The sequence below is a fragment of the Dipodomys merriami genome, unplaced genomic scaffold (assembly GCF_024711535.1).
Source record: "Dipodomys merriami isolate MVZ:Mamm:240054 unplaced genomic scaffold, mDipMer1.0.p SCAF_1201, whole genome shotgun sequence".
Taxonomy (NCBI): Eukaryota; Metazoa; Chordata; class Mammalia; order Rodentia; family Heteromyidae; genus Dipodomys; species Dipodomys merriami.
The window spans coordinates 9,171-80,690 of NW_027202496.1; the positions used below are offsets into that span (position 1 = coordinate 9,171).

The 71,520-nt window shown below is 49.2% G+C and overlaps 1 long non-coding RNA gene across 3 annotated transcripts; it reads left to right on the forward strand.

Annotated features, from left to right (window-relative positions):
• The first annotated feature begins 45,031 nt into the window (after positions 1-45,031).
• On the forward strand, positions 45,032-55,024 carry LOC138823567 (uncharacterized). Of its 3 annotated transcripts, XR_011370854.1 has the most exons (7): positions 45,032-45,094; positions 46,923-47,083; positions 47,593-47,709; positions 49,519-49,589; positions 49,760-49,931; positions 50,029-50,124; positions 54,877-55,024. It is a non-coding gene; the product is annotated as an uncharacterized lncRNA (long non-coding RNA). The 3 variants fall into 3 exon arrangements; XR_011370852.1 differs by lacking the exon at positions 49,760-49,931; XR_011370853.1 differs by lacking the exon at positions 49,760-49,931 and having other exon boundaries at positions 46,923-47,010.
• Positions 55,025-71,520: the final 16,496 nt, after the last annotated feature.

The following is a 71,520-nucleotide window of genomic DNA, read 5'->3' on the forward strand; positions in this document are numbered from 1 at the left end:
TAGGTATAATTATATATGATATATACTCAGTTCTTTGCTATAAAATGATGGGTTGGATTAGAGGGTCTCTCATCCTTTTCCTAGGCCTGTTCTGAGACATTGACTTAGTGCACCTGCAGAATGAATGCAGGAAGGAATTAGACTCCATTACTCCCTGACACATGGAAATAAAAGAGAGGAAAAGGCAGATTGTAAACTTCTCATCTGAAGCAACTGACCAACTGACTGACTGACCCGTGTGATGAGATTGAGTCCTTGTCTTTTAGGGAGTGTTCCTTGCAGGCTTTGGAGATACTTCATTGGGCCACAGGCGATCTCTTGATGAACGGGGTCATAGTTGGGGAAAGGTCTGGGGTAGGGATCTGGTTCTAGTTCCTGCCGCAGGGCTCTGGTTGATGGAATTCATTTCTCTTTGCCCCTGATTTTGAGCCAGTAAACAGGGAGGCTGTGCTACTTTCTAGAAAGTTTACAAATGAGACAAAGGACTGGATGTAGATTCCACCCGATGTCCAGTGTACAAAGCTTTGCCAATCAGAGATTTATTTTTTTAATGCATGTGTTGATGTGCTGAATCAGATTGCTTCCTCTCAAGAATAGGAGTCAAAGCTGGGCCGCCAGTGGCTCATGCCTGTCATCCTGGCTACTCAGGAGGCTGAGATCTCAGGATCGAGGTTCAAAACCAGCCCAGGCAGGAAAGGCTGTGAGACTCTTATCTCCAATAAACCACCAGATACCAGAAGTGGTGCTGTGGCTCAAGGGGTAGAGCGCTTGCCTTGAGCTGAAAAGCTGAGGGACAGCGCCCAGGCCCAGAGTTCAAGTTTCCCATCCGATTCTGAGCCGAAGTTTTCTAAGTCTTTTTCTTTTGCAACTGTTGGGTGGGTGGGGACGGGGAATGAAGAAAGGAAAAAGTTTCTAACAAGGGTGAGGGAAAAGCAACGTGAGTAATGAGGCTGGAGAAGATGCTTACTGTGTTATTTTCATTGTTTGGGAGGGGGAGAAAAAAATCACCCATGTAACTGAAATGGGGCCTAAGCGAAAATGTCTTCTCTGATGTCCCTAACATATTCATTCCATCTCTGGACAAGAAGCATTAACTATTTTTTAAAAAGCCAATAATCAATAAGTCTTAATTTGTCGTGCTGACATCGGAGCTGCTCTTCATCCCGATGAAATTAATTAGGGAGAAAATGGTTTTCTCAGCGATTGGCGAGTGGCGGGCTGTTTGGGGGAGGGGGGGTTTGGCAAGATCACTTTGACCCCTTGGTGTTCTGGAGATACTTTTCTTTTAAAAAAAAAAATGAGTTGAAATCTCTGTGCATTCACACTGGGGCGGCCCAGGTGAGGGGGCCTGCTCTGCTTACAGCTTCCTCGCAGTGTCCCCCAGTGGATTAGTGGGGTCCCTGGGAGAGGAAATCTCTCTGAAGAGCCCCTCCCTTCTCCTCCCCTGCCCCATCTCTGATTGGAGACACCCTCCTTTCTCAACACCGGCTTTATAGAGGACTCTCTGAGAAGGAATATTTATTCCTTCCATCCCCTTCCCCGCCACGCGCACACGCGCGCGCGCATGTGTGTGTGTATGTGTGTGTGTGTGTGTGTGACATGCATGTGCCAGTCCTGGCACTTGAACTTAGGGCCTAAACACTTGGCCCTGAGATTTTTTTTTTAACCCCAAGGCTGGCACTCTACCGCTTGAGCCACAGCTCCCCTACTGGCTTTTTGCTGGTTCACTGGAGCTAAGAATCTCATGGACTTTCCTGTCCCGGGCTGGTTTTGAACCATGATCCTCAGGTCTCAGCCTCCTGAGTAGCCAGGATGACAGGCGTGAGCCACCTGCACTGGGCTGGGCTTGGTTCCTTTCCCCCTCTCCCCCTCTCCCCCTCTCCTGCCCTCCCCTACCTCCCTTTCCCTCTCCTCCCCTCTCTTCTCTCCCCCTTCCTCCCTCCCACCCCCTCCCTCTCTCATTCCCCTCCTTCCTTCCCTCCCTCCCTTCTTCCCTCCTTCCCTCTCTCCTTCTCTCCTTCCCTCCTTCCCTCCTCCTTTCCCCCTTCCCTCCTTCCCCCTTCCTTCCTTCCTTCCTTCCTTCCTTCCTTCCTTCCTTCCTCCCTTCCTCCCTCCCTCCTGTTTTCCTTCCTTTCTTCTCTCTTGCTCTCTCTCACTCTCTTTTTCTCATTCTCTCTGGCTCTCTCTCTCTCTCTCTCTCTCTCTCTCTCTCTCTCTCTCTCTCTCTCTCTCTCTCTCTCTCCATTTCTCCCACCCCTGCTCGGGGGGGTAATGTTCTCCCTTACAAATTTCATCTCATCGCACTGTACATCGAAACGACGCCGTTCCAGGGCGCACAGGGGGAAAAAATTATAATGCCATTAAAAGTTATCATAAATTTCAGCTCCGCATCACTTCTAATCCGATACACAATTTTACTGCCCCTATAAAGTAAGTGATTTGCAGTGGTCTGAGGCGTCTCCCGGAGCATTTTTTACTTCTTTTTAAATTAAACACACCAACTTTGTGCTGAATTCAGAGTGTGGACATAAAAACGGGGGTGGGGAGGAGGGGGGGGGAAAAGAAGAAGAAGAAGAAGAGGAGAGAAGCAAGGGCCATCAGATGGGAATTGCAATTGGATCTTTATCTATGCCATCTTGGCTCTGCGGTGTGAAATATACGGCCAGGTAAATAGATGGTGCTGAACTATTCAGAATAAAAAACAAATGTTCCCATCGCAGCCGTGGGAGCCTGGAGCACCTTCCAGAAAGGTGTGTGTGTGTGTGTGTGTGTGTGTGTGTGTGTGTGCGCTTCCAATAATAAAACACTGGTGTTCAAAAACCACTCAATCCTAGCAAAACCCTATGCTATAAAAAAAAAAAGTGCTGGTGGATGTGTGAAGGGTTTGCGTGTGTTGAACATATATATATATATATCTATATATATATTTATATATGCACACACACACACATATGTACATAAAGCTGCTAGGAAATTAAACACTGTAAGGGGCCTGATTTTTGACTGGTTGGAAGGCTCCATTGATTGTTTCTTGGCGGGATGGTAACGCTTCCTGGAAGTTGAAGCCATCAGAAGTTGTCATTTAACCGAGCGACTCCCTGCTCTTCTGAAGTGTCTTATTTTCATTCATTAGCTCACGGGGCAGGTGAGTGGTTGTGTGTGTGTGTGTGTGGGGAGGTAGTTCAGCCAGGGTCTGAGAGAGAGAGGAGGGGACCGCCATTCACCAGGCTGCTGGCAGAGTGGCTCCGGTTGCCTGTGACAGGCCGCGTTCCCGGCACCCTGCGTGTGGGTGACCGTGGCAGATGCTGGTTACCCCAAATGTCCCCAAGAGCCTCTCTGAGTATAGCACCAACACACGGGGTGCGTAGTAAACAGAGGACCCCACACCAGTCTTCCCACTAGGAGCTCCAAGTCTAGTGAATTGACTCTGGAAGGACAGCATTCCATGGGAAAGATGCTGGTGCTGCTGGGAGGGGAGGGGAGGGGAGGGTAGGGTAGGGTAGGGTAGGGTAGGGTAGGGTAGGGTAGGGTAGGGGAGGGGAGGGGAGGGGAGGGGAGGGGAGGGGGTAGCCTCCAGATTCCCGGACTGCAGTGTGACCGCTTCAGCCCCTCTCTGATTGAGTCTCCATTCTCCAACCCATAGATTCTTTTTTTTTAGGAATACTAATAGACCCATCGGCAAAGAAGATACTAAACGAATACACGGTAACTTCTGGTTAGTCATTTCTAGCTTGCGGCGGAAATGAGCTAAACAACTCTATATCCATTAGCATCTATCTTTCCCTCATCTCCATCATCTCTGTCATCTAGCACCTTCACCCATCAATCAGCCCTGTGTCATCTATATCTGCATCATCTGCATCATCTCCACCCGTCATCTACCTCTCTACTATTCATCTCTATCCATCTGTCATCTGTCTATCATTTCCATCCATCTACTGTTTATCTATCATCTCTATCCATCATCTATCATTTGTATTGATTTGTCATCTATCATCTCTGTTATCTGTTTATCTGTCTATCCTATCTATCCATCCACCTTCCCATCCCTCTACATCTATCTATCTATCTATCTATCTATCTATCTATCTATCTATCTATCTATCTATCTATCTATCTATCTATCTATCTATCTATCTATCTATCTATCTAATCTGTCTATCTGCCTGTCTATCTATCTGTCTATCTGTCTACCTACCTACCTACCTACCTACCTCCATCCATCTATCTACCTACCTGTCTGTCTATCTACCATCTACCTACCTATCTACATCTTCTATCTCTATCTATCTATCTATCTATCTATCTATCTATCTATCTATCTATCTATCTATCTATCTATCTATCTGTCTATCTGTCTGTCTACCTACCTACCTACCTACCTCCATCCATCCATCCATCCATCTATCTGTCTGTCTGTCTGTCTGTCTGTCTGTCTGTCTGTCTGTCTGTCTGTCTGTCTGTCTATCTATCTATCTATCTATCTATCTATCCAACTACCTACCTACATCTATCTACCTATCATCTGTCTATCTACCATCTATCTATCTACCTACCTACATCTTCTCTATCTATCTATCTATCTATCTATCTATCTATCTATCTATCTATCTATCTACCTACCTACCTACCTACCTACCTTCCTACCTACATCTATCTACCTATCTGTCTGTCTGTCTATCTACCATCTATCTACCTACCTACCTACATCTCTCTCTCTCTCTCTCTCTCTCCATCTATCTATCTGTCTTGATGTAGGTCTGGTGCTTGGATTCAGGGCCTCAAGCTCTCAGCTTTCCTCACTTAAGGCTGGCATTCTACTACTTGAACCACCTCTCCAGTTCTGACTTTTTGGTGGCTAATGGGTGATGGAGCCTCGGTGAAGCCTGAGTTGGCTTCAGAGCCCAATCCTCCGATCTCAGCCTCCTGAGTAGCTGGCTGGGATTTCAGGCAGAGCTAGGGCTAACCTAAGCACAGGGCTGAGTTAATGAAATTTGTGCTGGAAAAATGCAGGCAGAGAACTTGACTGTGGGAAGGTCCGGGGCAGCTCCTCGGCGTGGATTAGCAGCGCATGAACAAGAGGATTTCCCCGGTGTCACAACACCGCTGGAGATACACATTTGCATACGCTTGTGTACTTGGAAAACAGGTTCTATTTGCACAGCAGGTTGGTGAAGCCAGAGCTTCTGATGGAAGAGGCGATCATTCGTGACCTCGAATCTGCCCGTTGATGTAATTAGCGCGTTTAACGTGTTATCAAATATTTGTGCAGATCCTCTGATAGGTTGTTAGCTTACCACAGGACCATTCCTTCAACTGAGTCAGGCTGTCTTACGTGAAGATACCGGTATTCGGCCTGTATGGTTTGGTTTTTCAAAGCGGTGATATTTACCCAGCTAGATTATTTTGTGGAAATTAAATGATTCGAGGAGGCCTTAATGATACGTGATGGATGTAATCCTAAAGAGAATTTGAGACCGATATCTATTCCTATTTTAACTTTTTTTTTTTCCCTCCTACGTTGGCTTCAAGCGTGGTTACATAGGAAATGTTTACCTGCGTTAACGCCTTAACTCTGATACCTAAAGACTTGTGTGAAGCTGACGTTTTAATGGAACTTTGCCACAAGAAGTTCCCTAATGGCAGAAGGTTTTTAGGGAAATATGTTTTGACAGATATACATATATATATAAAGACAACATAACAACAGCTGTAGGTATTTATTAAAAACATAACAACAGCTGTAGGCTTTTATGGGGCCAGATGGTGTTTCAAGACATGGTGTGTTTTGTGTGATGTTTAAATCAGGAGAAATGTAGCTCTCTTCTCGAACATCTATCATTTCCTTACGCCGAAAACACAGCCATGGCATCTTACACTGCGTTTATTCATTATAGTATGAGTGAGATCATGTCAATGTAACATTGATACAATGACGTCATATTAATAGAACACACATCATCCCGCACTTTCTAATTACACAGCAATCGAGGCATTAGATTAAGATAACGAATGCGATGTTGATGTTGATTGCACTATAATATGACAGTGTATTTCGAATAGTAATTTTTATTCTTACTGGAGTAAGGCGATGGCTCAGGGTGGCTTCGATTTGCGTTTCCCTGATTGTTCAATGACACTGAACATTTTCACATACACCAGTTGACTGCTCTTGTCTCTTCCTTTTAAAAATGTCGACGTGGGTCTAGTGCTTATTTTCGGTTGGGTTGTTCGTGTGGCGGTGGTGTTTGGTTTTTTTTTTTTTTTTTCCCAGTTCCTTTGGAGGTGTGGTTTGCTCAGATTTCCTCCTCTGCTACAGGTTGTCTCTGAATTCAGTTGCTTGTTTCCCGTCCCGGGTCAAATCTTTTCCATTTCGATCCCTTATGTTTATGTCCGCCTTTGTTTTCGGTGCCGAGTTGGGGTCTCGTCCAAAAACCTTTGCCCCCTTTCTGTGTCCCGAAGCCTTTCCCATATGTCTTCCTTTAATACTTCCCAACTTCCAGGCCTTTTATTTAAGCCTTTAATCCCCCTTGCGTGGATTATTTTTAGCTTGTAAGAGGTGTGGGCTGGGGGGGGGGGCTCTTGTTTCATTCTTCTTCATCTGGCTCCTCAATTTTCCTGGCACTATTTACGGAAAGGCCTGTCCTTTCTCCAGATTGCGGTCTTGTTTTGTTTTGTCTTTTTGTTTTTGTTTTTTTGGCTGCGGACACATGGGTTTATGTCTAGCCTCTCCGCTGCGCTGCGTTTGTCTGCACGTCTGTTTTTAGGCCGATACCGTGCTAGTTTGCGGGGTCGTTTGAAGCCAGGTTTTGTAACACCTGCTTTGTTGTTGCTGTGGTTTTGTTGTTCTGGTCTCCCCAAGATTATTTTGGCAGTTTGGGTTCGTGCCCCTATGTAAGTGTGGCTTTCCTCCTCGTATGAAGAATATCATTAGTATTTTGCCAAATATCGCATTGAATGACTCTGTAGATCATTTTTGTTCTTTTAAAAGTGATTCATTAGTGATAAGAATCTCATAAACTTTCCTGAGCTGCTTTGCACTCAAGGCTGGTGCTCTACCACTTGAGCCACAGTGCCCCTTTGGGCTTTTTCTGAGTGGTTTATTGGAGAGAAGAGTCTCCTGGACTCTTCTGCCCGGGCTGGTTTCGAACCGAGATCCTCAGATCTCGTGTCAATAGCTAGGATGACAGGCGTGAGCCACTGGCACCTGGCATTTTTTTTTTTTTAATGTTCATTTGATACAGAGAAAGGCATCAATGAGATTTTAAAATACATGTCTTTGGTGGTGTTTGTTCTTGGTTTTGGTTTTTTTTCTTTTTCAGGGGGACAAAGTTGGGGGAGCCACTGTGGGGAAACTGAACTATGTGATGGTGGACAGGGACAGAAGGGGGAGACTGAGGGAAAGGGAAGGAAGAGGTAACACTGTCAAAAAAAATCTACTCATTACCCGGTTTATGAAATGGTGGCACGAGAGAAAGCTAACAGACGGCGCCGTGGAATTGAACAGACATTTTAGGCATTGGTATTTACTTATTTAGTCATGGAGCTTGAACTCTGGGCCTGGGCGCTGTCCCTCAGCTCTTCAGCTCAAGGCAGGTGCTCTACCACTTGAGCCACAGCGCCACTTCCGGTTTTCTGGTGGTTCGTTGGAGATCAGAGTCTCATGGGGACTTTTCCTGCCCAGGCTGGCTTTGAACCGAGATCCTCGGATCTCAGCCTCCTGAGTAGCCAGGATGACAGGCGTGAGCCACCGGCGCCTGGCTAGAGACCTAACTCTTTGCCCAGGCTTTTCCTTTCTTCCCTTTCTAGCACCAGAGACTTACAGGCATGGTTTGGCTTTGTATTTGACACCCCTGAGAAAGTGAGTAGAACTCCCCCTTTACTCCAAGGCCTGCCTGGGAAGGGGAACCCCCCCCCAACAACTGGTTGTGAAGAGACCCTCTGGCTAAACATTTGGGGAGCTTCACGTCGTATTTTAGCCTTAGAAGTAGAATTTGGGAGAAGAGGGAGTCCCCTTTGCTACCCCCCCTCCCCCCCAAACCAGGGCCCACCACAGACTGTCTATGAGACACTTTGGTTATTGTTGTTGTTTATTTGCTTGTTGAATTTCAAGGTTTCCAGAGTCAGGGATCTAAGGATAACGATCAATTGGTGAATTATTCGCAGCATAAGAAAAAAAGCAAGCTAAATGAATGTCAACACGTTATTATCATTGGGCGGGGGGCACAGAAACCGAGCTTTTGAGCCTTTATCAGAGAACAACAAACAAACGCGCTCAGGATCCATCTGTGCGTGCTCTGAGTTTGCCCGTATCCCTCTCTGTGTGTGCGTGTGTCTTGCACACGCACATGCATGTACACACACACACACACCATCGGTCATACTCCTCTTTCTCAAATCCCCACCTCCCTTCAGATGTCTTTCCATTTGGTTCTGTCTTTTCTTCTTCTCTCTTTCTTTCTCTCTCTCTCTCTGTCTCTCTCTGTCTGTCTCTCTCTCTTTTTTGATATTTCAAAGCTGCCAGTTCAGGAACTAACTAGAATTGCCACATGTCTGTTCTTGCTGAGGAAATCAATGCTAATCCTATTACAGCCCGCTATCACCCACCCCAGAGCTCAGAGCTAAAGGAGAAACACACACGCGCACGCGTGCACACACACACACACACACACGCACGCACACACGCACACCCCCAAAAAACAGCAGGGAGGGGCCAGGCCGGGCCTTCGTTCACTTTCCCATAGTGATTGTTTTGGGGGCTGTTTGGGCCCCCTCTTTTCTCCCTCTCTCTCTTCTGATCATCTCTTCCCATGCACGCGGAGAACCAGCTCCCAACCGCTGCCGCCCGCTCCCGCTCAATACAGCCGCTAATTGAGATTTATCTTTCTCCAGGACACCTGACAAGGCACTGATAAGGAATGCGCGTCGCACCCCCCCCTTTTTTTTAAGCGACAGTAATGATGACACCCATCTTTCATGATAGCGGTAGACACCGGGGCAGCGGGGCGGGGGGGGGCCCTGGCTGGGTGACATGGTTCCCCTTTCTCCCCTCCCATCCCCCCCCCCCAGTCCTGATTTAGGAAGGAGAGGTGGCTGGAGTCTCGGGTGATTCTCCCGAGTGTGGGCATCGCACGCGTGTGCGTGGCAAGTGGTGGAGATGGGGGCCTTTGCACCCAGAACACGGTGACACCCCCCACGTACCCCCAAACCCCTCGCTCCCCTCCTCCCCCCACCCCCATGCCAGCTTCGTGCCTCTGCAGCCCAGGGAGCCCACCCAGGACACTGACCACCGGGGGTTGATGCTCCCTCAGCTTTCAGGAAGAGATTTCTAGAGAGGAAAGGAGTTGGGGTGGTGGGGGGGGCGGGGGTTGCGGCTAGTGGTAGAGCACTGGCCCGGGGTGAGCAAGGCTTCAGTTTAGAGACAGAGAGAGTATGGGAAGAGAGAGGCACGAGGCTCTGGTCCAGAGAGGCAGACAGACAGACAGACAGATGGACGGACAGATGGGGTTGGGGAGGGAGAGAGAGCAAACGGGCAAGGCCAGGGTTGAGACAGACAGACCAGGATGAGGGGGAGGGGAAGAGGGGGAGAGTGAGCAAGGCCCTGGTTGAGACAGACAGACAGACAGACAGACAGATGGACGGACGGATGGGGCTTGGGGGGGGGGAAGGTAAACAAGGTCCTGGTTGAGAGAGAGAGACAGAGATACACAGACACAGGGAGGGAAGGAAGAAGAGGGAGACAGAGAAGAGAGGAGAGAGATACAGGATAACAGGATAACAGAGGGGGGGGAGAGAGAGGGAGAGGAGGGAGGGAGGGAGGGAGGGGAGAAGAGGGAGGGAGGAAGGTAAAACACCCCGGCTGCCTCTTGAGTTTCTCCTGTAACAGCAAAGGGACCCCCGGGTGGTCACACCTGTAAATCTTCACAAGTGGACTCGAGAGAGCTCATTGTACTATCTCAGACCGCTGGAGCCCTCCCCTCCATACCTCCTTCGGGTGGGAGGCTTCAACTTGGAGTCACGAAGTTAGAGGCCAGCAGCGTGACTCACGAGGGCCGAGGGCCGTCGGACCCCAAACCTGCCTTCGCCTAACACGTCCCGGGCGACTTTTGCCTGGCGCCACTAGTAGCTCACGCCTGTAATCCCGGCTACCCAGGTGGTTGAGACCTGAGGATCATAGTTCCAAGCCAGCTGAGAGGGTCAGGGGGGGAATGGGGGGTTGGCAGGAAACTCCCTGAGATTTCTTCTGTGCAACGAACCTCCAAAAAGTTGGAAGGGGAGGGGTGTGGCTGGAGGGGGTAGAGCACTAGCCTTGAGCAGCAAAGCTCAGGGACAGCGCAGGCGCCCCCCGAGTTCAAGCCCCAGGACTGGCACAAAAATAGAAACCGCATCATGGGATCTTGGAGAGTCTCTTCCTCTCCCTTGAGCTTGGAACTCAGCCCAGTGATTGTTCCGGCAATGAGGGAATCCATGGACCCCCTTCCTCTCCCAGCTCCTGGGACAGAGCCTCCACGGGACGCAGTCGGGGAGTGACGGGCTGGTCTGTCCCTGGGAGGATATTCCTTTTTCAGGCTCCATTACCTGTGTGCATCTGCTGTCCCTGAGCTATTTGTGGCTTCGCCCAGGCCATCCATTAGTCCATTGATGAATGAACAGACTTCCCAGGGAGCATGATGTCTGATCCCAGACAGAGGAGGCCGCCATCTTGGATGGTGCACAGAGGAAGGGGCATTTAACTCTGCCACTTACTTGTTTTCCGCCCCCCCCCGAGAGTTGAATGTCTGATGCCAAGAGGAAAGATGATTCCGGGCTGGAATTTCTGTTCCCCCTGGATTATTTTGCTCTAAGATAAGAATGAATAATTATAATAAAATTTTTTTTTAAAAAGCTGCCAGGGACGCCGTTAAATGTCCCACATTCATTACCCAGCCCAGCCTTCCCACGCTCGCTTGTCATATTTTTATTTTTATTGTCATTTTGCAAATGACAACATTTGCAAAAAAATTAAAATTAAAAATGGGAGAGCCCCAATCTGAGCAGATTTTTTTTTTTTCTTTTAAACTTCAGATCCTGGAGCGCCTGTTTCCCGCCTCATTGCGACACCAAACTTGATAATGAATTTCCTAGGACTCTTGATTTCTCTTATCACAACGGGGTTTTTTTTTTTTTTTTAAATGTCTAAGCAGGATAGAAATAAAGTGTTATCAGATTTTGGTCACCCCTTCTGCCTTTGGCTCCTGAGGACAAAGAATTTTCGTCTTTGTTCAGAAGATACAGGTATAATAATAAAGCAGAAAAGACTCCCCTACTCAGCAGCCAGAGGGAAAGCGGAGGAAAGGGAGAAAGCAGATGGTTGGAGGGAGACACACATCGTCCGTCTCCAGTGTGTCTGTCCACCAGCAGGTGTGAGGGTTGGATACCCACCGTGAGCAAGACCAGGCTGAGGGCTCCGTGTATTCTGTGTGGCAGGTAGTAAGAGACAGAGACAGAGAGAAGGAGAGGTTTGAATTTCTTTTCCACTTTAATTGAATCATGTAATTTTTTTTTCTTGGACTTTTTTTTTTTCTTTTGAGCAACCTAGCAAAATTTAAAATACTGTACGGGATGGAACTAGGCAAATGGAAGCGTTGGGAGCGGATGATGAAAAGAATGTCCAGCTATGTAAGGTTAATAGAATAAATGAAATATGAAAACGGTAGGAAGGAATTATTCCTAATCACTGCGACTCTACTACCATGTCTGATCTAGATAGCTCGTACTAACCAGGCCTCTTCCACCATGCACCTGTGTGCGCTCAGATGCTGGTAAAAGCTCAGCATTTGATGGTCTGCGTTCTGCCATTGCTTTAGGGCCAGTAAATTAAAGTTTATTATTTATTATTTTATTTTGTGCTGGTCCTAGGGCTTGAACTCAAGGCCTGGGCGCTGTCCCTGCGTTCTTCAGCTCAAGGCAAGCGCTCTACCACTTGAGCCACAGCACCACTTTTGGTTTTCTGGTGATTCATTGGCGATCAGAGTCTCAGGGACTTTCCTTGCCCGGGCTGGCTTTGAACTGCGATCCTCCAGATCTCAGCCTCCTGAGTAGCTCGGATGACAGGCGTGAGTCACCGGCGCCCTAGCTCATTTTATTTTTGCCTTAACCGACTTGTCTTACACATTTGGGTGCTAGGAAGCAAAAAGAAAAGGAAAAGAAAACATGGCTCCCAAAGGACTTCAGCCCAACTGTACCTATTGTGATGGCTTCCACCACCCTCCCTCCGTGTGGTAAAGAAGAGGCGAATTGGCCTGGAGGAAGAGCAGTTGCGGCCTACCAGGCCCCGCTCATCATGCTATTTTCCTCCTTCCTCGGTTTCCTTCATTAAAAAAATAATAATAACTCAGAAGGAATTTATCACAGTGTTAAATACATAGGATCGCCTCAGGTCTGGGGTGGGGGGAGGTAGGAAATGCCGTTAAGTGTGACAATCCCGAAGGCCATGCTGATCGCCCCCGATGTGATGCGGTGACTTAATCCTGAAGGTTGGGGAGGTGGGGGTGGGGTGGGGGGGAGAAGGACTTAGAAAATCTCAGCTTCCTCTCATGGTCCACACACCCCCCCACCCCCCCATCAGCCCCAGCTTAGGAAATGCTAATAGAGAGAGTGATATGGGATGTCTCCTGTCAATCAGGAGTCCACGGGAGAGCTCCGTGTACGATTGCCATCTTCCTTTCAAAAATCCCCGGTCTCCAAAGCCGCTACCAGCCACGCCGCTGAACGAGAAACAGGCATGGGGTAGGGGGAGGAGGAGGACGCCTGGAATGAAGTCCCTTCTTGCTTGCTTGCTTTCCTCAGTCCTGGGGCTTGAACTCAGGGCCTGGGCGCTGTCCCTCAGCTCTTCAGCTCAAGGCGGGTGCTCTACCCCTTGAGCCGCAGCGCCACTTCCGGTTTTCTGGTGGTTCATTGGAGATCAGAGCCTCACAGACTTTCCTGCCCAGGCTGGCTTTGAACCGTGATCCTCAGATCTCAGCCTTCTGAGTAGCTCGGATGACAGGCGTGAGTCACCGGTGCCCGGCCTGAGGTTGGACTCTTGAGTCTCAGTTTCTTCTATTTTCAATTATCCATCTGTTAACTATCACAAGGATTCTAGGTGACATCTATGACCCCCCCATTTGTTATTATGTCGTATCTATGTGATCTATAGACATATATATGTGTACCTATATATGTGTATCCAAAAATGTGTAGCATCTATGGGTATGTATGTGTGGACCTCTATATCCATCTGTATAGAAACCTACACACATGTAGACAGATGATACACATATATAGATGGATCCACACACATACTGAGGAAATGCTCCTTTGAAGTGTATTTTGGGTGATTCCTCTCCATTATTCCCGGCTGCCTCAAATCACCAGCCCCGTCCGCGTCTCTGTCTGGAAGCGGGTTTATCGCCCGGGAATCGCCAGGTTGACACGGGAAAGTTCAGAGATAGCATGCGAAGAATTTCAAAGATAATCCTTCCCCTTGCTCCGCCACACTGTGGTGTGGGTTTTTTTTTTTTTTTTTGTAAGCTGGTTCAGAATAATTTAGAGTGATCGCCTGCAGCTAGAACACCGAAGATACCGCAGCCTAATTGTAGCAGGGCGTGGATCCATCCAGAAGACACGAGTCAATCTAGAAGGAGTCAATGACCAAGGGAGGGCTTTGCTTATGTCAGAGTCACGCCAAGAGCTGTGGTGCTGGGTCCGAGTGTAGTTAAAGGATGCTTAGTGCGCCAAGGGCATCTGCCACTTGAATCAGTTGCCTCTTCGTGAATTGTAGGATAAATAGAGATCTGTAATAATCGTAAGCTAGTAATAATTTATTTTTTAAAGCCGGGCGCCGGTGGCTCACGCCTGTCATCCTAGCTACTCAGGAGGCTGAGAACTGAGGATCACGGTTCAAAGCCAGCCCTGGCAGGGAAAGTCCGTGAGACTCTTATCGCCAGTAAACCACGTGGAAAACTGGAAGTGGCGCTGTGGCTCAAGTGGTAGAGCACTTGCCTTTAATGACCAAGCTCAGGGGCAGTGCCCAGGCCCTGAGTTCAAGCCCCATGGACTGGCAAAAAAAAAAAAAAAATCACCTTTCTTTTCACTTATAATCCTGGTAGAATGATCTGTGATCTGTTATGGGAGCCTGACTCCCTTTGGAATGAAGGTTATGAATATGCATGTGTGTGTGTTCGTATTTAATATAGATATCTACCTATGGGGAAGGCGTATTCTATATCACCCAAGAAAGAGGCCCCCTTGGTGGTACAATTCAGAATGATTACGAAATTGAAGTGTGACAGATTAAACAGAAGTACAATCAATAGATAGAAGCACAAATAAACAGGAACATAATAGCCCCACATTTTTAACGGTGCACATGCACACGTGCGCGCGCACACACACACACACACACACACACACACACAATCTTAAAAAAGAAAAAGCAACACTAACAACGAAGGGCTGAGGTTAGAGGCCAGCGATCAGAAGCGGACAAGTCCCGTGTTTTAAGCGGTTGACGGGTCCTGTCTCACGAGCCTCCCATTCCAAATCAGAAAGCCGGGGCGCTGTGCCTTCACCCGCCGCGTTCACGGGGCGCTCGGGGAGGTGAGGTCGAACTCGGAGTAATTGAGTTGCACATTTTAAAAGGGATCTGTCTTTGCTGGCGGAGCTCAAGACGGTTCACGGCGTAATTGGACATCCTGGACTGTCTCCCCCCACCACCTCCCACCCTCCCCCCTCCCCTCCCCCCTCCCCCCTCCCCTCCCCTCCCCTCCTGGCAGCGAGGTGCCAGGCAATTAACGGCCGTCACTGATTTGCTTCCACGCTGCACTTTGTTCTCTGTCTTCCACAGAATACACATGTATTCGCTCACGAAGTTTCGGTGTGGAAAGGGGTCTGGGTGGTGTTGGGGCTAATCGTACGCCATGAGGGCCGATCCAGGAACCCTGTCCAGTGTTGAGCAAGTCCAATACCACCGAATATTCTGCCAGCTCTATTTCCTTGCTCTCTGAAGTGGTTTTGTTTTTGGTCGGCCCTGGGTCTTGAACTCAGGGCCTGGGCGCTGTCCCTGCGCTGCTTTTTGCCCAAGGCGAGTGCTCTACCATTTGAGCCACAGCGCCACTTCTGGCTCCTGGGAGATCAGAGTCTCACGGACTTTTCCTGCCCAGGCTGGCTTTGAACCTGTGGTCCTCAGATCTCAGCCTGCTGAGTAGCTAGGGTGACAGGTGGGAGCCACCGGCACCGGCTCTGAAGTGATTTTAATTAAAGTGGCCATGATGTTCCTGGTGACCTCACTGTCTCATGGTTGTGCCTGGTCACCACCTCCTCCTCCTCCTCCTCCTCCTCCTCCTCCTCCTCCTCCTCCTCCTCCTCCTCCTCCTCCTCCTCCTCCTCCTCCTCCTCTTCTTCCTCCTCCTCCTCCTCTTCTTCCTCCTCCTCCTCCTCCTCCTCCTCCTCCTCCTCCTCCTCCTCTTCTTCCTCCTCCTCCTCTTCCTCCTCCTCCTCTTCTTCCTCCTCCTCTTTCTCCTCCTCCTCCTCCTCCTCCTCCTCCTCTTCTTCCTCCTCCTCCTCTTCCTCCTCCTCCTCTTCTTCCTCCTCCTCTTTCTCCTCCTCCTCCTCCTCCTCCTCCTCCTCTTCTTCCTCCTCCTCCTCTTCTTCCTCCTCCTCTTCCTCCTCCTCCTCTTCCTCTTCCTCCTCTTCCTCCTCCTCCTTCTCTCCTTCCTTCTCCTCCTCCTCCTCTTCCTCTACCTCTTCCTCCTCCTCCTCTTCTTCATCTTCTCTACTTCCTCCTCCTCCTCTTTCTCCCCCCCCCTCGGTGAATACACTGATTGTCCTTCTGTTTGCCCCGTGACCTTTTGCACCCCATCCGTCCGTGTGGTGCCTCTGCCCAGATTCTCCGCCCTCCGACAGCGCCCGTCCGCCCGGGTCTGCCCTGCGGGCCGCGCCTCTGGCTGCCCCTTCCATCCAGGGGAGCTGTGAGCACCAAGCTTTCCGCAGCCCAGCACCCCGGCCCTCCGCCTGCCCGGCCCGCGCCCTGTGACCGGCCTTCCGTGCACGCCTGTGCATCCGGCTGGGAACAGATCGATATATATATATATTTCCTCCCTAGTGACTATACTCTCCAATAATTGAGCTATCATCGGTGACACTGCCGAGCAGGCAGAAGGGAATCTTGCCCGTCATTACAGGCTTTGGGGGAGCTGGGGGCTGGCTATTGTGGGGTGCACAGTGAGCGTCGTGGGTCTGTGGGCTAGAGAAGTGAAGAAAGAGGAGAAAGCGCAAGTCCATGCTGGGTGGGCGGAGGGGGGACAACACGGAGGGAGTGATCGCAGAGGTCAAGGCTCCTTGGGAGGAGTCACTGGATTTGGGGGTGGGGGGTGTTCTCTATAAGACAGAAAGCTGGTAACCTCTCCCCCCAATCCCCGCCACCCCCCTCCCCTGTGGGCCTGGCATTGCCATCTCCAATTCCTGTGTGGCCCAGGACAAGTTGCTCACCCGCTCTGGGCTGCCGTCTCTTCCAGCCTTCAACGTTGTGTCAAGGCTCAGAGGTGGGAAAATCCATGTCCAGAAACGCTTGAGGCCAGGCCTGAGAGTCTTAGATTTTGGGGTTTTATTTGCGGCGGGGGGGGGCCTTGAATTCATGGCCTGGGCGCCGTCTGTGAGCTCTTCAGCTCAAGGCAAGTGCTCTATGCTCTGAGCCACGGGGCCACTTCTGGTTTTCTGAGTGGTTCCTTGGAGAGAAGAGTCTCACGGACCTTTGTGCCTGTGTGGCTTTGAACTGTGATCCTCAGATCTCAGCCTCCTGAGGAGCTGGGATGACAGGCGTGAGCCACCAGCACCAAAGATGTGGCAGGGACCCAAAGACGTGGCGGGGACCCAGGCTCTGTGCGGGAGGACTCTGGGGCGGATGGAGGGGCCTGAGGCCAGGCAGTAGCCTCCACTGGACTCCTCCAGGCCGCAGTGTGTGGTCGCCTTGCTCTAAGATGGGTCCATCAGTCGCTCTGTGAACACCCCCCCCATGCCAGTGCGAGGGTTGAGTGTAAGAACTGTGTACACACACACACAGAGACACAGACACACACAGACACAGACACACACACAGACACACACAGACACACACACAGACACAGACACACACACAGACACACACAGACACACACACACACAGACACACACAGACACACACACACACAGACACACACACAGACACACACACAGACACAGACACACACACAGACACACACACACAGACACACAGACACACACACACACTTCACCCTGGCAGCCTTACGGGAAGCCGTGGAGGCCTGCTGGAGAAGATTGGCACACTAGTGCTGTCCTCATCTCTCCTCCTCCTTCTCCTCTTGCTCCTCCTCCTTCTCTTCCTCCTTCCCCTCCTTTTCTTCCTCTTTCTTCTCCTTTTCCTCCTCCTCCTCTTCTTGCTCCCCCTCCTCCTCTTCTTCCTCTTCATTCTCCTCCTTCTCTTCTTTTCCTCCTCCTCCTCCTCCTCCTCCTCCTCCTTCTCTTCCTTCTCCTCCTCCTCCTTCCCCTCCTCTTTCTCTTCTTCCTCCTCCTCTTCCTCTTTTTCCTCCTCCTCCTCTTTCTCTTCCTATTCCTCCTTTTTTTCTTCTTTCTCCCCCTCCTCTTCCTCCTCTCCTCCTCCCCCTCTTCCTTCTCCTCTTCCTCTCCCCCTCTTCTTCTGCTCCTGCTCTCCCTCCTCCCTTTCTCCTCCTCCCTTCTCCCTCCCTCCTCCTCTCCCTCCTCCTTTTCCTCTGTTGATCAGGATTCTTGGTGTGTGTGGATGGTTTGCAAGTTGGCAAAGCCTCTCTCGGCTTCCGAAGTCCCCCCCCCCTCCTCCTTCCACCCCCCTCTGGCTCTCCTTCCCTCCTTCCCTCTGCCCTAGGCTCTGGGTAGCTGCGCTTGCTCTTCCTTCCCGGCTGCCATCTCCTCCTTTGGGATGCCACACGGGGACGGGCTCAGCCGTGGGCGGGTGGGAAGATGGCGCTGGGGGCCATAGTAGCAGGAACCAGGCAGCGTGCGGCAGGTGGACGCGGCAGGTGCTCAGGATGGGCCTGGGACCCAGTGCCGTCCGCATCTGCAGGCCCGGGGCCCGGCCGGGAGCCGCGGCCAGCCGGGTCAGCCCCTCACCCCGCTGCGCCTAGGCCCGGACCTCGGCCGGGCCATAGAAAGCCCTGCCCGGGGAACCTGTGGCTGAGCGTGGACCGCTGTCCCCTCTGGGGACAGAGCCTCTGGGCTCAACAAGACGCGCGTGTGGTTAGCAAGAGCACAGTTCTGAGAGCACGGAAACACCACCGCGACGGGCCGGCCCCGCACAGGGCCCTTGAGAAGCTCACCTTGCCAGGAGCGCTTTTAGGGCAGCGCCCTGAGCCTCAGGAGGAGATGAGAAGAAGAATACTAATAATATTAGGGACTGATCAAAAGGTTTCCCCCTCTCCCTCTTACCACAAGCCCCCCCGCCCCCATTTCCTGATGCAGAGAGTTGAGCTGTGGAGGTGGTAAAACCTGAGGAGGAGAAAAGTTAAAAACTGGGGTTCCAGCCGGGCGCCGGTGGCTCACGCCTGTCATCCCAGCTACTCAGGAGGCTGAGATCTGGAGGATCGCAGTTCAAAGCCAGACCGGGCAAGGAAAGTCCAGGAGACTCTTATTGCCAGTGAACCACCAGAAAACCGGAAGTGGTGCTGTGGCTCAGGTGGTAGAGCGCTCGCCTCGAGCTGAAGAGCTGAGGGACAGCGGCCAGGCCCGGAGTTCAAGCCCCACGACTGACCAGAACAAAACAAAAAACGGGATTCCCTGTACAATTTCAAAGCCGTTCTGTGAGCGAGAGCATCCTCCCATCCAAACAAAGTAAAGAGGCAAAAAAATTCAATATAAAGCAGGTAGTTTGGAAAAGAGTCCGTGTAGGAGAGAATCCAATGGGCAGGAGCAAGAAATCCACACTTAGGGGGTTTGTGTGTGTGTGTGTTGGTTTATGGTGAAACTGAGGCATATAAGCCCAGACTAGGTAGGGACCTAGCGGGTGAGGGCATGGAATATATTCTCTGCCCATCCAACCGTGGGGTGACAGATTCCCCACAAACAAAGGAAACCTTCACAAAACTTAAATTTAAAAATTAAAAAAAAAAAAAGGGCGCTGCTGGTTTGCATTCTGGGATTACGGGCCCTTGTGGCAGACCTAGCCTGGCTGTACCCCCCTTCCATACCCAAACCCCCTCTCCCTGTCTCCCCTGGTATGCATTTATCCCCAGTCCAAAGCTATAATCGGGGGTGGGGAGGACCAGGGTCGGGGAGACACTATCTGAATGTTGCCAAGAACTATAGGTTGAACCTGTTTGCAGTTGTCATAAAACCCGCGATCGCGTGTCATAAATAAGGGAAGTCTTATTTATCAATCTCGACATTAAAAATGTGTTCTTTAAAAAAAAAAAAAAAGATCTCCTGGGTTCCCTTCCCCTGCACCCCAACCCCAGGCCATGTCAGTAGAGAAAATAATGTTTTAGTATTTGTTTATTTTTTTTTTTAAACTAGACCACCCCCATGAACCTGGGTTGGAGGGAAAAAGCATGTTAGAGGGAAAAAAAGGAAAAAAAAATTATAGCTCCACCAACTATTCTGGGAGATACACAACCCTCCATGTTTATCGGACTGAGGGCACTGTATTTTGATGTCAATAAGCAATTTTTCCAGCCCGGTCTCCTGCCCGACCCTTTTAATCCATCAATATATTATTAGAGATAAAGTTGCTGGAAGCCTGCTGCAGTTAGAAGATAAATAGCATCTCTGAAGTCAGGCATTAAAGACTAGATTAAGGCCTTGTGACACCGTTTTCAGTGCTCATCTTTGCACTTCTGTTCAACCTATCACACTGAGTGACAAGAAAGAAAAATAATGAACTGGGCCAAGGGAAGAAGGAAGGGGAAAAAAAAAGGCAGAAAAAGAGAGAGAGAGATTCTCCCCCCACCCCCCAATCTGGCCTCCTCCCCCCCCACCCCAACACACAAACGACATTAGTTCACACTTGGGATTAGACTACATTTAAAGAAAAGGGTGGAGGGAGGGTGGAGAGAAAGAAAGGAAAACGGAGAAATGGGAAAGCACGGGACACAGGGGGCGGGGGGGGGAGGGGAGGGCTGTGTTATAAAAGATGAAAATAGGCAAAGGCCCAAGGGACATCAAAGCCACCAATTCCATTTCTGCCCAGTTCCTGTGGCCTGAGCTTCTCCTACCTCCTAAACTTCCTCCCCTCCCACCCCACCATTGTGGGCTCCCCCCCTGCCCCCCCGTGATGTGACTCCAGCACCCCCCCCCTTCTCCAGCTGGGGAGAGATGGTTGGTCTTCTCATGTGATTTGAATACAGCTCCCAGGCTGACAGATAGAGATGTTCAATAGTTCCCCATTCCTGGAGGAAAACAGCAGTCACCAGTGAATGGTATAGTAGAAGGCAAAGGAGACAGACAGACAGACACACGCAGGCCCAGGAGAGAGGGCAATCATGGGTGCAAATCACCATCTCCTGGCGGTCCCATAAGGTCCAATGCACCTGCCGGGTCTCCTTTGCAGTCATTTCTTCAGCAAGATCACACCACGTGTGGCCCTTGTTTCCGCCATGTTGGTATCGACCGAAGAATGATCGCTGCTGGGCAACTCCTTTGGTGATGCTCACTTGAGCCCCAGTCCGGGAGACACGACAACTTATCACACACACACACACATAAAAACCCAGCTCCCGTCTCTGACCCCACGCTCTTTCCAGACTTAAGTCTGCCATCCTATACATCTCCCCAGCTTCTCGTGAGATTCGTGTCTTCTTCACCCAGGATCTCTGCTGCGTCTCCTCTTTCGTGTCCTTTGTTCTTCCTGCCATCGCTGCTTTCCCCCGGCTCTAATTCAAGGCCTTGTCCTCATCGACGTCGTCTTCTTCATCCTGGGATTTATCTCCTGATTCATTTTCTCTGCCCTTCAGATACATCATTCCAGCCAGGAGGAGAGATTGATTTCATGGTGACAGTCACTGCTCAACAATCTAGTCTCATCTAGGAAACAAAGCTCCAGGCTCACATTCTTTTTTACTCTCTGTGTGTATGTGTGTGTCTGTGTGTGTTGTCCTGGGGCTTGAACTCAGGGCCTGGGTGCTATCCCTGAGCATTTGTGCTCAAGGCTAGTGCTCTACCACTTGAACCACAGCACCACTTCCTGCTTTTTTTTTTTTTTTGATGGTCGATTGGAGATAAGAATCTTACGGATTTTCCTGCCTGGCCTGGCCTCGAACCTCTATCCTCAGATCTCAGCCTCCCGAGTAGCTAGGATGACAGGTGGGAATCGCTGAGAGATTGGAGATGGTGTGCAGACTACCTTTTCCGGTCTTATCTTCCTCCTCTACCTTCTAGACTTCAGACATACAGATCTGGCCATTCACTATTCGTTTTTTCCCTCTTGCTTTGAAATCTCCTGCCTGAAACCCTCCAACGCTGTGACCTCTCTGGCTCAGTCTTTTTTTTTTTTACCCACCATGGGCTGCCTCTTCTGTGGGTAATTGTAGACATAACTCTGGCTTCCTCTGGAAATTCTGTCTCCTGATAGCACACATCCTTGTTTGATGAAGGAAAAGATCTAGCTTGGTTCCCAGAAAAAAAAAAAATCAGTTGTGGTCATCCTAGCTACTCAGGAGGCTGAGATTTGAGGATCGTGGTTCAAGGCCAGCCTGGGCAAGGAAAGTCTGTAAGACTCTGATCTCCAATGAACCACCAGAAAACTGGACGTGGCGCTGTGGCTCAAGTGGTAGAGCGCTCGCCTTGAGCTGTAGAGCTCAGTGACAGCGCCCAGGCCCAGAGTTCAAGTCCCCAAAGACCAACACGAACAACCAAAAGGTCCAAATAGGATGAGCCTGTCCTTCGACCCAACTTTGGATTTTGCCTCTTTGCCTCCTTGTTAAGTGTTGATTTCATTCCCTCCAGTCATCTCGGGTGGTTTGGGCTGTTGTAATTAAGTATCGTAGACCGGCTGGCTCATAAACAAGGGACAAGTTATTACCGTCTGGAGACCGGAGGGCTGCCACATTGGATGTCTCAGAAGGCATGGCATTGTGGCTCCTGGCTGGGGTCTCCTGCGGCTTCCCCTCCCCTCCCATCCTGACCCTATTTGTCTCCCAGAGGCCTGCCTCTGTGGTTAGCAGATGTCTATTCTTTTTTTTTTTTTTTTTTTTTTTTGGCCAGTCCTAGGGCTTGAAGCCTGGGCAACTGTCCCTGGGCTTGTTTTTGCTCAAGACTGGCGCTCTGCCCCTGGAGCCACAGCTCCGCTTCTAGCTTTTCCCCATGTGTGTGGTACTGAGGAATCGAACCCGGGGCTTCACGCATGCTAGGCAAGCGCTCTACCACTGAGCCACCTCCGCAGCCCAGATGTCCATTCTTGAGTGGCTCACCTAAGGCTGATGATGGAAACGTTAATCCGGATTGGACCCATGCATGCTTCCCTTCTAGTGGGGCCCGGCAGGTTTTGGGTAGGTTGAAGTGGCCATGATCTCTCATTCCTTCCTGTGACTGTGGGTCCTTTTCTAGAGCACCGCTCATCACCCCCTTAAATACAAACCGGTCCGCAGAGAGCTAGCTGTCCAGAGCCTTCATCATCTTCGTCTCCTTTTGAAGACGCTTTCTCCCCCTCCTCCCGCCCACCCCACCCTCACTCTCTCTCAAACGCTTACTTTGTCACAATTATTCAGGAAAAGGTTTTTGCGCCTGTAGGAAATATTAATAGACCATTATGAAGCCCTACAACTAATTTTTCCACACATATCATCTGTCTTTGCATGGTTATTAAACTTCAACAATATTTCATGCAATGCTTCCCTGCTAAATTAATTTGGTTCCTTCTTTTCTGGCTTCTCCTTTCTTTTTTTTTTTTTTTCCCCTTCTGTCCACAAGCTCTAAAATTAAATTGAATCTTCATAATTATAGCTTTTTGTTGTTCTTTCCTATCTCCTTTTTTCCCCTCTTTTTTTTTTTCAATTTCTCTATCAAAGGAGCAATAAAGACATAAAGAAGCAAAATTAGAATTCTAAAAGACCCAAAATGGTCTGAAATTTGATGGGCTTGGGGTTGGGTATCTTTTCAAATAGGAAGGAGAGAGAGGGGGAAGAAATTCAGACCTGGAAGCTTTCTCATTTATCCTGGGGCAGAGAAAACAAATGTGAATTGTTCTCTTCATCCTGGGACTTTGATGGTTGCTGTAGTATTCCTTTTTGTCAAAAAAGTAAATATTATCTCTCTCTCTCTCTCTCCACACACACGTGCACGCACACATGCATGCACACACACACACACACACACACGCACACACGCACACACACACACGGAGCCAGTGGGAACGAAGGAGCTCTGATAGGAACTTTGAGAGTCTCTGGCCTAAACTCTTGTAGGGAGACTCAAATACAAACTTGGGGGACCCTTCTACTCCCCACCCACCCTGCTTCTTCCCCTGGGTGCATTGTTTTGTTGTCCCTATCACAAGAGAGAGGAAATTGCCATCTCCAGAGTCATCCAGAGCCATCTGATTGGACAGGTGCTCCCTGGTAGGGTTATCTGATTGGATAGGGCTCCTTGGTAGAACTATCTGATTGGACAGGGATCCCTGGTGAGGCTATCTGATTGGATGGGGGCTCTCTGGTAGGGTCATCTAATTAGACAGGGCTCCTTGGCAGGATTATCTGATTGGACAGGGTTCCTTGGTAGTGTTATCTGATTGGACAGGGCTCCTCGGTGGTGTTATCTGGTTGGACAGGGCTCCTCGGTGGTGTTATCTGGTTGGACAGGGCTCCTCGGTGGTGTTATCTGGTTGGACAGGGCTCCTCGGTGGTGTTATCTGGTTGGACAGGGCTCCTCGGTGGTGTTATCTGATTGGACAGGGCTCCTCGGTGGTGTTATCTGATTGGACAGGGTTCCTCGGCGGTGTTATCTGATTGGACAGGGCTCCTCGGCGGTGTTATCTGATTGGACAGGGCTCCTCGGCGGTGTTATCTGATTGGACAGGGCTCCTCGGCGGTGTTATCTGATTGGACAGGGTTCCTCGGCGGTGTTATCTGATTGGACAGGGCTCCTCGGTGGTGTTATCTGATTGGACAGGGCTCCTCGGCGGTGTTATCTGATTGGACAGGGTTCCTCGGCAGTGTTATCTGATTGGACAGGGTTCCTTGGTAGTGTTATCTGATTGGACAGGGCTCCTCGGTGGTGTTATCTGGTTGGACAGGGCTCCTTGGTGGTGTTATCTGATTGGACAGGGTTCCTCGGTAGTGTTATCTGATTGGACAGGGCTCCTCGGCGGTGTTATCTGATTGGACAGGGCTCCTCGGCGGTGTTATCTGATTGGACAGGGCTCCTCGGCGGTGTTATCTGATTGGACAGGGCTCCTCGGTGGTGTTATCTGATTGGACAGGGCTCCTCGGTAGTGTTATCTGATTGGACAGGGCTCCTCGGCGGTGTTATCTGATTGGACAGGGTTCCTCGGTGGTGTTATCTGGTTGGGCCCTGCTCCATGGTGGGTGGCATCACTGAGCCAATCCTTCTCACGACGTCACCCTTTCCATTGAAACCAGCCGTCACAGGTGGGGCCCAGGGCGAGGCCCGGGTCCCCTTCCTCTCTGCGTGTTTCCCCCCTTAGCCCTAAATCTGCTTTCTTAACCTCACCAGGAAGATAAGTGTTCAGTAATGTCGGTGCCGACCCCGTCACAAACAAGGAGGAGGTGTGCCACACGGACTCCTCCAGGCTGCATGCAGCCAACACAGGCGGGGGCTTTTTCCACGTCAGTTTTACTGCCAGCAAACAACAACCACAACCACAACCACCCACCATCCAACACCAGGACGGTACAGCGGTGAGTGCCACCACCAGCCACGAGTTTACACTTCAGGAGTCCCCGTTTCCTCCCTCAACACTCCCCCCCAGTTAGAAACCCACCCAATTGCTGGTTGTGTATAACCTGGGGACCCCCCCCCATCTTGTGGGTTAGGTTGTCAGAAAGACAGCGTAGTTAATCATGGGCAGATCTGCCCCTGGGAGCAATCACGGCGATCACTCGCCAACGGGAAGAGCATCAGCGGTGCAGCGCGAGACTCCAGTGTTCACTGCCTCATTCATCCATCTTGCAGCATGACGGGGGGACTTCATGGCGTCCCCGCGAAATTGAATTAAGCAGAGCATAAACCCGGGCTACGTGGGAAAAGGAAAGTGAATAAAGGCGCGGTGCTAAAAGGAACGCCGTGGAATTCCACGTGGGGACACTCGCTCTGAAGGAGCGAGGGCAGTTGTAACCATCTAGAAAGTTCCTGCACTGAGATGACGTTTAAAAATTGCAAATCACTCACTCAGGCTGGGAAGGTGGCTCCGGGGTAGAGCGCTCGCCTCGCGTGCACGAAGCCCTGGGTTCAAGTCCTCAGCACCACTTACGCAGAAGAAAGCCGGAGTGGCGCTGCGGCTCAAGGGTAGAGCGCTTTGTGCGTGTGCATGTGTGTGTGTGTGTGTGTGTGTGTGTGTGTGTGTGCACACGCGTGCGTGTGTGCCGGGGCTTAAACAGGCCTGGGCACTGTCTGTTAGCTTTCCACCCAAGGCTGGCACTCTACCACTTGAGCCACAGCCCCACCTCTGGCTTTTTGCTGGTTCACTGGAGGTCAGGGTCTCACAGACTTCCCCGGCCAGGCTGCCTTTGAACCTCGATCCTCAGACCTCAGCCTCTTGAGTTTGCTAGGATGACAGGCTGGAGCGGCCGCCACCATCCGCGCTCTCCAAAATGAGGTGGAGGGTTATTCTCCAGGGGATATGTGCCTGAGCCTACCTCATCTTCACCATGCTGGAGAAGTGAGGTTGTAGCAGGCGGCCCCTGATGATGGGCCATGCATTGCTGACCCCGGGGCCTTTGCACTGACCCTTGAGCTTAATCTCCTCTTCTGGTAAAAGAGCTCCAAGCCCTCCGTGCTTCTGTGAGTTTCCAGTGATGATGATGATGATGATGGTTGAAAACCTGTCCCTGGTGAATGCCCCAGCTCCCTTCCCCCCTGTGCTGAAGCACACAGCTCTCGCCTGTCTGTATTCTAGACCTCGCCTTGGGTCCCAACCCTCTGCCAGAGCCCGTGCGCAGTGTGCAGATTCATGTGAACAGCAGCAGCTGTCTGGGATGTTATCCAACGCTCCATCAAACCCTCAACAACTACCCGGGGACTCCCTCCCGGCCCCCCAACACCTGTGGTTCAATGCTCCACACAGCAGTTCTAGTTGATGAAGAGCAAGCAACATCTGGGCTGGGCACGGAAAGGTACACACACACACACACACACACACACACACAGACGTATGCACACACACATGGCCTAGCACCTTGCCAATTAATAGCCAGGCCCTTTGTTTGTTGTTGTTGTTTATATTTTAATCTTGGGCCAATGTGGTTTTCTGAAATTAATTATTCAACAGGAAGTGGCAGCCAGTATCCCCCCCCCCCCCCCGCCCCACAAGAAAGGAGCGAGCAGCTGACGCGGGTCACAGCCGCTGCACTTCCCAGACCCGGAAAATTTAAGATCTTTATAAATGATCCGTTAAAACTATAGTGACGATCCGCTTATGAATCATGATCTAGATTAATCAGGGGCCGGCTTGATGCGGCGAGATTAATTGGAACGTGCAGTTCTTACACACATGATAAAGTGGTCACAATTTAATAGCCGACAAGAAGAGTGAAGAAATTACACTCCCAGCTTCATGCATCATTACTATGGATATTAATATTTTACCCTGGCGCAACAGCGGCGGCAATCATAATGAAAATCCATAAGTGGCGCCGAGACATGATTAAATACAACAGTGTTTAGGAAGCGGTTTGGTGGCAGCAGCCCGGTCATATTTCACTCGGGTGGCTTGGCGATCCCAGCTGACGGCAAGTCTAGACGAGGTGATTAAAAATTGGCCTTCCTAACGGCGGTTAACCTTTTACTCCAGAAATGAATTTCTTTGATTTTTTAAAAAAATTATGTTGTTCTCGTCTGCTCTTTTCAAAATAAAATAACACCATCAACATCACCATCCACATCATCATTACCATCACCACCATCAACACCACCATCACCACCACCACCTTCGCCGCCACCATGGATCCCAGATCTTATCTATTTATTTATTTATTTTTGTCGGTGGTGGGGCTTGAACTCTGGGCATCTGGGCGCTGTCCCTCAGCTCTTCAGCTCAAGAGGGGTGCTCTACCACTTGAGCCACAGCGCCACTTCTGGCTTTCTGGTGGTTGATTGGAGAGAAGAGTCTCACGGACTTTTCCTGCCCGGGCTGGCTTTGAACGGTGATCCTCAGATCTCAGCCTCCTGAGTAGCTGGGATGACAGGCGTAGGCCACTGGCACCCGGCTTGGATCCCAAATCTTGATGAGAGGTCTTGGCAAAAAGTGACATTCAAGGCCCCCAAAATGACTCAGTTTACAAGGCTAGATACTTGGCCAGGGCACACAGAATGTGGGTCCCTGTCCACCTTGAACCAGGGCTGGCTGGAACAAAAAACGTGAGGGGCAGGGCTCCTGGGACCTTCCCCTGGACTGACTCCCACGCCCTGCTTTTACCGCGGGTGGGTGGGGACGGAAAATGTACTCCTGTGGGGGCTGGGAAGGTGGCTCAGTGGTAGTGCTCGCTTAGCATGCATGAAGCCCTGGGTTTGATTCCTCAGCACCACATACATAGAAAAAGCCAGAAGTGGCACTGTGGCTCAAGTGGTCGAGTGCTCGCCTTGAGCACAAAGAGGCTCAGGGACAGTGCCCAGGCCCTGAGTTCAAGCCCCAGGATTGGCAAAAAAATAAAAAGAGAGAGAGAAAAAAGAAAATGCCTTCTTGTGAGATACTGGCTTTGAAAAGAGAGCTAGAGATCGTTGAGAGTACCTTTGTCAGACTGTGGCTTCTACCTTGTATAGTGTGTGTGTGTGTGTGTGTGCGAGCGCGTGCGTGCGTGCGTGCATGCATGCGCGCCTGTGAGCACGCAGGCCCCAATACTAGAGTTTGAACTCAGGGCCTGGGCGCTGTCCTTGAGCCTTTTGTTTGTTTTGCTCAAAACTGGTGCTCTACCAGTTGAGCCATCCCTCCACAACATCCGGCTCTTTGGTGGTTAACTGGAAACTAAAAGAGGCTCACTGACGGTTCCTGCCTGGGTTGGCCTCAACCTGTGATCCTCCTGGTCTCAGCCTCCCTGAGGAGCTGGGATGACAGAGTAAGCCACTGGCGTCCAGCCCAGGGGATTGAAATCTCCAATCTCCTAAATCAGAGAGTCTGGGATAAGATGGCAGGGGGGAAGGGAGGTCTGTTGTGTGACTTGTCACTGTGTTGGCGACTGTCCCCAAGGACGTGTTTCTGGTTGTTCTTGTGTTCTGGTTTCTTCAGCTTTTACGGTACCGATTCTTGAAGTTTTAGCATGGAGAGGCTGAGTTTTATTTATTTATTTTAATACAGTGTTAAAATGGCCTCTGTTGCCAGATTCTCTTCCTCCGTGTGGTTCCTCTGTCCCTTAAATATGCCAACCCTCCCCCCCCCTGCCACCTCTCAAATATCGGGGTCTTAACACTCACTCTTTCTTGGGCGTCAGATTCGTCTTTGCCCATGCAAGTGACGGCTTAGAGGTCACTTGCTTTGAATTCCGACCTCAGCCTCTGCCGTCTTCATTCGCCCGGGGAGATGATTCTTCTCCGGCCGCTCTCACCCTCCATCTTCCTTTCTCAGCCCTTCCTCTTACAGCTGGGTTGGCAGGTTTGCTGTGGGTTTGCCTCCTGTGAGTTTTGCAAATTCCCCCAGGAATTGGTTTGCCACGTGTCACTAGGGGGCAGGAATTGTGTGGTAAATGCTGTGCTGGACTTACAAAGTAATGGGTGGGTGGATGAATGGATGGATGGATGGATGAATGGATGAATGGGTAGATGAATGGATGGATGGATGGATGGATAGATGAATGGATGGATGGATGGATGCATGGATGCATGGATAGATGGATGAATGGATAGATGGATGGATGGATGAATGGGTGGGTGGGTGGGTGGATGGGTGGATGAATGGGTAATGGATTGATGGATAGATGAATGAATGGATGAATAGATGGATGGATGGATTAATGGATGGATGGATGGATGGATGGATAGGTGAATGGATGGATGGATGAATGGATGAATGGGTAGATGGATGGATGGATAGATGGATGAATGGGTAGATGGATGGATGGATGGATGGATGGATGGATTGATGGATGGATGGGTGGGTGGGTAGGTGGATGGGTGGATGGATGGATGGATGGATGGATGGATGGATGGATGGATGGATGGATGGATGATATGGGGAGGTATATGAAAAAGAAGAAAGAAAATCCAGGCAGAATCGTGATGATGTCTTATGATAGTAAGCTAATCACAAGAGGGAGGAGAAAGATCTTGCTCTGGTGGGAAAAGAAATGAGCCTTACAATGGCAGAGCTTGGATTTCCACAAACATCTGGGACTTCCACTGGTCCATCGCTAAGACAGGAACATGATTTCTGCAGCTAGCAATCCCCTACCTTGATTCGTCATGTGATCTCTGTGAGGCTTTGAACCTGCTCCTGGACTGTGAAAAACAGTCCCGGGGCTCGTCCGGAGGTCATTTTTTGTAAAACTGCATTAACTGCATTAAAAAAAAGTCATTAGGTAGGCTTAATATCACATTATTATACATATCAAAGAGAGAAGACAACATCCCTAGTGAGACATAGAAGAACAAAAAAGTAGGACATACGGAAGACATGATAAGATACTTGGATAACACTGGGAGAGAGGTCCGAGGAGAGGATCAAGAAAAGAGGTCAGAACAAAGTACCCGGAAGAGCTTCGCTCAGCCGGTGGGTCTCACCCAGAAGACATAAATTTAAGCAGCCAATAAAATTGCTTACAACCTCCAAGCCAAAAAAACACCACTCACAAGCTGGCAGAGTGGATGGTGGGTGAGGAAGAGGTAAGATTATTTGCCAAAGAAAATCAGCCACTTCGTAAAATAATCGAAATCCCAAAGCAATGAAGTAATACCCATAGGGGTAAGCAAATAAGTACTAAACCAGAGTTCTGTCTCTAGCCAAAGGTCTCTGTAAAGGGGCGGGGGGGGGGGGGGGAGACATTTTCGGGAAAATTCAGTCGAAGAATTCGTTCCTGCAGGAAAGAGACTTAGGTTTAAAGGCAAAAAGAGAATTATCTGATGTCAAAGCAAGGCAATTGGGCGATGATGATGAAGGTTGAAAGAAATAAACAGGGACATCAGATCCTTACAGTTTGTTAAAATTAGGTTTAAAAATATGGACACTGAAGCCGGGTGCCACTGGCTCACGCCTGTCATCCTAGCTACTCAGGAGGCTGAGATCTGAGGATCATGGATCATGGTTCAAAGCCAGCCCGGGCAGGAAAATCTGTGAGACTCTTATGTCCAATAAAGCACCAGAAAACTGGAAGTGGCGCTGTAGCTCAAGTGGTAGAGCGCCCGCCTTGAGCTGAAGAGCTGAGGGACAGCGCCCAGGCCCAGAGTTCAAGCTCCACCAGCAACGCCCCCCCCCAAATATGGAGACTGTTAGAACATATGATAACCTGAAGTCTGGCAGAGTAGGTAAGTGGAGTTCAGTGACCTTCAAGATTGCAGGTGGACAGTACAATAATGATTAATATGAGCCTTCTCCCCAATTTAATTTCTAGTGTTACTGTTATAATAGTAAAGATCATTTCCCAGATAATAGTAAGAGAGCACACTGGTGAACGTGTTCTCCGAAGCTATTGATTCAAGGTAGAAAGGGACAGGGGGGAAAAAGAGAGAGAAATGGAACAGGGTTCTTGCAAAGTGCTTTCATCTAGAGATGAGAACCAATTCTAGGCCAACGCCTGGTCAGATGCCCAAGGCCCCGTTATTAATGCCCGGCATTGGTAGTCTGGTCCGTGATGGCTGGTTGAACGCAATGCGCGTCACTCACGGCAGGAATCCATGAATGGTGGGTTTGTTTTTAAGGTAATTGCAGACTTCCTGTGTCCATCCTTTAGTATTGCGGATGGCAGTTTTTGCGGAGGGGGCGAGCAAAGGAATTCGGGCACCCTGGCATGGGAACATGCATGCAAAACTACATGTCACTGAAGAACAATCTCTTCTTCTTCTTCTTCCTTCGGGAAGCGTTGAGCTCCCGTAAACGGGCCTTGAGAATTTATTCCCTGTGTCTAATTGCCGCACACGGTAGCTCGATGTCTGGTTTTATGGCCGTTTAAACAGAGGTGTTGCTATAATAGCATGTGTAGAGTTGTCATCATTTTTCTTAGGGGAGTGTATTATGCACAGTGTAATTCAATGCCCCGATAGCAGCTGGCTTTCAAAACAAAACAGGGAGAAAAAAAAAGTTATGGTTCCCCAAGACAATTGCTATAGAAAAATACGAACAGGTAGCAGGCCGCGAATGGAGAGAAAGGACCATTATTTCCTAGGATCCTGATTGTACTTTGATTATATATTCATGTGCAAACTGTCTAAATGTTTTAACCGGAAAAAAAGAAATTTAAAAATTAAAAAAAAAAAGAAATGTATAGCCAGGCACCAGTGGCTTGTACCCATCATCCTAACTACTCAGGAGGCTGAGCATGGAGGATCGTGGTTTGAAGCCAACAGAAAAGTCCATGAGACTCTTATGTCCCTTACCCCCCAAAAAAGCTAGAAGTGGCTGTGTGGTTTAAGTGGTAGAGCTCAGGGACAGCACCCAGGCCCTGAGTTCAAGCCCCAGGACTGGCACACACATATACACACACACACAACCAAAATTATATTAATGTATAAAATAGAAGCACCAAACTGTATCCTCCCTTCCTCTCTCCTCCCTTCCCCTCTTCTCCTCATCCTCCCCCCCCCCCAGCTCCTTTTCCTTCCTGCACCCCCTGCATAAATCCTTGGACTCACAGCTAGGGCATTGAGGATGCGCAATCCCCAAAATGGTCAATTTCATCCTCCTTCATTCCCACGGTCATCGTTGGAGACGTATCGATTAAGACTTGAAAGAAGCTGTGTGCAGTGTCTCTTTAAAGATTTAAAAATAAAATTCTCAGGCTGGGGAAGGTGGCTCAGTGGTAGAGCGCTTGCCTCGAATGCATGAGGCCCTGGGTTCGATTCCTCAGCACCACATAAACAGAAAAAGCCAGAAGTGGCACTGTGGTTCAAGTGGTAGAGCGCTAGCCTTGAGCTGAAGAGCTGAGGGACAGCACCCAGGCCCAGAGTTCACGACCGGACTCCCCCCACCCCAAAAAAAAGAATCCAGTGTCTAGCCTACCAAAATGCCCAAGAGTAGAGAGGGAAGGAGGGAGGGAGGGAAGGGGCAGGGTGAGAAGGTTGGAAAGAGGCAACATGGGCCTAGATGAATGGCTTCATCCATTGGTAACTCCTTTGTACAGTGCCTGAAAGAGATATATCTATATATATTATATGTATGTATGTATATATATACACACATATATATATTCTGGAGCTTTTGATGTGGGATCTGGAGTCTCTTCCCTTAGCACTGCACTGGGCTTTTTATTTTTTTTGGGGGGGGGAGGGTGGTAATGATTTTTCTCTATTCCCCAAATGATTCTGTAGCCTCTTTCGAAGCTCCTTCCTGGCTGGCGCCATCTTGAATCTGGTGCTGGGCCCTGTGGGCTGCAGAGCATTAGAAATCCGACAGTGAAAACTCCCAACCAGCATGACGGTTGGCATTGTATGCTCTTTTTCTCTCCAGGGGTCCCACATACTTGTCAACGGGGTTCATCTCTTTTGGGGTGGGGGGATGAGGGAGAACCGGAACATAGGGATTATGGGTAAGAGAAGATGGACGGTGTTCCCAGAGGGTGAAGAAAAATGGGACAGTATCAGGGAGCGGGAAAAGAGGGGAAAATAAAGTGTGTGTATGTGTGTGTGCGTGTGCGTGTGCGTGTGTGTGTGTGTGTGTGTGTGTGTGTGTGTGTGTGTGTGAGTTGGGGAGGGAGGAAGAGAGGAAAACAGCAAGTGCCGTGGGAGGAGGGGAAAAAAATGAAAGGATATTATATATTTTTTTGTATCTGTCATTTCCCTGCTATCTCCCATATGACTTCTTAATCCATCAGAATGCTAGGAAGATAATGTTTTGGGCGAAATAACATGAGAGAGAGGATAGAGTCCCAAGGACCAATATCTTTATTGCTAGGAGGATAAACGGATTATGTCAGCCATTTTCTGTTGCTGACAGCTTTTCTTATTAACCGATTTTATTTTTTAATCTTCCAGGGAAGAAATATGGTTTTATGTCACAATAAAACGCCGGTCACATCTAATTCTGCCCTCAAACAAACAGATTTCTGAAAGCCTTGCAGAGAAATTTGAAATAACTTTAAAGAGAGGTTTCTTCTCCTTCTTCTTCTTCTTCTTCTTCTTTTTTTTTTTGGGATAAAGTCTTTATCCAGGCTTGTTCAACTGCAGTGTAAAAGGTTTAGAGAGAGAGAGGGAGAGAGAGAGAGGAGGGAGTGAGGGAGGAAGAAAAATACACATAATTGTTCTGCTTCACACACACGCGTGCACACACACACACACGCACACATGCACACAGAGCTGGGGAAGTGTGATTTGGGAGGATGGAGGGCTAGACCAGTGGAGGGACAGGAGTTTTGTTTCATCTTTTGTTCTCTTCTGGAGCTTTCGGTGTGGGGGAGCGGCTTCTCTCTCTCAAGACCCCCACGCACGTCACCACCCAGATTTTTCTGAATCCGTGGCGGGCGAGAAAGAGGCCTTTCAAGAATCGTCCAGGGCTCCGGCAGCACTCTGGGAGGGGCCTGGGGCAGGCCTGGGCTTTTTCTCCCCGGATGTCTTTGTGGAAAGTTGCCACTTGGCTGGGAGATTTTTTTGTTTTGGCTCTTTAAGTTTTCCCTCCCAAGAAAAGCTCTGCCAGACACACCACCACCACCACCACCACCACCACCACCACCACCACCACCAAGCCTCCGCTCCCTTCTGTAGGCCTAAAGCAAGCACACACCCATGTGTGTGTGTGTGTGTGTGTGCACGTGTGTGTGCACGCACATGCGTGGACAGGTATAGGTGTGTGCACATCCGTGCATGTATTTTTTTTAAGTTTGGTGGGGTTTTTGGTCATACGAAGGCATCCGAAGCTGGAGACAGTTTAAAACTTAAAGCTTGTCTGCAGGCAAGGTAGACAAACATTAAGTCCCTCTACCCACCCGGGGCCAAAGAGGAGAGATTGGAAGGAAGAGATTGAGCCAAAGCTCTTCTTCCCCCCGGGGAGGTGAGGAGAGGAGCTTTCCTGTCTCCTGTTTGTTTGCTGCTTTAAAAAAAACAAAAACAAAACCTGGAGGGATAAACACCAGAAGAGATGGCCACAGGTAGAGCGCTGAAGGGTCCCTGTACCAGGCCTGGGGCTGGGGGGGGGGGGGAGGGGGGTCTCAGCTTCAAGAGAAGGTCCAGTGCTGCTGTGAACTCCCAACATCCCAGAAGTGCTTTAGACTCCAAGCTTTGATTTTCTTTCTTCTTTTTTGCTTTTTTTTTTCCCTGTTTTGTTTTTGTTGTTGTTGTTACTGGGTCGTGGGGCCTGAACTCTGGGCCTGGGCGCTGTCCCTCAGCTCTTCAGCTCAAGGTGAGTGCTCTACCACTTGAGCCACAGCGCCATTTCCAGTTTTCTGGTGGTTCATTGGAGATCAGAGTCTCACGGACTTTCCTGCCCAGACTGGCTTGGAACCGTGATCGTCAGATCTCAGTCTCCTGAGTAGCTAGGATGACGGGCGTGAGCCACGGGTGCCCGGCTTCTTTGTGGCTCCAACTGGTAGAACCTTGAGGAAAAGAAGCTCAGGACAGAGCCCAGGCCCTGAGTTCAAGCAAAATAATAACAAGTACAATAATAATAATGACTATATTCTGCCATTTGGAGACAGACAGAAAGAAAAAGAAGAGAGAGAAAGGGAGGGAGGGAGAGACATGGAGATGGAAGGGGGGGCAGGGAGAGGCCCAGGGTTGAAAGGAAGCTTGGGAAGCGAGTTCAGGTCCCCCGCGCTGGTGTCCCGCGATCAGTGCTTTAAAGCGCCCGTGACACTCAATGTTGGTCAGGTGATTCACGCAAGGGTCTCTCCCGTTTGCACGCTGGCCTCTGTGCCGCTCATGTGGCCTGGTGAGTGTTTTTTCACGTCTCAAACACGCTGGCTCTGACATGTGGCCCTCCTCTGCGTGTGTTTTTATAGTTTTATAGTTCACGTCTGACGCTGATGAACCACAGTCGGCGATGGGTTCGGGACTCTCCGAGAAAGGAGGGATTTGGGGCTCTTTTATTATGAACACAGATAGTAACTCGAGATGCTCACAAAGGGTCCAGGCCACATGGTGGAGGCCTCCATCTTCAAGCGGGCTTCACTGCCTGTCTGGAGTGAACCGTTGGAGGTGTGTGGTAGCACACTCCTGTAATCCTAGCCATTGGTATCAGGGGACACAGTCTGAGGCCGGCCGTGCCAAAATTAGCTGAACTTTGCCAGTTGTGGAGCTGTGGCTCGAGCGGTAGAGCGTTAGCCTTGAGGAAAAAAAAAAAAAAAAAAAAAAACACAGCTCAGGGGACAGCATCCAGGCCCTGAGTTCAAGCCCTAGGACCAGCACACACACACACACACTCACACACACACACACACAGAGACCACACAAAATGGACTACACTTTATCTCAGAAACAAAGTATATATACCACAAAGTATGCGTAAGTGGTAGAGCACTAGCCCAGGAAGTGTGAAGCCCTGGGTTCCATCCCCAGAAACACGTGCCCTCCTACAAAAGAAAAAAACAGACAACAGAAACTAACAAAAGCCTGCAGATGTCACGGGGTGGATCATGCAGAATGTGAATGCCTGGCCTCACAGGAACACCTGAAGTCTGTGTGTGTGTCTTCAATGCCTTTTGGGGGACACCACGATTGGTAGCCTGAATGGGGTTGCACAGAAATCCTAGCTTTGCTTTCTTCTTTTGGTGGCGCGTGGGGCTTGAACTCTGGGCCTGGGTGCTGTCCCTCAGCTCTTCAGCTCAAGGTGAGCACTCTACCACTTGAGCCACAGCGCCACTTCTGGTTTTCTGAGTGCTTCATGGGAGATGAGAGTCTCACGGTCTTTCCTACCCCGGGCTGGCTTTGAACCGTGATCCTCAGATCTCAGCCTCCTGAGTAGCTAGGATGACAGGTGTGAGCCACCAGTGACCCAGCTAAAGATGATAGATCTATATCTATATCCAACTATCTATATATCTGTCAGTTCTAGAACATTAGATTTACATAGACAAGGCGACCTTGGAAGAGCTTTTATAAGTTACAAGTGCAGTCTTTATATTGGATGGTTTGAGGATTCATGCAGAAATGTATGCAAAGCTAAACTTGCCAGGGAGACTCTGTGTGTGTGTGTGTGTGTGTGTGTGTGTGTGTGTAAAGGAGTTGAGAGAGAAGCAAAGATGTTGAGATCAAGTGTGTGCCTGACACAAAAGGTGTAAAGATAATAGGACTTTGTCAGAGATGGTGGGTGAGAAGTCGCCCAACGTCGTCATCTTCATGGCGATCACAACAGAAAAACAATAGTGTTGTCTGATTTAAAAAGAAAAAAACAACAGAACACCTCATTGGAGACTTGGGCAACAAATACTTCCAGGTCAATTCCGTGACCCCTGATTCAATGAAGACATTCTCCATCAGCCAGTGAAGGAGTCTTCAGTGAGTTACAAGCCACCAGGATTACTAAAAAACAAACAACAAAACACCCAACAAAAGAAAACAAATTCAAAAGTGAAGGACCGACTGCAGGAAAAAAAACAAACAAAAGTAGAATTAATGGTAAGAGGACATTATTTTTTTTTTTGAAAAAGGACTAAAGGAGGTTAACGGTTAAAATGAAATAGCCAGCAAAGCAAAGTCAAAACAAAACAAAAAACCCTATAAAGAGAGGACATGTATACGTGTAAATAGCCCGAGAGGAAATGGAGAAAGACCCCCGTTCTGTGTTGTGTTTTGTTTTACAACCAGAATCTGGGATGCCAGGAACAATGGATTACATGAAAGACATTTCATTATGTGAACTATAAAGGCCTAGAAAGTTCCACGTAAGACTGTCCTTCTAAGACAGATGGTTCTTTCTTCATTCTTTTAGACCATTTTTGAAAGAGCCAAAGACAAGAAAGGGGGGGAGGGAGAGAGGGAGGGAGGGAGAAAAGAAGAGAAGGGAGGACAAAAGGAAAGGGAAAGGAAGAGAAGGAGAGCTGGAGGGAGGGAGAAGGGAGTAGAGGAAGGAAGAAAGGGAGGAAGGAAGGAGGGAGGGAGAAAGCAAGGAAGGAGGGAGGAAGGGAGGGAGAGGGAGTAGAGGAAGGAAGAAAGGAAGGCAGGAAGGAGGGAGTGGAGGAAGGGAGGGAGGAAGGAAGAGAGAAAGGGAGGAGTAACTTGTGTTCCTCAGAGCCATGGTTTGCAGGTTTGGGCCTAAGCTCTGCCCCACAGGGTCACAAACATGACAAGGAAAAGAAAAGAAAGAGCCATACCCCGGGAAGGAAGGAAGGAAAGAAGGAAGGAGACTTTTTATTTGTTGTCGACGTTTTATTCATTGCTGTATTATCATCTCCACACAATGCGTGATGGAATCTATAGAAAAAGGCCCCTAAAATTAGCGAGTAGAGCCGGGGTTTGCGACACAAGATCGAGGTACACAAAGCTCAGCCGCCTCTTCCCACACGAGCCTCCAAATGAGAAATTTAAATAAGAATACTTGTGCGCTCGCATGAATAAACGGATAAATGGGACTTACTTAAGGTGCAAGCTGACAAAAGATGTTCAAGGCCTCTTCCCTGCGAACGCCAACGACAATCCTGCAGAAAAAAAAAAAAAAAGAAAAACAATTAACAGAAACCTCCACAAATAAATGGAACCCAGACTCTATTTCTGGGCCGGGGAGTCCTGCTATTGTGAACAGGAGATTTTCCCAAAGTTGATCTCTGGACTCAGTGATACCCCAATCAAAGTACCTGTCAGTAATCCTGGCTACACACAGGAGGCTGAGATCTGAGGATCCCGGTTCAAAGCCAGCCCGGGGAAGGAAAGTCCCTGAGACTCTGATCTCCAGTGAACCACCACCACAAGAGCCAGAAGTATGGGCTGGGAAGGTGGCTCAGTGGTAGAGCACTTGCCTTGCATGCCTGAGGCCCTGGGTTCGATTCCTCAGCACCACATAAGCAAAAAGAAAGAAGTCAAAAGCCAGAAGTGGTGCTGTGGCTTAAATGGTAGAGTACCAGCCTTGAGCAATAAAGCTCAGGGACAGTGCCCAGGCCCTGAGTTCAAGTCCTACACAGGACTTGATGGAGGAGGAGAAGAAGGGGGGAAGATTAGAAGAATAGCCCAACTCTCTCTGGGAGAAGATCTTTAGTCCTCAGACATCTCCATCCTTGGTGGGTGAAAGCATGCAATTTCCACTTTCTGTGAACACAGAGCCTTAGGCTGGTTGGAGAATTTATGTTATGGTGAGCTGAAGGCCAACCTATTATTATTACTTAGTTGTTGTTGTTATTGTTCCAGTCCTGGGGGTTGAACTCAGAGCCTGGGCGCTGTCCCCAAGCCTCTCTGTGCTCAAGGCGAGCGCTCTACCACTTGAGCCACTGCGCCACGCCTAGTTTTCTGGTGGTTCATTAGAGATCAGAGTCTCACGGACTTCCCTGCCCTGGCTGGCTTTGAACCACAATCCTCAGATCGCAGCCTCCTGAGAGGCTAGGATGACAGAGTGTGAGCCATCGGCACCCGGCCAGTTTGGCCATCTTGATTGGTTAAGTGTGGGTAAGTCCTTGTGGCTGAGTGGTCCAAGTTTCTCATTGCATTCCCCTCTTCCCTTCTAGATTCATCTCAAGCGTCACCTCCTCCTGGAAGTATGCCCTGATTGCTTCTGGGCTGGGTTGTGTCCCTCCTCTTCCACTGTGAGTCCTCACCTGCCCCCTGCTTTCCTCATTCCTGAATTCCTAGAATGGGAGAGCGGGGTGCGGGGCTGAGGTTGGTTGGATATAAATGTACAATTAATTTGGCTAGGAAGTTTGTACGGGGCATCTAGAAGCAGAGGACCTAGGGTATTGTGCCTCAAAAGATAGTCTCTGAATGGGAGGGGGGGTGCCTAGAGAAAGGGAGGAGAAGAGAGAAGGGGAAATTCCCAGCTGAAGGTGCCACATGACCTTCTAGAACGTTCTTCTTGGGGGAGGGGGTAGTGGAGTGGGGTTAGAAATCCTTTGAATTTGGGGGGTGGCATCGGTCAGAGGTGTCTGTGCGGACACTAAGGGGAGGCTGGGGGGGCTGGCGAAGGGCCTTGTCCTCTGTCCCCCAAAATACCCTGACATGCTCAGTGTCTAGGGGCTGGAGTTCATCAATCCATAAAGCTGTATGCCTGTCAGCCCCATCAGACAGCTTGTAAAAGTGAACCCCAACACACACACACACACACACACACACACACACACACACACACACACACACACACACACACACACACACACACACACACACACACACACACACACACACACACACACACACACACACACACACACACACACACACACACACACACACACACACACACACACACACACACACACACACACACACACACACACACACACCCCACCCCCATGGAAAGAAATAGTATTTTTAATCTTCAGAGTAGGTTTTCATAAACAACAGAAAGGGAGGGAAGAATATATATATATATTATGTATATCGTATATTTGTGTGTGTATATAGAGAGAGAGTGAGCGTGTGCAAACACACCAAGAAACATGGACCGGTATCCGTTTTCACCCCCCTCCCCATTTATTAATAATCCCCCCAAGCGTGTGCTCCCTGGAAATGTGTGATTTTAATATCACGGCAGCAGAGGATTCCGCCGAAGCTTCCCTCCCCCCTTTCTTTTTACGGCGTGGTGTTTTTGTTTTTGTTTTTTTAACTGAAAAGTTTTCAATTATTTCCCAAGGAAATACCCCCCAAGGAAGGAGGGTGAGAAGTTCAGTCGTTCTGGAATCATCGTGTAATGTCTGAGATGCAAAGGTCTGTGCAAAAAAATACGAGGTGTTACCAAAAGCCACAGCCATAAACAAGGCAGATGACAGAGTGTGCCCCAGACTCCCTCCCTCCCTCCCTCCCTCCCTCCCTCCCTCCCTCCCTCCCTCCCTCCCTCCTCCCTTCCTCCCCCTTCCCTCCCCCTTCCCTCCCCCCTCCCTGTCTTCCCCTCTCCCTCCTTTTCTCCCCCCTCCCTCTTTTCCCCTCTCCCCCCCCCCTTCCTTTCTAAAAAGGATGAGCATGGTTTGATGCACATTATCTGTTTTTTAAAGATCTGTTGACACTGGTGGCTCACGCCTGCCACCACCCTAGCCACTCAGGAGGCTGAGATCTGAGGATCATGATTCAAAGCTAACCCCGGGACAGAGAAGTCTGTCAGGCTCTTCATCTCCAGTGCACCACCAAAATGCCAGAAGTAGAGCTGTGGCTCAAGTGGTAGAGAGAAAGCTCAGGGACTGCGCCCAGGCCCTGAGTTCAAGTCCCAGTACTGCAAGAAAGCACACACGCACGTACACACACCAGACACACACTCAAACACACACAAATCTACATTGGCTGTTGTAAAGGGAAGACACTGTACGCAGAAAGGTTGTAACCGGAGTGGATTTTCCCCGCCCAGGCTGGAGCTCCTGTGTCAGCCCAGCTAGCTTTAGGGGTTCCTTGGTTTTTGTTTTTTCTAGTCCTGGGGCTTGAACTCGTGGCCTGGGCACTGTCCCTGAGCTGCTTTTGCTCAAGGCTCGTGCTTTACCACTTGAGCCACAGTGTTACTTTCCATTTTTCTTTTTCCCGGTGGTTCATTGGGGATCAGAGTCTCACAGATTTTCCTGCCCAGGCTGGCTTCAAACCTCGATATTCAGATCTCAGCCTCACGGGTAGCTAGGATGACAGGCGTGAGCCACCAGCAATTGACTTAATTTTTTTTAAGGCAGTCTTTCATGTTTTAAAAAGCAAAACGACATAAGTGTGTTTCTGAAGCCGCGATCGTGTCGAATGCTTTTACCGTCCTACTGGGATAATGTCCAACTGACAGAGGAATCGCCCACCGCACGCTTCCCGTGGTCAATCTCACGGGACCCCACCAAAGCTGCCCGTGTTCACGGACCAAAGGCTTCCACCACCCTCTTTCCTTCCTTCCGCACCGCTTTTCCACGCGTGCCTTTTTTTTCTGTGTCGAGATCTGACCCAGACCTACACGCATCCAGCCGGCCCATCGCTAGTTTTCTAGAAAAGCTGCTAAATCATTTCGTTTCCTTTATTTTTTGCAGGAGGAACAAGATGGAGTGGCATCTCCCAGGGACCTGTGTCTACGACAGGCCTGCTGTGCAATGGAGGCCGCCAGCCCTGGGTGCTTTGTTTCCATGGACCAGAGTGGACCCAGGAGTGGAAGGGTGGAAGGGGCAGGGCTGGACCTGGGGTGGGACTGGAGATGGAGGAGGGAGGCAGAGCCGGGGCCTGGCGCGTGGATCTGGTTTGCTGCCGCTGAGCTGCTCAGGAGAGGACGCATCTGCCCGACTCCCCGGCCCCCGGTGTGAGCGGCAAGGGGTAGGATTTGCTTCTGGAAATGTCGATTTGGGGTGCTCCCTGTCTTGGGGTGTAGCAAGCTTCCTAGGTTTCAGCTTTGATCGTTTCTCAAAATGTAGCCTTAAAAAAAAAGATCTCACCAGGCATTGGTGGCTCAGGCCTGTCATCCTAGCTACTCAGGAGGCTGAGATCTGAGGAGCGTGGTTCAAGGCCAGCCCAGGCAGGGAAAGTCCATGAGACTCTGATCTCCAATGAACCATTCAGAAACCGGAAGTGGATCAAGCGTTAGAGCGCTTGCCTTGAGCTGAAGAGCTCTGGGACAGGTCCCAGGCCCAGAGCTCAAGCCCCACGACCGACAAAAAAAATCTAATAACAATCTCTTCAGCCTCATTAGATGCCAGGATTGTACTCACAAGAGGTGCGCTGTGACACCGTGCAAGATGATCGATTGTACATTGATGACAGATGGATGATAGATTACTATAGAACCTACTAAACCGAACCCCCAAAGTCTTTCTGCAGGTAAGAGCTCTCTACTGTATACGCCATTACCCCCCCCCCCCCCCCCACACACACAAAGAACAGCACAGCGAGTTAGGTGGATTGCAAACGCATCAGCGCAGTTAAATACGAGGTGTAGATCTGGGCGGGGGTCAGGTAAAGCTGGCTGTCGAGGCTGACTGCTTGCTCCAGCTCTGAGTTAGGTTCTGCCCCCTCTTCCGCGTGTGGAGAAAGTAGCCAGAGGGAAAGAACTAAACTGCTTAGGGCTGGAAGGCCAGTGGATCCCATTCAAGTCACTGGCCTCAGCCGTGAGGAGAAGGACTCTCTCCACCACCCCCCCCCAAAAAAAAAAAACCCCTGGGGTGATCTCCAGAAACAGGCAGAATGGATTATCAAGAGGGCCCAGGAGGCAAATGTCAGAATGTCGCGTGGATTTTTGAGTCCAAGGAAAGGGACTGGGGATGGAGATGGAGTTGGGAGCTGTTTTGTTGAGTTAATTCCTAGGCTGGTGGTTGAAGGGACGCAGACGTAGGAAGAGGACTTGGGTTGCTTTTAGAAGCACGGCTGAGATTTTTTTGAAAAATCAAAGCCCTTCCGTTGCCCGGGAGTTCACTGGTGAGAGACAGAAAAGCCGCATTGTGAGGGGCTGAATTGGGAGTCTTCATGGGAAAGACCTGCGGCCCCTCGAGTACTCTCCACACTGCCAGAAAACTGAGCCCTGAGAGCAGGAAGAGGAAAGAAAGAGCGGGAAAACAATGCCAACACACCAGATCCACTCCAGTGGAGAGCTGAATGGGACAGCCATAGTGGCCAGAAGAGAGACAGGAGACCTGAGCCACGGCATCATCACGGCGGCTGAGATGGTTTAGTCCTAAATAGGGTCTGGGCAGGGGCAGGAAACTCTCAGGAGTTCAAGGCACAGGACTGACAGGTCCAGTAACCTATCGTCCAAGCCCACCCCTTCCCCGGGGGGTGGGACTTCACCTTCCTCCACCATGAAGACAAGATGGCACCAGGTAATCCCAGTTCCCTATTATCTACCCTGTGGCCAAGATGGTGCCAGTTGGATCCAGCATCCTTACTTCACTTCTTTAGAAGGGAAGTAGTGACCTAGCAAACATAGATTGTGTCTGTGCGCTCAAGTGTGTGTGTGTGTGTGTGTGTGTATGGGGTCCTGGGATTTGAACTAGGACCACTTGTCGTTTTTAAGGCAAGTCCTCTACCATTTGAGCCACAACTCTAGTCCTTTGTACCTTGTTCAGTAGCTTCGAGCAAAACTGGGAAGTGGCTGTTGCTATTTTCCCTGGGCCTGACTTTGGATTTCGATCCTCCTTCTTACAGCCTCCGGACAGCTGGGATTACAGACATCAACCGCCACTGCCAGGTTTGTTTGCTGAGATGCAATCATGCTAACGTTGTTGCTGCTGCTGCCGCCCGCGCCACCGCCGCCCACTGCCCAGACTAGCTTCAGACTGTAATCCTCTTGTGTCCTAAGTAGTTGAGATTACAAATGTGGACGCCCACACTAAGCTCTCTTACAGACGATTAAATTGAGAGATTACGGGACCTCATGCATAGAGGAGAATCTGGAATTCAGGATCTCCTTGAACCTCTTTAACAGGGAGAGTGCCGATCCTAGCCTTTGCCAACAGGTCTTCTCTGCCACGTTTTGCAGCCTGATTTTTGGGGGGCGCTCTGTGATAAAAGGGCATGGTAGAATTCCATAGGTTGAGTTTGTAGTTAGCGTGTCTGCTCGGGCCTGGTTGGATGTGCATAGATTTTCTTTTATACACTCACACAGAGCGTTTCCCTTGCTCACGCACTTGGAGGTAGATTTGCACATGTGTGTGAACATAGGCACGTGTGCACGTGCACACATACCTCGAAAAGCATTCCATCCCCTTCTCCCAGATCCTCAAGAAAGTCCCCTTTTCCACTTAAATGCCTTTCCAAATAGTCTGATTTATTTTATTTTATATTTTTTTTATTTATTTCACTTGCCAGATCCTTTTCAATCTGGAAAGTGAGTTGGCCTCTCCCCCCCCCCCCAATCTATTTTCTGCCTTTCCGCTATTCAGTTTAGGCATGAAACATAGAGGTAGATTGAAAGCATTCAATGGCTATTCAATCGGAGAAGAAAGGAGCCCCTTGGAGCTTTATTAGATATGAAGATCCACAATAAAAATCAATTTCTGCCTCTTTATGCAGTTTAAATGACAAAGCACCCACCCATTCTGCAGCCATTGTGCTGGGGAAATGTAATTCAGTCCCGGCGCTGGGCCCCGGAGCTCGGCGGACTCTCTGACCTGCCCTGACAGATTCCAATATGATACACAGAGCTTTCCCCGATAATGGCAGCCACTTCATCTCTCGGCAAGAAAAAAGTTATCTGATATCTTTGAGGGTTAAAAGGCTATGTGGGCAGCATTTTCAATAACCCACTAAAATCAGCATCTTTACAAAAAAAAAAAAAGGACCGAAGCTTTGTTCCTTTTTAAGGAAAAAAAATTGCCCAGCTGCTACTGTCCTGTCCTCCCTCCAACCTCCACACCCCCCAAAACAACCTATGGAGGTGACATCCCAGGTAATGAGACCCCCCCCCCCAAGAACAAAGTGGGGAAAAATTTCCACCGCATGCTCCCTCTCCTTGGGTGAATATGGGTCTTTGGGGTTCCTGATTCCGATGGAATAAGTACCATGAAATCAAGAAGAAACTACCAAAACCCCAACCCCCCAAACCCATATTCCACGTGTGTCCCGAACTCTCTGAAAATGTTAACCTTGCTAACTAGCTGAAAATGTTAACTTCCTGTCGTAACAGGAAGTTCCGTGTTGGAAGGGAGCCGGGGATGGGGTTGTTGCCAAGGAAACCAAGAGATGCTCCTGCAACTAGCCGTCCACTGCCCCGGGACAGACCGGGGAGCGTGTGGTAGGTGTGCATTAGCTACTTTGCTTTAAAATGGCCACAGGAAAGGCATTTCTATTGGGTCTTGCTTTGGGCCCTGTGGCAGGATTCTTCTAGCACTGTGGCAGAGGGGTAGACTTTTAAATCTGTCTCTGGTCTCTTGGACTCAGGGTTAAAGGGTTAAAAAAAAACCCCTCTTGAGTGAGTTAAAATAATGAAGCGTTGCTTGGGTAAGCATTGGGTGGTGGAGACAGGTTCGAAGAGACCTGTGTCAAGTAGGGCTCCTAGTCTGAAATGATGGAAGTTTCAAGTCCTAGGGTCCTCCAAACTATGATTTTTCTTTTCTTTTCTTTTTTTTTTTTTGTCAGTTGTGGAGCTTGAACTCTGGGCCTGGGCGCTGCCCCTGAGCTGCTTTGAGCACAAAGTAATTTATCGGAAATAAGAATCTCAGGGACTTTCTTCCTGGGGCCTGCTTCAAACCGTCATCCTTAAATCTTACCCACTTGGGTAGCTAGGAATACAGGCGTGAACCACGGGTGCCCACCCGACTTCATGAAATGATTTTCTTTCTTTTTGATAATTTAATACTTTTGCTGCTTTTTTTTTTTATTATCGTCTCCTAACTTCAACTTCACACTTGCAGTTAGTCTAATGGTACAGAGGCATTTGGATTGGACACATCTAACTTCCTGAACTTCCCTGTTCCATTGTCACATGCAGGTCTTGAGCATCAGGGCTGTGTCTGCCGTCAGGCATCTCCCCGCTCATCCATCCTCCTCCCCTTCACCTGCACGGCTCACACACGGGGTAGCTTGAGGCCTACTCACTTGCCTCTCCTCCTATTTGCTGAGTCCTTGGAATTCTATCTAGGAAGTTACTCTCCCCCACTCCACCCCCCAAAAAAAGCCAACACATTCCCATGATTGTGGGTTGTTGTTCCAGATCTCACATGGAGATCTCTGATGCATTTAGCTAGGGGTGCAGGCGAGAGACACCGGATTCCAGGTTTTCTCTTCTGCATGGAAGGGTATTTGGTTTTCCTAGCACCTGCTTGTCTTTCTAGTGAGATGTTGTGAACATAGGACCATACTGCTCAGGTTTGTGGCAAGTCTGTTCTGTTCCATCTTTGAGCTGACCCTACCTGCTTTGGTGGTGCCTTCCGGAGTGTGTGTGTGTGGGGGGGGGGAGTGCAATGTACTCTCTCACAACTAATAAGGCAAGCTTTGAAAGGAACCACATGAGTACTATAAAATCACACCATACCACAGAAAGATAGAAACAAGCCAGTACAATTAAATGTGTTTAATGGCGAACCATTATCATTCCAACATCTCAGGAACAGGTTTTTGCATCCTTTCTAAACTTCCAACCTGGTCTTGAAAATGCCCAGTGTCTCACAGCTGGATTCTGCCCCCGGCCGTGTTTGAAGGGCACAAGAGACAGGGGCAGCTGTTGGATTGGTGGACAATCCACATGGGGGCCTTGGAAAAGGAAGGGCAGCGATGGAGGTTGGCGGGCAGTGGAAAGAGTTCTTTGATTGACTCGTTATGTCTGCTGGGGCCCGGCTTTGGGCCATGCATCTGTCTGCACGCTGGTGTTCTGCTTTTCATGTCTGGTTTATTAGTCTCTTGCTTTTCCCCTTGTTTCAAATTTTGGGATCTCTGTGGCTGAGGTGCCCTCAGAAAGATCTCCATATTTCCTGAAAGAAAAATCAGAGTTTACCTTGGCGGATAGAACCAGAAAAGTTCCCACGGGAATGAAAGAACTCTCCCCCAAGGGCCCAGCATCCCTTCCTCCCTCCCTCATCTCTGTCTCTGCCTCTCCCCCCCTCTCCCTCTCCCACCTTCTGCAGGGTGCTTGCTTCTCTGTGAGGACAATTGCCAGGAGGAGAAATGACTTGGGATGCAATCTGCGCCCTGGAAATCCCAAGACTGACCACGGTGACATTTTGTTCTAAGCGAGGAAGAGTTTTAAAGGAATTAATCAGATTCTTTTTTTAAAAAAATAAGAAAGGTGATAAATCTTCCATTAAAGCATCTTTCCAGTTATCAAAAACCTTTACCAGACTCTGTGAACACATCATCTTTCTATAACCCAGCCATAGCAGGGGTCACACCGGCCCCTGATCTACCAGAATGCAGGGCAGCCAGGATTGAGTTGTTTTTTTTCTCTCTCTCTCTCAAAAAGAAAATCTCCTCCCTGCTGGCTGGCTCTCTTGTGTTGATGATAGAAGTCATGATGTCATCTTTTACATTTTTTAAAATTGGTTTGTTTTTTTTTTTCCCCCTCCGCAGTCCAGTTTATCAGAGGTAATAGATAATGTTTCTTTCCCGGTTCTGGAAATCCAAGAGGGTGAGATTGGAAGAGAAGTCAGGATCATTTAGTTAAAGTGAACCTTTTGGGAGATTCATCACCATCTTCTAGGGGGTCTAGTCTGTATTGATTCTTTGTGTATGGGCTCAGTATTTCTCTGAGATGTTTCTTTGCATAATCTCGTCTGTCTGTGTCTTGCTCACACACAGGTTTAATTTGCTATAGACCATTTTCCTGGTAGACATTTTCAAGCATCAGTCCTCTTGTTTTTATTGTGTGGCCTTGAGGAAATCACCTGACCCCCCGTTGAAGGAAGATATGAAAACGTGAGTAAAAAGGTTAGGGAAATCACATATCGAGACACACCAGAGTGAGGTAACACTTAATTCTTTTGTGGACAACTCTTTTATTTGTGGGAACTGAAGTTAGGTCAGGGCCTGGTCTCCACATTTGTAAATCGTTGGGGAGAGATCAGAGAGTTAATTGGGCTTATGGGAATCACAGAAAACTTGGTAGGGAAGGGAAGAAACAAACATTAAAAAAAAATGTCCAAAGATGTCTGCCATTAAATCAGGTCCTGTTGGAACTTGGCCCGATAAAGTTGCTGTGTGGCTCTGGTTGGATCTCTCACTTGACGCCCTAGTCCTGGAGAAATGAGATGGCGGGGAAGGACGCTTGGCATCTCACATCAGCGGCTGGCACTGAAGATTCCAGGTTGTGGTGTTTGGCGAGAGACTGGTGTCCGCCATTTAGTCTCATTCACTAATGGAGACGCCAGAGAGGGAAAGACACCCAATTATACCCCTGGGAGAGAACTCTCGGAAGCTAGTGTTTCCAGGGTTTTTTTTTCCCCTCCTTACGTTCCTTTAGCTGATTCTTTGTCTCCTCTTGATGTAATAAATACTAGTCATAGGAAATGAAGTGTGTGTGGGGGGAGGGGTGGGGGGGTAAGTTCTGAGGCTTTACTCTGCCCCTACTGACCCAAGAATTCTGGGAAGTGGAACTGGCTACTTTCTTCCAGCAACTCCTTCTGCAGGTGATTCTTGATACAAGAGAAAAACTTGAGAGTGTCTGGTAAAGAGGTGATGTCTGGAGTTGTGGCAGCCACAAAGGACCTGGTAGAGATGGGAGGGAACACTGAATGAGTTTAGGGCCCCTGGTCTTTGTACTCCTGAATTCATCAACCCAGGAACTGTCTATACGTATATATAAATATATACATTAAAAAATAGGATAGTAATATATAACCTACAACACAATATAGCAATATGTTAACGTTCTATTAAGTACACATATAATAACTTATACAGGGGATGCACAGATGGATTATAATTACATAAGTTAGGTAATGATTACATTTCCTTTTGTACAGTGTCTTCTCTCACGATATATAGTTTAACATACTATTAATATATTAATGTATAATTATATCATATAATGTATGTTATATATTATATAATATATAGATTATTACATATTATATATAAAATTATGTTGCATGTAAATATTAATTAGATGTAGTTGTCAATAATGAAAGTTTCATATGTTGCACAATTATATGCTATATATTTTATGTATAATATGGTATTTTGTAATATATGTATTAATATATAATAAATAATAGTTTAATATCCTGTTAAGCACCAAAAAAGGTCCAATGAATAACAGGCTTTTTACCATGACTCAGGATGGATATATTTTATGTCTCATATAGTATTATGTAATATATCCTATGTATTCATATATAATTAATGTATATTGTTTGATATCCTATTAAGCACACTAAAGCTCCAGTGAATCACAGGGCTTTTCACCACGACTCAGGGTCGGTGAGTTACAAGCTGTAGCTGGGCCTGTTCCTTGCTTCTGTGTGGCCGTGCGCTAGGAATACTTGTTTAGTGGTAATAGAAGATTCGGTGGCATGTAAAGCCTTCATGAAATTCATACGTTCGCATCTGTAAAGCTTTATTGGAACACCACCCCACACCCGTGGCCTGTGTGAGGACCGGCAGAACGCTGTGGTATGTAACCCACCCACCCACCAGCTTAAAACCGTCGAGGGACCTCCTTCAGTTTCCCAGGAGAGACAGGTTTTGAGGTTTTGTTGTTGTTGTTGATACTTCTTATTGTTGCAGGTGCACTTACTTTTGGACAGTGTCACCCCCCACCCATGAGGCAGTGTAGCTCATTTTCCACGTCATGTCTGGTGAGTACCACTTTGGCTTCTGCTCACCCTTTGTCCCTCCAAGTGTCCGTGTCCCCACCCTGAAAGAATGAAGAAAACAGAAACCCTCTTGTTTCCTGGAGTTCATCTGGCGCGACATTGCTTTGTCCCATCAGATGCACACAGGCCTGTGCCTTTGTGTTCTTCCCCAGGTCTCCTCCTTGGGTGTGGCTGCCTGTGAATGCCTGTGTTCCTGTTGGCTTTTCCTTGAGCCCCCCTCCCCAGCAGTGGTTGGAGAATGACCACCAGGCCGGGTCTGAAGTTCCTATCTGCCCACAAGGCCTAGACCCAGAGGCCCGGCCTACCAAAGAGAAATAAACCAAGGTTAAAGAGGAAACCCCAGTGTCCTTGCAGCCCTTGGGCATTCTAGCCTCCAAGTGTCTGGACTTAGCACTCACACAGCTCTTCCTTCTTGGCTCAGAAATGCTGCTTGCCCGGAAGTCCACCTTCATGTGAGAAGACAGCCAATCCCAAAGATCCCTCCTCTGCTGACCTCCCACCCCAGAGACCCCTGCAGGTAAGGAGTGAGTGACGGAGGAGCAAGGTAGTTGAGAGTGGACCAAGAGGAAAGAGGGGAGATGGAGAGTTAGAAGGGAGCAAGAAGTCATCATCATAGGGAAAGGGGAGTGTGGACCTGAGGAGAGAAGGGAGAAAGGACAGAGCAGCAAGAGGGTGTTGGGAAGGAGGAACAAGGAGTTGGAGAGGAACAAAGAGGACTGAGGAGAGAGAGCAGGGAGAAGACAGAGCGAGGAGATAGAGAGAGGAGATAGGAAAGATAGTAGTAGTGGAGAGATAGATGGAGAATAAGAGAGGGGAGAGGGAGGAAGGAGGCAAGAGACAGGAGAGAAGAGGCCAAAAGATGGGGAAGATAAGTACAAAGATGAGGAGGAAGACAGAGGAGAGCGATGTGGGGAAAGGAGCAGAGAGCAGGGGAGAGATAACAGGGGAAGGAGGAAGGAGAGTGGAGAAGGGGAAGGAAGGGGGAGAGATAGTGGGGTGAGGGAGAGGCAGAAAAAAGAGGAAGTCCAGGGGAAGAGAATTTGAGAGAAGAGAAACAGGAATAGAAGACACTGAAGAGAGGATAGTGGAGAGGGAGGAGTAGAAAGGAGATTGAGGAGAGAGACAGGGTTAAAGAAAGGGGAGACCAGATGAGAGAGGGAGAAGGGGGAAGTGGAGAGGAGAGAGATCTAGGAGAGGAAGGAGGAGGCGGAAGGTAGAGGAAGGAGAGAGATCAGAGAGTCAAGAGTCAAGGCGGACATCAAGGTGGGGTGGGAGGGGACAGATAGGGAGAAAGAGAAGAATGAGGAAGAAGAGTGCAAAATGAGGGAAGGGTAGTGGTGAGATGGAAAGGAGATGTGGGAGAGAGAAGACAGAGAGGAAAGAAGAGAAAGCAGGGACAGGAAGGAGAGAGGAGAACAAAAGGGGAGGGGACAGACCAAGGGAGAGAGCGAGCACCGGTGAAAGATCTGAGAGACAGATGGAGGGAAGATGAGGGAGAGGGGCGAGCGGAGATGGAGGAGTTAGAAGAGAAGTGGAGAGAGGGTAAAGAAAGAGACGACTAAGGAAGTGGAGAGGAGAGACGGGGGAAAGATCATAGGTTAGAGGGGACGTGGAGAGCAGAAATAGGAGGGAAGATGGGAGATCAGAGGAAGGGAGAGAGGAGACAGGAAAGACAGGCGGAGGAGAAAAGATAGATGGAAAATAGGGGAGAGAGAAGACAGAAGATCAGAGAGAGAACAGAGACAGGGAGGAAAAAGAACGAAGTAGGGGGACAGAGGGAGAGGGGGGTGAGATGGAGGGAGAGGCAGAGGACAAGGAGGTGGAAGAGAGCAAAATGAGCGGGAAGATGGGGAAGTGGAGGGAACTAAGAGGTGAGGGGGAGAAGATACATGGTAGGAAAGAAGATGAGAGACAGGGATGAAAGGAAAATGGAGAGGAAGAGGTGAGGGAGGGATGAAAGGAAAATGGAGAGGAAGAGGTGAGGGAGGGAGGAGATAAAAGACCTGAGAAGAGACCGGGCAAAGAAAGGAGAGGGGATCGTGGAGGTAGGGAAGGTCGAAGAAGATGGCGGAGAGAGAGGAGAGGGTAGAGAAGATGGCATGGAGGGTGCATCAAGAGAAGCAGAAATAGGAGGGAGGGAAGACAGGAGACAGATCTGAGAAAGATGGGGGACAGAGAAGGGAAAGGGAGGAGTGCAGAGGTGGAAGAGCAGAGGGAGGGAGAGGCGAGATCGAGGGAGCAAAGAGGAGATGGCAAGGAGAGGGGAAGAAGAGACACAATAGGAAAGAAGAGAGGTGTGGAGCGGAGAGCAAAGCGGGAGCGAAAGAGGAAATCATTGAAAGGTAGGGGAGAAGAGACATTTACATAGAGAAGAGCAACAGAGGAAGGACAGACATTGAAGATGGTAGAGATGGAGGAGTGTGGAGAGAGGGTAAAGAAAGGGGAGACCACCTAGTGGAGAGAGAGAAGAGTTAGAAGTAGGGGAGACAGAGGAAGTGTTGTAGAGATAGTAGAGAGATCACGGAGAGGAGAGGAGAAAGTAGACAGGGAAAGATGGCAGGCGAGATGGAGAACATGGCGCCGAAGAGGGAGAGCGCAACGTGAGGGAGAGCAGAGAAAATGAGCAGAGGAAAGGAGGACAGAAGAGAAAAGGGAGAGATGGACAGGGAGGGGAGAGACATGGAAGACAGGAGGCAGGCAAGAGCGGAGACCAGAGAGAGAAGGAGCGGAGCCGGGGAGAGAGCAGAGACAGGAAGGAGCATGAAGGAAAATAGAGGGGGACAGAGATGGGGGGGGAGGCCAGAGGAAGGAGAATCGGGAGAGGATAGAGGAGGAGAGTGGAGGAAGATGTTGAGGAGATAGTAGGGAAAGGAGATGAGGGGAGAGGAGAAACAGAGAAAGAAAAGAGCCACGAGAGAGAGGGAATTGGAGAGGGGAAGAAAGGGTAGTGGAGATGAGACAGTTAGGCGAGAGAGGGAAGGAGAGCAAGCAGGGTAAAGAAGGGGGAAGTAGGGAGCAGGGGAAACTGAGGAAGGAGAGAGATCAGGGAGTAGAGGGGACGTGCAGAAATAGGGATTGAGGGCTAGTAGAGAGGGGGGCAGGAGGGGAAGAGAAAGATGATGGGTGGAGTGGAGAGGCAGGAAGTGGGGAGATGAGGGAAAGAGGAGAGATGGAAGGGGAGAAGGGAGGGATGGAGAGACGGTACAGAGGGCCAAGAGGAGAGAGCCAGGACAGGAAAAGAGTGGGGAGAGAAGAGGAGAAAGCAGATGGGGACGGAGGAAGAAACTGAGATGGAAGAAAGAGCGAGAGGAGGGCAGAAGAGGACACAATAGGAAATGAGGGAGACAGAGGAGGGAGGAGAGGGGGAAGGAGGTCAGAGAGACAGGAGGAGAGAGAGAAAAGGTAAGGGAGGGGAGGGAGAGTTAGTCAAGGAAAAGGAGAGAAGAGGAGGAGAGATGCAGACAAGAAGAACAAATCAGGGCAAGGAAAGGCATGAGGATAGTGGACAGAGCAGTTAGAAGAGAGAGGGAAGGAGTGAGGAGGTCAGAGGAGGGTAGGCCAGAGAGTAGAGGGGGAGATGGAGAGGAGAAAGGAAAGGGGGATGGCGATGGGAGAAAGAAGAGAGCGAGAAGAAAGTAGAGGGGAAGGGAGTGGAGACAGCAGAGAGAAAGGAATAGACAAGGGAGATAGAAAGGAGAGTGGTAGAGAGAGAGAGAGACAGGGGGAGAGGGGGGAGGGGGAGGGCAGGAGCAAAGAGACTGGGGGGATGGGAGGGAGGGAGAGGAGAAAAGATAGGAAACGGATGGGAAATGGAGAGAGAGAAAGAAGAGTAGAGACAGGAGGAGAGAAAGAAGCAGAGGAAGGTAGGGGAGGGAGCAGGGGCGTGGAGATGGCGGAGAGTGTACAGAAAGAGGAGAGGAAAGGAAGGAGAGGAGCCATAAAAGATCTGAGAGAGAGGAAGGAGGAGAGGAGTGGAAGGGAGGTTGAGGGGAGAGCAGGTAGTTGAGGGAGGGGAGGAGAAGAGCGGGAAGGGAGAGGAGTCAAAGGACCTAGACGAGAGAAGAGGCGTGAGCGAGATAGGAGAGAGAAAGAGAAAGGAAAAAGGAGAGATGGGGAGGGAGAAGAGGGGGAACAGGAAGGCAGGAGATAGTAGAGAGAAGGGAGGAGGAAGGGAGAGCAAAGAGAGACGTTGGGAGGGGAGAGAGAAGAAAGGAAAGAGGGCTTTCGTAGCGCAAAAGGAGAGGGGAGAAGATGGGGGGAAGAGACTCAGTAGGGAGGGAAGGGGAAGAAAGAGAGAGAGCATAGAGCAAGAGCGGAAAGAGAATGGAGAGGGGAGCTAGCACAGGGAGCGGTAACAGAGGAGTTAGAGAGAAAGGGGAGTCTGAGGAGAGAGATAGAGGAGAGAGAAGACAAAAGAAGAGGTAGATGGAAAATGGAGCGACAGAGGGGAGGGGATGGAAGAAGGGGAGGACAGCAGAGTGGAGACAGGGGGGAGTGGAGGAGTGATGGAGAAGAAGAGAAGATGAAAGAAGAGAAAAATGAGAGACAGAAGGGAGATGGGAAGAGAGCCATGAGAAAGGATGTAAGGGAAAGAAGAGACATTGGACACAGAGTGGAAATGGAGAGAGGAGGGAAAGACCTCGAAGGAGGAGAGGAGAAATGGGGAAGAGAAGGAAAGAGAAGAGCTACTGGGGAGGAGAGAGAAATGGAGGGAGAATGGACATCAATAGGAGGGAGGGAAGATGGAGACCAGAGAGAAGGGAGGAGATAGTAGAGACAGAGAGAGGAAAGAGGATAGGGAAATGGAGAAAGAAGATGGGAGAGAAAGGAAATAGGACTGAGGGAGAGGGAGAGAGAGAAGAAAGATGGCGGGAGAGATGAAGAGGGGGACAGGGAGGAGAAGAGGGGAGATGGAGAGGAAGTAGGGAGGAGCCAGGGGGAAGCGGAAGAAGGAGGATGGAGAAAGATCTGGAAGAGACAGAGGAGGGGCAATAGACAGACAAGAGAGGGAGAGAGGAAGGAGGAAATAAAAGAGCAGAGGAGAACTTGGTAGATAGAGGGAATGGGGTGGAAAGGAAGTAGAGGGGGGGGACTTACCTTCGTCCATGGCTCCCCACGTCCCTCTTTCTCCTAAAGAGTACAGAGGATCCCAGCACCCCCTCACACACACACAGAGGATCCCAGCACCCCCTCACACACACACAAGGAAGTACTTAACTCCAAGCACCTCAGCCAGGCCCGGTTCTTACCCTCAGTCCATCCGCTACAGCCCTGTCCACCTCTGGTCTTCCTCCAACCCGGGCTGACGTCTCCTTCTGGAATGTTCTCCTGCCGGCTCACCTCCTCCCTGACCCCTCTACGTTTGATTTTTATTTGTATTTGTGCTCTGCCTTCTTTATTGATGGTTTTCTCCTGATGCTGCCATATAAAACGTTTGAGGAATGAATGAGGTTGGTCTGTTGTGGTTTTTTTCTTCTTCTTATTTTTTCCTGGTTACCCTAAAAGCCTAGGACAGGCCCCAGTACTGCCTCCCCCCATAACACACACGCACACACGCACACACACGCTGGTCACAGCAGGGTTTGGGTTTTTACCAATTGCTCTAAAACCAGGACTGAGACTCAAGCAGTAGAGCACTTCCCCGAAACAAGTACAGAGACCTGAGTTCAAACCCCAGCACTGCAAAAAAAATGAATAAATAAGACCAATGTCTTCAGCTGGGTTAATGCTCCATTCAATGTGTGTGTGTGTGATTGGTGGGGGGGGGGGTCTTGGGGTTTGAACTCAGGGCCTGAGCATTGTCCCTGAGCTGCGACTCAGGGCTGGTGCTCTACCACTTGAACCACAGCACCACTTGCACCTTTAAAAAAAAAAAGTTAACTGGAGATAAACTCATGGATGTTCCTGCCCCGATCTGGCTTCGAATCACGATCCTCCCATCTCAGCCTCCTGAGTGGCTAGGATGACAGGCGTGAGCATCTCTCTGCTCTCTGGCTGCATTTCTCTGTGGAGGAAGGCCCTCCCTCCCCCCCCCCCCCAGAAAGGTTCTGCCCCGCAGGAGCGGAGGCCCCACACCTTCCTTCCTGGGGTGAAGGAAAATACAATAACAATACTTAGAAATTACCAATTGACGGTCCCCCCCCCCATGACAGCCACACAACAATCCGAGGGGTTTATTCCCAGCCTTCAAATAAAATCGCTTTCATCCCCCCCCTCCCCTCCCACAGCCTCCTCCACCTTCATAATGCCTTCCCGTTAGATTTATTCGCTCAGCCCTGAAAACTTGACACTAAAGGGATTATTTAGTTTTAGATTTGCTGTACCCAGAGTAATAGCCAACAGGGCAAGAAATGAAGCAGCAATATTAGCACGGGCAGGGAGGGGGGAGGGAGAGAGGGGAGGGAGGGGAAACCAATGCCATCTGCAGCTAAGCAAAAACTGCTTGCATAAACACCATTAAGGAGATTTAGACATTTCCTCTCCTTATCATCAGCACTCCTGGAAGAAATAAACAAGAGAGAGAGAGAATTTTTTTTTTTTTTAAGAAAAAAGGGCAAAGGGACAGTTTTTGACTTGCTGCGTATGCATTTCCATGGAAAGTTCCACGGGAAATCAACCAACCAGGCAAAGACCCAAATGCCATCAGGGCTGTCCAGGCTAGCTCATGGCTGTCGAGAAAGGAGACGGAGTTTAAACCCCAGCGCTGCAGAAACAAATGAATAAATAAGACCCATGTCTTCAACTGGGTTAATTCATGCTCGATTCATTGTGTGTGTTGTGTGGGAGAGAGCGGATCCTGGAGCTTGAACTCTGGGCCTGGGCGCTGTCCCTCAGCTCTTCAGCTCAAGGCTAGCGCTCTACCACTTGAGCCATAGCGCCACTTCCGGCTTTTTTCTTTTTGCTTATGTGGTGCTGAGGAATCGAATCCAGGGCCTCAGGCATGCAAGGTGAGCACTCTACCACTGAGCCACCTTCCCAGCCCCCCAAACTTTTTAAAAAAAAGATGTCACTGTACAAATCACAAACCATCACCTGCCTTGCTCAGAAACCAGAGTCTTCTGCTACTAAGAAATGCTTTTTAATTATCTACCTTAGAAAGAAAACAAAATGAAGAAGATAAAGGAAGAATGTGCAGGGTAGGGAAATGGAACTTCGCATGTGCTCCGAGTTGAAAAGGTAATAAAGGTTAAAAACTTGCTCACTGCCATTCTCTGTCTGTCTGTCTGTCTGTCTCTGTCTCTGTCTCTCTGTCTCTCTCTCTCCAGCACAGTGATTTCGTTGGTTCATGTGGAGTGTTGGACTTCCTTTTACCAGAAGCTTCTCTCCTGGAAGCCAAAGGAAGAAAAGGTGGAACCCATGGACGTTTCTATTCAGCATTGTGCCAGGAAAGTCTGTGGAAGGGGGAGATTACAAATTGCAGAAATTTGGTTGCTGTCCCATTTGATTAGCTGAAGGAAGACTTCCTCCCAAGTCCAATGCATTGCCTAGTTATGTTACACACACACACACACACACACACACACACACACACACACACACACACACACACACACACACACACACACACACACACACACACACACACACACACACACACACACACACACACACACACACACCTCTCTCTCTCTCTCTCTCTCTCTCTCTCTCTCTCTCTCTCTCTCTCTCTCTCTCTACCTGGACAGGGCACCTGGGGTCCCCCTGGCCCAGCCCAGGAGCCCCACCCCATGACCTCACCCTCTATACCCCACTTGCCACTCAAGGCTGAACCTTGAGTCTTCCCCCATCCTCCTGCCTGATATGGACATGGTTATGGGGAGGAGGGAAGGAAGGAAGAAGGGAGGAAAGGAGGAGCAGAGGAAGGAGGGAGGGAGGAAGGGGAAAGAGGTTAAGAGAGGGGGGAGAGGGAGAGAGAGGAGAGAGGGAAGAGGGAGGGGGAGGGGTGTCTCTGTTGAGAGAAGAGCCATCCAGCACCAGTGGCTCACGCCCGTCATCCTAGCTACTCAGGAGGCTGAGATCTGAGGATCGTGGTTCAAGGCCAGCCTGGGCAAGGAAAGTCTGTAAGACTCTCATCTCCAATGAACCACCAGAAAACTGGACTTGGCACTATGGCTCAAGTGGTAGAGCGCTCACCTTGAGCTGAAGAGCTGAGGGACAGCGCCCAGGCCCAGAGTTCAAGCTCACGACCGACCAAAACAAAAAAGAAGCCACATGGAAGCTAACTGTCACTTCTTAGAAAGAACGGGACATGAGAATTGTCCTCCTGGGAAACATTCAAAGGAAATGTTGCTGTTCCTGCCCTGTAACCCACAGGGACTCCTTCAGCCAATGGCCAGATCATTTAATTTTCACTTCTGGAAAATCAAATCACAGTCTTAGAGGGTGATTTTTCTTTTAAATGTGAAGCTGTTGCTTTACCACTTGAGCCACAGCTCCACGTCTTTTGTGGGTTCTTTGGGGGGTGGTCGTGGGAGTTGGGTGTCCATATTCCTCCTCCTCCAGGCCCCACGACACGGCCTCTCATTCCTACTGATTCTCAGCCTTATGTACCTTGACACAGAACCTTCTAGAATCTCTGTGTTCCCTGCTCTGTGCTGGAAAATCACTTTGGTGGTTATTTGCTAGAAAGAAAAAGTTATTTATACACAACTCTGGTCCTCCAAGTGTGTGTTTCTTTCTTTCCTTTTTTCTCTCCTTCCTTCTTTCCTTTCTTCCTTCCTTCGTCCTTTTGTCCTTCCTTCCTTCCATCTTCCTTCTTTCTTCCCTGTGTTCCTTCCTTCTCCCTCCTTTCTGTCTGTCTTTCTTCTATTTCTTTCTTACTTTCTTTCCTTCCTTCCCTTTGTCTCCTTCCTTCCTTCTTTCCTCCCTTTCTTCCTTTCCTTCCTTCCTTCTTCCCTTTGTTCCTTCCCCCTCCCTCCTCCTCCTATCCCTCCCTGCCTCCCTCCCTCTCTGTCCTCTGTCCCTCTGTCTCTCTGTCTCTCTGTCTCTCTCTCTGTCTCTCTCCCTCTCTCCCTCTCTCCCTCTCTCTTTCCATCCACACTGACTGACATCTGCCTCTTTATCAACTTTGAACTCCATTAAACACCCTTCCCTCCTGCCCAGCCCTTGGTTTTTCTGGAAACCCACCACCCCCACCCCCAATCAACTTCCTCACCACACGTGGCGGCGGGGGGGGGGGGGAAGTCCATGGTGACCAAAATCTTTTCCCCCTACCCTCTAAAGTCTGTTCCATAGCCAGTCGCACAATAGCGTTGTTATGCCCTGAGAACAGAACCTGGCTGTTTATCTACAGGGAGAAGCCTGGCGCTGGTGGCTCCCGCCTGGCATCCTAGCTACTCAGGAGGCTGAGATCTGAGGATCCCAGTTGGAAGACTGCCCCGGGAAGGAAAGTCCAGGAGACTCTTGTCTCCAAAGAATCACCAGAAAACCCGAAGTGGAGCTGTGGCTCAATGTGGTAGAGCGTCAGCCTTGAGTGTAAAAGCTCAGGGACAGCGCCGAGGCCCTGAGTTCAAGCCCCAGGACTGGCAAAAGAAGTGAAAGCTAAAGGGAGGAAAGTCTGGTCTGGAAAGAGGAGCTCTTTTGAAGGTCGAACACTTGCAGTCACGTCCCTTAGATCTGCTATCCCCTACTTTTGGAAACCGTCTTGTCTGACTCTGAATGCAGTCCTTGCTAAGTGTGTGTGTGCATGTGTGCGTGTGCGTGTGTGGGGGGGAGGCTGAGGGACCCAGGGGAATGACGTTAAAAAGCCCCCCCCCCAACGCCCTGCCAGCCATGGGTAGCTGAGGAACAGACACCAACAGATCCACACACACCTAAAGAATGCGTGTCTCCTCTCCTCTCATTCCTCAATTAAGTAACTCATCAAGCCCACGCGGATTTGCTATAAAGTATATATTTATCACACATTCTATACGAATATATCTATATGTTTATGAACACTACACATTTACATATTTATCAATATTTTATATCTGTCTGTTATCTTTTTTGTTCCTATATTTTATATTTATAGTTATATCTATTTTATATTTGTATTTATATATTTAAATATATATGAATCTATACTTATATAGTTAAATATATAGTTAACTATACTTCTACTTGCATCTATAAACATCTATATTTAAATAGATGTTTATATTTATATTTAAATATATTTATATTTAAGTATACAAATATTTTTAAATATATAAAATATATTTATATTTAAGTATATAAAATGTTTGTATTTAAATATATTCTACTTGCATCTATAAACATCTATAAGTAGATGTGTATATGTATCTACATCTATTTAAATATATATTTGTATTTAAGTATCTAAATATATATTTATATTTAAGTATGTAAAATATATTTTTATATTTAAATGTCTATATTATATACTTCTATAAGTATATATGTCTAAGTATATATGTTCACATCTTTATCTATATAAGTAAATAGCTATATTTTCTGTGCAGGCTTTTATGCAGACCCTTCGAGCGCGTATCAGCTAACCCCTTCCAGAATCCTGGCTCTTTTTTTTTTTTTTTTTTTAACATTTTCATCCCTCCTTTCTCCACCTTGATCTCCCCAAGTCCCCACTTGTGTGGAAGACCCATTAAAGAAGTCATTTCCTCCCCCCCCCCCTAAGCAGTCCCCCCCACACCTGGTAATAAATAATATGATCACTGCAGCTAACAGGCGGCGGAGCGGTGATAAATAGAGGCGGCCCGGGCTTCTGCACAGACGGCCGGCGCGAGCTATTACCGCGCTCCCCATAGCCACAGGCAAATTCTCTTCACTGCGTCTCCTTGCGGAGACCTTTTCCTGAAGAGCTGCGATTGCTCGGCTGGTTCAAGGTGCTATTGAGCTCTAACCGGGGGGACAATTACAAGACTCTGGTCGCTGTGTGCGGGGAGGATGCTCGCGTCTGATAAGATTGCTATGGAATAATGTGGAGGAGAGAGGGCTGATAATGGGGTGATGGCCGAGACCCACACATCCTCGCCCAGAGCCTGAAGACACAAGCGCTGCCGTTACCCCAGGCCTGTCCCCCACTTCCAATTCTTTTCCATTTTGATTGCATTCACACACACGTACGCGCTCTCTAAACACGCACTTCACAAATGATCCCCCCCCACCCCCCCACCCCCTGCCTAGCTCCAAGCTAGACATATTGCTCCACAAACTCATCTTAGGCCAGGAGAGGTTTACAGAACCGTTCTGGCTTTTCCTTATTCAGATTTCATCCTTCCTGTCAGGTACAGGGCAAAAAAACAGACAGACGGGGGGGATCCATCGGTAGAGGTTTCTTTCTTTCTCTGCTTGTAGGATTGTTCTAGCCTGCTTCGTTTTTGTCCATTTTTAGAGCCAGAAACAAATAGAAACAAAGATCCAAAGCCATTCTTTCATGGGATTTTTTTTTAACCTCTTTTTTTTTTTTTTTTCATTTCTCTGGCTGATGGCTTCCAGAGATCTCATGTTCTCTCGTTTCTCTCTCTCTCTCTCTCTCTTCTCTCTCTTGCATTTTCTGTACCCGCCTCTCTCCCTCACTCCTTTCTGCTGGAATCCCATGCAAGAGAATTTCCCAAGGTCAGACCAATTAGAAAGGAAGACTGGCCAGGTGCTAGCCACCTGTCACCCTACCTCCTCAGGAGGCTGAGATCTGAGGATCGGGGTTCAAGGCCAGCTGCGGCAAGGAAAGCCCACGAGCCTCTGATCTCCAATAAATGACTCAGAAGCACAGAAGTGGAGCTGTGGCTCAAGTGATAGAGCGCTCGCCTTGAGCAAAAAGAGCTCAGGAACAGCACCTAGGATCTGAGTTCAAGCCCCACCACTGACAAAAATAAAGAGAAAAGGCTCTGATGCGTGCAATTTGTGTATGAATACTTTATAAAATAGAAACAAAAACACAGGAATTCAGGCCTATAAAATAGAAGAAAAAAACAACAACAACACAGGAGTTCAGGCCACGGCAGATGAACTTCAAGCAACCTAGACAGAAGGAGCCGGGATACTGAGCGTGGTTTTTTAGTTTGGTGTTTCTCGATGTGTCCAGAAGCCTAGCTCCCTGGCTTGGTGTGCAGGCAAAAACCAGTAAAAAATAAGGTGCGTTCAAGGATGGCTAGCATCCAAGCATGCCGGCTGAGTTCTGAGCCGTGGGATTCAAATGCCAGGTGTGGCCATTTTCTCAGGTCAGGTGGCATCCAAGCACGTGAGTTCTGTGGTGGAGCACTTGCCTGGCATGCGTGAGACCCTGGGTTTGAACTCCAGCACTGCAGCAAGGAGGGGGGAGGGGGGACCCAATACTTTCCTATTAATGACCAACCTAATGACTTTCCTATTTATGACCAACTGCTTAGAACCGGTCTACACCACACAACCCAGATTCCAACGTGGGTGACAGGAAAACACGAGAACAATCTCGGGAGGCTCATCTCCAAGGCCTCTGGCATACATCGTCGCTCAGAGATTCTGTTTTGTCTTTTCTTCTTTGTTGGGGTGTTTGGCTGTCGTTACTGCTTGTGGGTTTGGTACAGGTCCTCTAGTTTAAGTTGGGGACCTGGGACCTCTTCCCCGATTCACTTTTGTGTTCGAGGCTAGCGCTCTACCACTTTCACCCACAGCTCCACTTTTGGATTTCTTTTGTGTGTGTGTGTGGGGGGTGGTTCCTTGGAGACAAGAGTCTGATAGTCTTTCCTGTCCCAGGCTGGCTTTGAACTGCGATCCTCAGATCTCACCCTGCTGAGTGGCTAGGATGACAGATCCTGAGTCATAGGGTACCCAGCTCTACTACTTCTTTTGAGAAAAGGAGGCCTAAGATTTCCTGGGAGGCCTCTTCCCCCAAGTATGCCTGTTCTAAAGCCTTCACTGGTTTAAGAGTTTCGTGTTAGGGAACTCTGGGATTTTTGTTTGTTTTTAAACCCAAGGAGGTGAGGTGTGGGGTGTGACTCCTCTCCATCTTCTAGACTTCTAAAAACTTATTTTATTTCATTACATTAAAAAAAATTTTTTAAGCTGAGGATTTATAAACCGGGGCTATTAACTTTTAAGAGTTTCATTATAGTTTTTTTTAATCATAAATACTTGAGGAAGGGGAGAATGGGTGTCTACTTTATTCCTAATGGAAATTATACATATAGATGAAGTGGCTATATTAAAAAAAAATGGGAGCCATGATTATATTAATACGGCCTAACTGATATTCAATAATTCAGCCCTTCTATTTCCCATTGTCCACGTTTAAATACTTCAAAAAGAATTCTAATCAAGCGGAAATTAATAGGGAGGAGAGACCGGGGCTGCAAGGAGAAAGTTCTAATCCCACTATCTCTCCATATTTCAAAGTCTCTTTTATTTTCTTAATAAAAGGGAGAGAGAAAGAGAGGGAGAGAGAGAAAAGGGAATTAATCCAGCGCTCTGAACTGCCCTGTCATCTTAATGCCTTAAATAAATTCGAAGAGAAAATTACACATGAGAAGGCGATATTGATGGCCGATGCCAGGGCTTTCCTTGACTGCTTTTTTTTTTTTTTCTTTCCCCTCCCTCCTCCTCTGTCTTTTCCTTCTTTCTCCCTTCCCTTTTTTTCTACCTGCCTACCTTGCTTTGCTTTTTCTCTAGGTCAAGATGTGCACATCCCAGCAGTGGGGCCAATACTGAGGCTCAAACCTCCCCTTTTGAGTCTTCTACACGGACACACTTTCCCCCTTTTTGTTTCCAAAATGGAACACCATGGGTGGACGGGGCACGTTAGAGAGCTGATCTCTAACAGGTGCTAGAAGCTGCCAATGAAGGAATCACCCGACTCATTCGTTCATGTTACAAACACCTATTGAGCCCTTAAGGTTGCTTGGGCACTGGGACACTCTTATTGATGGCAGTAAAGAAAACACACAGGAAAAGAATCTTGGAGGGGAGAAAAGCACAAGAGGCCGCATGCCACCAGCTCACGCCTGTCACCCTTGCTACTCAGGAGGCTGAGATCTGAGTACACAGGTTCAAAGCCAGCCCAGGCAGGAAAGTCCGTGAGAGTCTCACCTTCAAAAAACCACCAGAAAACCAGAGCTGGGGCTGGGGCTCAAAGTGGTAGAGCACCAGACTTGAGTGAAAAGCTAAGAGACAGTGCCCAGGTTCTGAGTTCAAGCTCCAGGAGGGACACATGCGTGTACACACGTACACGTACACACACGTACGTACACACACACACACACACACACACACACACACACACACACACACACACACACACACACACACACACACACACACACACAGAGCATGCTCTCTGCATGGCCAGAGAGCTGGGCTTAGTCCAACCCACAGGAAGGAGAAAGGGAAAGAAATTGATTGGCAGACTCCCTACCTGATTGACAGATAACCTTCCCACCCCTTCTCCTCCCCCACGCCCACCTATCTCCACACTCCTGACTTCTTGGGCTATGGCTTAATCCTGAGCATCTGTAAGGGACAAGAGGACATGACCAATCTGTGATTGGTCAGCTAGATAGCCAATGAGAGGCCGGCATCCGCATGCCAGCCACTAGCATGGAGGGATGGCCAGAGGTAAAGTGGAAAAATGCTTTACCCAACTCCAAAAGCAGCCAGGGCAGAAGTTTCCTTTCCCCTCAGTTTTGGAGAAATTGTGGGCGTTGCTAATGGGCGGCCCCAAGAGGAGAGAAAGAAGGGTTGACAAAAAGAAGCATCTAGACTAGACCGAAGCACACAGACAGCCTAAATAGCCAGTCGGGTTGGTGACTGTCTGTAGAATACCAACCGGCTATGACATGAAGCCACCAGGTCCAGTCTGGTACCAGCACAAGAGCTGTCCTCATCCGCCCCCCCTGCACCCAGTACCACCCCCCCAAAAAAAATAAAGTTCAAAACATTAGGAGAGTTTGGAACTCCGAGTCAAGAGGACACAGTTAAACATCTCAGACGAATTTAATTCACTTCATGGAGTTACGTCTTCAGTGTTACAAATAAAAAAAAATGGGGGCACATGAAAACACCCGACGATTTAATCATTGTGCCCCCTGAATTCACTGTGTGAGATGTGCAAGGTATCCTAAACGCCGAATCCCCTCTTCCGTTAAAGACTCGTTCGTGGAAGAGACAGCAGCGTCGAAGAAAACTCCAAAAATTTAATTTAGCAAAAGTGTCAGCTTTTTTTTTTTTTCCCCTTCCCCTCGGATATAAAGCCAAACACGCCTAGAAGCGCAGACACATAAATAATAAAACCGAGATTATCACGGAGGTAGAACTGTAGAGACGCCCACTTGGCACGTGTCGGGGAGAAACTTCTTGGAAAACTGGATTTCTTTTTTCTTTTTTGAGACTCAGTGCCAGTTCCCTGCAGCCCTTCCTGCCCACGCTTCCCAGAATCCTGGCATCTGATGCCTGAACTCCGTCTCCATGCTCTTGGCCTTGATTTAAATCTGCTTTCTATGGGAAGAAACATCTTTTTTTTTTTTTTTAAATGAAAATCCAGTCAATGAAACAGACCCGCGAATGAATTTTAATGTGGCGTCTCCAAGGCAATGAACCAACTAGCTCATTCAAGAAGTGGTTTAAAGGGTCTGGGTGCCCGGTGGCTCACGCCTGTCATCCTATCAACTCGGGAGGCTGAGATCTGAGGATTGTGGTTCAAAGCCAGCCCGGGCAGGAAAGGCCGTGAGACTCTGCACTGAGGGACAGCGCCCCCCCCCCCCCCCCCCGGCCGGGAGTTCAAACTTTTTGCACCTCACGTAAGTCTACCTGCAGCACCTCTTGCTTTTCTTCAAGACTGACAATGACGCACGATGAATGGTCTGATTGGCCAGCCGCCCAAGAATTAATTGCTGGACTCAGTTGGCCATTTTGGCTTTGAAGCCATGGATGTTTACGGCTGGGCGAGTCTGAGATTCAAAACCTTCCACGGTGACTCTGGGTGGGAATTGGAAGCGATTAAAGGGTGGAGCAACAGGGCTCGGCCTGCCTCTGTAAGCGGCTTTAGGAGAATAGAGAGGATGGGAGGGTGTCTGTGTAGGCAGATGGCTTCATTTTAAAAACTCTTGGAGGAAAGTGGGCTCACGGCAGGACTTCTTGATTATTCCCCCCCCCAGATCCTGTGGCTGCTCCTCCCTGCTGAATCTCTCAGAGACATGATTTGTGTTCCCCCCACCCCGTCCCGGCAAATGTACACAAACTTGATTAACACTTGGCGTGTTATACAACTTGATGTATGAGTTTTTAAATCATACGGTTCGTGGCACTTCAATTGACGAAACACTAGCCCCCCTCCCTCCTTTCTCTCTCTCTCTCTTTAATATAATGATGTTGAAGGATGTTGATAAACTTTCCTAAATTATTAAGGACTGAGAAGTGATGTATTACATTTCATGGGGGGCGGGGAATAGAAGTTCTTCTCCTATGCAAAACTTCTCTGTGGAAGGTTAAATGCGGAGTTTGGCCTCATTCTGAGAAGGGCAGCAACATGGTATTATTCCCTCCACCCGAATTGAAAAGCAGCTAAGAGGAGGAAGAAAAAGGCAGAAGAGGATTGAATGAAATAAGGGACATGTTTAGATTTATTTTTCGTTTTGGTCAGTCGTGGGGTTTGAACTCACGGCCCAGGCCCTGTCCCTGAGCTTTTCTTGCTCAAGGCTGGTGGTGTTCTTACCACGTTGAGCCACGGCCCCACGCGCGGTTTTCTGTGGTTAATTTGGGAAGTAAGCGTCTCACGGACTTCCCTGGGAACCGCGATCCTCCTATCTCAGCCCCCTGAGCCAGCTGGGATTACAGGTGGGAACTACCAGTGCCCGGCTCCACACACACACACAGAAGGTCAAATGCACAGAACCACACACACTCCGGACGCTGTGTTGAATTGTCTTGTAAATCTTACACCCTCTCCCTGCTTCCCCCAACACGTGGAAATTTCCAAGTCCAGCTGAGCGTCTGAGGATCAGCTGAGAAAGAACTGAACCGTGTTCTTCCCTGATGTAGAATACGAGATCTACACTCCTTTATACCAACGCTTGAGGGTCGCCATCATCACCATCACCACCACCAGCGCCATCATCATCATCATCAAACACGGGGATTGCACACTCTCCTTTCCCTAAATCATCCACTCTGACTCAACTCACCGCGGTCTCCACTACCAGGAGGGTTGCATTGAAATCAAGGAGCTCTGAGATGGTGGTGGGAGGTGGGGGGGGGCTTTGTCACAGGAAGACCCGCCCCCCCTTCTTCCCTTTTTCCTCCCCCCTCCTCCCTTCCCCCCTCCCCCCGCCCCATCCATCAGAGATCCAGAACAGACAGAGACACCTTCCAAGCTGTTCCGTCAGTAGCCCGGGTTCTGCTGGGCATAAGCCTACCCCCCCCCAACTTCTGTCCCCCGCAACTTCTGCCCCCCCCCACCATATGCCTTAACAGGTTTTGTTTCCCATCTGAGCAGCTGTGGATGGTATATTCTCTATCTGCCAACCCCCCTCTTCCAAAACAAGCCCAGCATTACCCTTCCCCGCCCCCCCCACCCCCCCCCACCCTTAGCCAGAGCGAACAGGAATATTCTAGATACTATCAGCTATATTTAAACAAGACGCTCGAGTGGTCATTGCAGCTGGCGGGTGATACAGCAAATATGCTCCGTGGGCAGATAGCGCCTTATCTGAAGACAGAAGCCAGCGAAATTTCATCGTGGTGTGCTAGGGTCAGATTGTTCCCCGAGACAGATGGCAGGAGCCCCCCCCCCCCCCGTCCCTGTCCCCCCTCCCCCCGCCCGCTGCCGTGACAAGTGGGAGATTCTTATCGGGGTGTCATAGCAGTGGGCGGCTCCCGGCCCCGGGGCTGCAGGGCCCTGGTCACGCACGCGCCTCGTCAAGTGTGCAAAAAAACTAACACGAGGAGACGACCAGGAGGTGCGTGTGACCGAGAAACTAGAACTCTCTCCAAGGCTCGCTCTCTCTCTTCCTAGGTCAAGTCTCAGGCTTGTGGGTTTTCCCAGGTGATCAGAATGAACGCACAGCACAGAGCCATCATTGTTTTGGTAGGAGGTGGGGGGTGGGGTGTCATCAATCCTGAGGCTTAAACTCAGGTGTGTGCATGTGTGTGTGTGTGCATGTGTGTGTGTGTGTGTGTGTGTCGGTCATGGGGCTTGAACTCTGGGCCTGGGCGCTGTCCCTCAGCTCTTCACTCAAGGCGAGCGCTCTACCACTTGAGCCACAGCACCACTTCCAGCTTTTTCTGCTTCTGTGGTGCTGAGGAATCGAACCCAGGGCCTCATGCAGGCGAGGCAAGCGCTCTACCCCTGAGCCACCTTCCCAGCCCCCGAAGTCCATTCTTGAGAGACACTCAAGCCAAACGCTTTAAACCATCACTGCTGTCAACCATTTGAGAAAAGTATATGAAGTCTGCTCTCCGGGTATTTCCCCTTTTGGATCGCGTGACCACCTTCCTTATGGGTTCAAATCTCACCAATTCCGCTCACCACACAGACCCACGTTCTCCCCCGGACGGTCAAGGCCTGCCTCAGAATTTGCCTGATTTGCCTGACTACTTCCTAAACCTGAGAGAAGGAGGGTCGTAGGGGGAGAGGGAGAGACAGACAGACAGAGACAGAGACAGAGTTACTGGTCAAGCTATTCTAGTCGGCAAGGGACTTGGCTAGCTGGGATTTTGAGGGCCTGTGTCAGAAGGGAGGGACACAGACTTCAAGGCACAGAAGAGGAAGGTGGCTGATGAAAGATCTCCTTCAGAAAAGCCATCAGCCTACTAGCCACTGTCAAAATCAAGTCTGTCCACACTCCGGAAACGAACCACAGGCTTATAGCAGGCTGAGAGATGTTATTTCAAGACGCACCACCGAACCCCAGTAAGAACAGCTCCTTGGTTCATTCCAATGCCTATGTTCCCGAAATACAGAGCTTGGAGACCTGCACCATGGTGGGGCCTGAAGTTTTCTACAATATCCAACCTTGGAGAACTCCAGCTATTCCATCTTTCTAGAAATTTCCATTAAAAAAAAGAACAACTTATAACTGAGCCAGGTACCAGCAACTCAGGAGGCTGAGATCTGAGGATCGCAGTTTGAGGCCCAGCCCATGCAGGAAAGTCCATGGGACTCTAATCTCCAGTAAAACAGAAGTGGTGCTGTGGCCCAAGGTGGTAGAGGGCTCACCTTGAGTAGAAGAGCTCAGGGACAGCACCCAGGCCCCGAGTTCAAGCCCCAGGACTGGCGCAAAAGACAAGACAGAAGAAAACTTGCACCTGCCAAGCCTGTCTTTTATTTCTTTACTTTTTTTTTGTCTACATAGGAACAAGTTGAATACCTACCAGGCATTTGCCCCTCATCCACACACTTTGTCAAGCCTAGCCTGACCGCCCTGACCACCCTAGTGTTTGAAGCCAGCACGAAGAACGCAAACCTAAAGAACCCACAGAGCAAAATCTCAACAAACACTACATTTACTAGACACAGACAATCAAACAAGCCAGATATCTGCAGGCCAGTCATGTGTCCAAGAAGACATTCTTGAACCCATGACTACTACAAGAGCTCATTCTGGCTGGCTCTTTTTTTTGGGGGGGTGGGGGAAGCGGGGAAGGACGAACACTTTTTTTTTAACCCTGTCCTATTTTCTCAGTATTTCTTTTTTAATCTCTATGTGATGTTTTTAGATAAGTTGCTTCAAATACACACACACACACACACACACACGCACGCACATATCCTGTAAAGTGGATGGACATGGACAAATACATGTTGGTAACAGTGTTGTGTGCAAAGTAATACTAGAAGGCGGTGGGATTAAAAAAAAATACCTTATCAGAATAGTATCTCTGGGGGTGGAAATTCTATTCTGACATAATTAAAATGCCATAATAGGGGTCTGTGACTGCCTCCCTGACCAGGAATCAGAGAGAGAAACGTTAATTGCGATTGTAGAAATCCCTAAAATTAGGCCAGGTTGTTCATAATGGGGGACTTTAATTACTCCAGCACAGACTGGCAAAATGTCTCGATGGGGAAAGGGGATGGAAGGGAGATTTTTTTTTAAGATAAATTATTCCTTCCCAGAGAAGGTAAGGAAGGAGCTGTGTTAACAGAACTTTGGCAGCCCCGCCCCAAAGTAAGACACACACATATGCAGAGACCAGCACCCGACTGAAGCCCACCAACTCCGTGTCTGCCATTGTGACCGAAAATGGAAGACAGGATTTTAACGAACAAGAGAGAAGCCAGACGAATATGTTTCAAAGCCACTTTGTTCGAGATCTGGAGAAAATGCCAATGGCTGTGGACAAATGGACAAAAGAAAGAGATGTTTCAACAAGGAGCAAAACCAACCACGGAGGGAAATACACAAAGCTGCCGCATACAACAGGTGTGGCCCAAATATCTGCCGTAGACATTTTGTACTACTGTATCAAAAGGCCACAGGGTGAGGGGTTTGTGGTGAGCAGAATCCCTTTCTCACAGTTACGTAGCTGAGGAAGACTTAACACAAAAGTTGGGGTTCGGGCGCTGGTGGCTCACGCCTGTCATCCTAGCTACTCAGAAGGCTGAGATCTGAGGATCGTGGTTCAAAGCCAGCCCAGGCAGGAAAGTCTACGAGACTCTCATCTCCAATGAACCACTAGAAAAACCAGAAGTGGTGGTGTGGCTTAAGTGGTAGAGCGCTAGCCTTGAGCTGAAGAGCTCAGGGACAGAGTTCAAGCCCTACAACCAACGACAACAACAACAAAGTTGGGTACCAAGATGGTGATGGGGAGGTACTGTATTTCTCATGGTCACAGAAACATGGCAAAGAGACAGCTCAGTCCTATCATTCATGACGGGAGGGAAGGGGGGGGGAATCCCAGGATTTAACCCTTCCCTGGAGTCCCCCCCCCCCCGCCCACACTATCCATGAAGTTTCTATGGGAATTTTTGTGGCAGACAAAGAACCACCAAACCATAACAACTCCCAACTTAGAGACGCCAAGAACCAAAAGCCCCCCGCCCCCCCCCCAAAAAAAAGTGACACATTCTGCAGAGAATTCCAAACGCAGTGGCACAAGATTCTTGAAATGTATTCGCACAAGGAAGTTCCAGGGACAACGAGATCTACTTCCAAATCATGGCAGGTGGTGGAGGGAGAGGAAGACGACATTTAAAATAAAAGCCGGAGGAAGCCTTTGCTTTGATCTCCGAGATCCTCTTCCATGACATGAAGACTACAAATAAGACCCCCAGAGCAGAATAGAAAGTGAGCTCCCCCAGCCCACCAGCACCGAGGGCCGATCATGTGGAAGGCTGAGAACAGTGGGCGTGAGAGAGAGATGCTAAGAGATGGAGATCTGCCCAGAATGTGGAGACACGTGTCTGGGGGAAGAAGGGCAACAAGAATGAACGGAGAAGCGTCTCCATGAACGGTGTCTTGCATTTTCCTGTCAGAAGCCCCGGCCAGCCCCCAGGGCTGCACTGCTGAGCTGGGCTCCATTTGCCATCAGGCCCCTGGCTATGACCTTGTCTCCTTGCTTGCAACCTTCGGGGACGCTGGTCTGTCCACTGGGTGCCATGCACAGATTGTCCACCCTGCCTGGCTGGGCCTGAGCCTGGCCCTCGGGGCCTGTCCTGAGCTCCCCGGGGGCTACAGGATGAGCAACTTCGCTTATACTAGGCCGCAGCCAAAGGCAGGCTTTGCAGCCTGGTTTGAAGAAGCCAGACTTAAAGGAGCTGAACTGAGGATGTGGGCATGTGCAGAACCTTCCTTTTCTGCTGCTGTCTGTTTCTTCTGCTTGTGAGGAAGATGCTCAGTATCTTGGCTCAGTCATGGTTTTGTTCAGTTCCCTAGCTGAACAGACAGGACTGTTTAGAAATAAAACTAAACTAAAACGAGCTGGGTGCCACTGGCTCACGCCTGTCATCCTAACTGCTCAGCAGGCTGAGATCTGAGGATCAGAG